We start from the raw sequence: 72089 nt of genomic DNA on the forward strand, positions 1-72089 counted from the left end.
GGGTGACAGGTAAGGCGGAGGTGATATGATCCTAGTCAAATTACATCAGCACTAAACAAACAAAATATCAACTAAATAACATTTTACTCTTTGAAATCCAGCAAAGGAGCATTAACTACAGAACAAAGGCCTGAGATATCATAATAACCACTTTTGTTGGTGAGGGACATGGGAATGAAGCTTTATGATGGTCATACCAGACATATACCATAAATAAAATATCTATAGGCCAACCAAGTACACTGAGTATACCAAACATTAGGAACACCTTCCTAATATTGAATTGCACCCCCCCCCCCTCCCCTTGATACACACGGGAAACTGCTGTGCGTCAAATTCAGCAGCGTTGCAGTTCTTGACACAAACCGGTGCGCCTGGCACCTACTACCATACCCCGTTCAAAAGGCACTTAAGTCTTTTGTCTCACCCATTCACCCTCTGAACGGCACACATACACAATCCATGTCTCAATTTTCTCAAGGCTTAAAAATCCTTCTTTAAATTGTCTCCTCCCCTTCATCTACTCTGATTGACGTGGATTTAACAAGTGGCATCAATAAGGGATCATAGCTTTCACCTGGAATCACCTGGTCAGTGTTCCTAATGTGTTGTACACTCAGTGTATATCTTGTTACCTATAGTACAACACATCCTTGCACCCGGGACCGTATATGCTAGTAAGTGATTGACAGGTGCCACATGCCAGGTACCTTGCTGCTTAGAGTGTTTGCTGATATCACTTTGAGCAACTGATCTGTGAAGGTACACATAAAGGCCCTCCTTCGGCAATGTACACAGAACACTTCTATTGGAGTACATAAAAACGTCTCCCTGCCACATTAAACAGCGTGGAGGGGGAGGAGTGGGGATGCAGGAGTGGGGGACGGGAGACTGGGGGACTCAAACAAATGCTGGAGAGTGGCAAGTTTGCATTGCCCATACCAACAAGCTCCTATCTCATTAACAAACCGCTGAAATAAAAGAGTGCTTTTTTTTGGCTCACAGCTATAAAAAAAAATTATCATAGTGATGATGTTCCTCGGCCGTCAACAGAGCTGCGATAACGTTGTTTGATGATGACTTTCCCATGAATGTTAAGCAGCCGCCACAGCGGAGGAAAGGAGCTTATCAGTGCCTAATGCCCATCTCTAATTCCTGCCCTTCTTGAACCAGCCATTTTCTAACAGCGTTAACTGTCAAATTTACATCCCGTCTTAATGCCACTAAAGAGTACGGGGGATGAAGAGTAAATGACAGCAGTGTAATGAGGAAGGCAAGGCATTCCTCTCCCTCTCTTCCTCTAAAGGCAGAAGATTTTCACAATCTGGGGGGCTTTTTCCCCCTCTGTCTCCCTGTGCTATGATGGAGAGCTTACCTGAGCACTTTGCTACAGGTGAAAAAAATTTGCAGAGGGATCACAAGCAAAATAATCCTTCAATGGATCACAAGCAACAAAAAAACAAAAAAACACCTGAAAGTGTCCCCAACGACAAAACATTTGAAAACTATGATACTACTTCTGAGGTTCTGTTTCCATTCAAAACGACAACAATGGATCTAACAGCTACAATATGAATCCCCAGTAGAGAAATAATTCATTTTTCTGAACAAAGGATGTTGCTATAACAATGTCGGGGATCAATTGTGGATCTGTTGTTGATCACTAAAGACATATAGTACATGTTTAACATTTGTTACACATACGAGTTGTAATGGGGAAATGTAGGATCCCTAAACTCTGACCAAACTGGCCATCTCTGAGTACAGAATGAATGGCTGCCTTTTGTGGATGGACTTCAAAAGAAAAACTTGAGAATAGCAAATGGCAAATAGAAAACTTGAATTTATAAATAGGAAATGCTCAGGGAAAGGCATTTGAGGATGCTGCTATTATACCATACCATAGGGATAATACAGTAACAATTGGTACCCCACTGGGCACAAACTGGTTGAATCCATTTCGAAATCATAAATAATGTCATGACATTGAATTAACGTGGAAACTGATTGGATTTGCAAAAGTCAACATAAAGTAATTTAAACCTAAATCCAATGACGTGGCTCAAATTTCTGTTGATTTCACATTGAATTAATGTTAGTTGACAACTCAATCAAATGTAAATCAAAACTAAACGTATCACTGAAATATTTTCCCAGTGGAACAATACTTTTGAACATCAATACACTTCAGCAGGTTTTGCCATTTTCAAGATGGACACACCTGAGTGACATTCTGGCTCCCAACCCCATAAACTGTTTGTGATTTCCTAGTTTAAAACGAAGAGGACGCCTAGACTCAGAAGCATTGTTGTCACAGCTGCTTCTTCCATCAGTAAGGCATTTGAATGACATGAACATTTCCACTGACCAAAATTAAAAAGAGGATATCAGTCAGCTGAGCATTTTTTATTTCCACTCTCTAAATTGACATTCCCTCCCTCATTTTAGTCAATTAAAATGACTGTAGAGAGTAATTTTCAAACAGAATGTCACCTCAGACATTAAAATGACATGAAAATGGAACAAGTTATTGTACCAATACTTTCATTGGGAAAATAAATTAGGTTTAAAGGAATAGGGTGAAGCCTTCGATGTTATATTTGGTGTAAACTGGGCAGGAGTTATTTCATTATAACACTTATGCTATTTAGTAGAACATTGTAAATGTGTTTACTAATAATTACCTTGTTTCCAGTTATCTATTGCAGGAATACAATTTCAGTGCTGTGTGCTTTACATTGTGATTTGGTGACCGATGTATGATAATCACTATCAAGACTGGTACCAACTTCTACTCTTTTCACACTATGAAGCCTAGCCAAGCTGTAAAATCAGCCCGTTTGGTAAGGTTCAACTTGATTGTGTGAAAAGATTCCAGCCATACTAGACATGTTTTGTTTTGTTAGTATTACGACAAGGCCCAATTGATTCTGGATATATTTCTGAACCACTTTCCAAACAACTACCCAACTCTTTTTACACTCGTATGCCTCTATGAAGTCTTAAAGTGACTTGTTGCACATACTGTAMAATCCACTTTTGAAAGGAGTATTTTCCCCTGTCAGAGGTTATACAGAAAAAAGACATGACAAACCTAACCATTTATGATGATTGGTACGCAATGATGTACTCCATGTGATGTGGACCAGTGACACAGTTCGATGCTAACAGTTTGGTGCTAATGAGTAATAGCTTAATTGTTGGCAGTATATTTAAGTATGACCAAAGGCCTAGACCAAATACCCCAAAAAATTTGTGGATAATATTTTCTGCTCACTAATTGTATGTGGGAAGAAAAAAAATTGGATCATATTTTCTGCTCACTAATTATATGATTTATAATTTATTACAATTATTTCATCAATTAGCCTTCACCGGGAGTGTGCCGGCCTCTCTGAGAAGCAAGGCTCCACTTAGTGCTCCTCTTATGCAAATGAGACAAGWTGAAAGTTTTCCAATGCCTGCATGTAATTTAAGATGGCATTTAAGCTTCTTACCCCAGATGCTATCGCGTAAATGAATTCATCAGGTAATATTTCCCATTATTCAAAGGCATTATTTTATGTCAGGCYAGGCAATGGAATGATAGCAAGGGCATGAACACAAATTAGCTGCAAAACACAACGTTCTCTCTGCTGTAAATGATACATTAAGCAACTGGAAATGAGTGAACAGGACTGTTTTATGCATTAACACATCAGAGAGTATAGGAGTAAACTGACTGAAGACAAGATGCTTTGTTCATATTGTATTTYTCCACCACGTGAGATGAGTTCTCCTCCCTTTCGTTCGCAACACTTCCAGACTCAATCAATGAGGGCCATTATAAATCTTCATTTTCACATAYGGAAATTGAAAGAATGTATACATGTAAGGAAGGTTGTACCTCCTATCTCTGCTGCTATAATCAACCATGTAAGTGAACCTAGGAATATGTTGTCCATTTCATCAGAGGGGACTCACTCCGGTAGGGCAGACAGCTGATGATTGAATCTCAGCCCATCTTATAYGAGCATGTAAAGATTCAAACTGAGCTTCATTTTATGCTGATCTGGCTGCCTCCAGTGAAACGATCCAAAAAGGGCTATAATGACTTGGGGAAAAAATGAGACAACAGATAAATGGTGAAATAAAGTTGAAGGGCCCCCCTTACCGTACCTCAGAGGATAAATATTTCAATTTAAATGTATAATTTTATCAGGGTATGATATACTGCTCCAGCTGTGCAGCTCGGCGATTAAACTAATTAAAGATGAAATGTGTTGAACTTTCAGCAAATCGACAAACATGTGTTTTAATGTACGTGGCTTGCATTTTCAAGCAAATTAGGGGTGGCGGGGGATATATCCTCATCCCCAGGCTATTGCGCACTACGCATATAAACCTGGGATATCAACCACTCAAAGTTGGCCTTAGTGGGAGTGACCACAGAATTGTATGGGAGGAACATACTGAGTAAAGTATTTGTCATAATTCAATTTTAGCGAATCACACTGCTGCGAGGCGTGGCTCTGTGCGTGGCTCTGCTATCATACGAGGGAAGTTTAGGGGGAAGGTGTTGTGGGAGATGATTGGTTGGAAGGTTAAGCCAATTCTATTGGCCCTCTGTATAGGCTAACGATGGCCAAGTTTGACTCGTTGTTCCACTAGACTCTTCGCTCATTTGGGCTGAAGTGTCTGGGAACAGGAATACGGGGATGTAATCCAATGGCGTTTTTGTTTTGCCATGGTTTAACCTTCAAATCAAGTAAAAATCTATGTGTCACATGCGGCGAGTACAACTGGTGTAGACTTTACTGTGAAATGCTTGCTTACGAGCACTTCCCAAAGATGCAGAGTTTAAAAATAATTCTAAAATAGTCACACAAGAGGAATAAAATAAAATACACAAGAATGGAGCTACATACCAGTATACTAACCAGTACCTAACCTTAACCTTGAAACCTAACCCTAACCACTCCCTATCATGCCTAAACTTAACCTTACCCCTAACCAGTTGCTAGCATGCATGTCTAACTTATTGCATTTTCCTGTAATAAGTATAGTAGCTACTGTAGTTGGTAAATAAAGATACTGCATAAACATCACCGTGCCTAGTTTAGTTTGAATTCCAGCCTTTGTTTAATAGACTTAGTATCATGATCTGCTAAAAGATTGCGTTTCAATCCTGTGTAATTTACACTGAATTAATATTTCTGTGACAAAACATTCACAACGTGTTGTTAAATAATGATGCCATGTAACTTTCCTTCAAATGCATGCAATGTCTAAACTAGCTTATATGTTMTTGGTCAGAAAGCTGTCAATTGGAGACCAAATATCCTAGGCCTATCTTTACTTARGATTTCTTAAAAAAMATTTATTTCTTGCTTCCTGCAGAATTGATAGCAGCTTTCCTGTGTGTTGAGGAGAGCCCTGTATCTGCAYTTGGCTGTTGTTGAGATTTGCCTGTGGGCATTATGGATTTGACACTAGAGTGCTGATGAATCTCATCTGTTTAATGTGTTTATGCTGGCTAAGCCCTCAAAGCTTATTGCTGTTCAGTGGAGTGCTGCAAAGTTACCTCATCTCCCCGTAGCCCTCTCTCTCTCCTCTCCCTCTCTTGGCAAGCCAAGTTCCCTGCTTAAACAGACATTCTATGCAACCTGTGGAGAGAAAACACAGATTGATTGGTTAAGTCTCAATGACTTTTGTGCATCACAGAATAAACTTTGACTGACAGACATACTGATGGATGGACAGACAGATGGACACAGACAGATAGCAATATACATTTTTTACACCTTAAATACAGTTAATCAATGTGTCTTTCCCGTCTACATCGTCCCTTTCACTAACTTTTCACAGTACGTTCTTTATTCTTATCTCCATTGCTCCCCTCATCTCCCTCATACGCATACCAATAGCACAGCCAGCAGCTAAGACCCGGTATTAATTAAAATGTCATGCCTCCAAATCAATATTGTAAAACAGTTCAGACACAACTCAACATAGCTGCTGTGATAAGTGCTTTTGGGTGACAGGTGAGTTGAAAGAAGGAAGTATAGGAGAATGGCATGATGGCATTATCCAGAGAACATGTAACAAAAAAATGTGTGACCCCTTATGTGTTACTTCATCTCTCACAGTTGCAAATTATTCACACTGCCATGTACTCTGCTAAACTGACATATCCACAAGTCAGCAGAAACAGGCCACGGAGCTAGGTGCAAGAAACGTCTAGCTTCACTTATTTAACTGCTGTCTGTGTGTAACATTGACTAGACACTCATTTGGAAAGGTGGCTGACGGAGCGGAATAGATCAGAGTCCTTATTAAAATAGGATTTACCCATTTGTGTTTATATATTTATTCATGTTGTCAGTGTGAAGGCCATGCTATTTCTACAGTAGTAAGCAATCTTTATTTTACTAGGCAAGTCAGTTAAGAACAAATTCTTATTTGCAATGACGGCCTACCAGGGAACAGTGGGTTACCTGCTTTGTTCAGGGGCAGAACGACAGATTCTTACCGTGTCAGCTCTGGGATTCGATCCAGCAACCATTCTGTTACTGGCCCAAGTCTCTAACCACTAATCTACCTGCCTAACCACTAGTCTACTCCTGGGTTCATAACATTAGACATATTGAACTCTAAACCAGGGATGGGCAACTTTGATGGAGCTTGGGACCACAAAGAATCTGCAGTGGCTCGCGGGTCTGCGTACCTACATCCATACCCACACATGCAGTCAACTGATTTGTGTAATCAATCAATTTGTGCAGTTGCACTACTTAATTAAATTCCTTATACCAGTAGCCAGGGCCGGCCCTAGCCTTTTGGGGGCCCTAAGCTAGAATTGGTTGGGAGCCCCCCCACCTACACTCTTTTTGACAGCAGAGAGAACATTTTAAGTTTTAAAGTTAATTTCCTGCAATTCTAAACATTTTGGCATGGGGCGTAGAGAAAATGTTGCAGGTTTAAGACATGTTTTGTGCAATTCTAAACATTTTGCCACGGGGCAGAGAAATAATTGTTCAATTTTCTAAAACATTTCATGAAATTCTACTTATTTTACCACGGGGAAAAYGTCACTTTTTTGGTCGTTTAGTGGCTAATTTCCTGCAATTATATAATTTTTTTCTACGCGGTGGAGAGAAATATTTGCAGTTTTAAAGCTAATTTCTTGAAATTCATTTTTTTTTGCTATGACTTCTGCCATCTTAATATGATATCTGAGGGAGACCAACAAAATCAAATGGGGGCCCCCTGGAGGTCAGGGCCCCTGGGCACATGCCATGTGTGCCTGGTCAGTATTCAGCCATGATTACTACTGTCACACCCTGATCCGTTTTACCTGTCTTTGTGCTTGTCTCCAACCCCCTCAAGGTCTCGCCCATCTTCCTCGTTATCCCCCGTGTATTTATATCTGTGTTCTATGGTTGTCTGTTGCCAGTTCGTTTTGTTTCGTCAAGCCTACCAGCATTTTTCCCCATGCTCTTTTCTGTCTCTAGTTCCTGTTTTCTTGCTTTCCCGGATTTTGACCATTCTGCCTGCCCTGACCCTGAGCCTGCTTGTAGTTCTGAACCTTGTCACACCACCCTGGATTACTGACCTCTGCCTGCCCTGACCCTGAGCCTGCCTGCAGTTCTGTACCTTTCGGACTCTGCTCTGGACTACTGACCTCTGCCTGCCCTTGACCTGTCGTTTMCCTGCCCCCCTGTTTTTGTAACAAACTTCACTTCGAAACTGTCTGCATCTGGGTCTTTTCCTGAGCCTTGACAGTACGAACTGGCCATGACGGACCCAGCAGACTCGGACCAGCTCCGCAACACTGTCTCCTCCCGAGGAGTCACCATTGGAAGGCACAAGGAGTTGCTTCGTGGTCTTATGGAAGGGTTCCAGACCTCGACCGAACACCATGACTGCTCGTTGAACACTTTGCTGGAGCAATTCCGCGGGTTGTCTGTCAGGCAGCCTACCACGATGGTAACCTCCCAGCCCCTTAGTAACCCGMCTGTTAGCAGCGCGGCCTCCCCGACCACCCCGGTTTCCTGAGAGCCACGCTTACCTCCCCGTAAAGCTTCGCTGGAGAGTTGGGAAACTGTCGGGCGTTTCTCACACAGTGTCCTCTCATCATCGAGCTGCAGCCCTCCTCCTTCCCCTCGGACCGCTAGAAGTTAGTGTACCTCATCATGCTTATGTCCGCGAGGGCTCTTGCCTGGGCTACAACAGTTGGCCGTATGCTTCAGTCTGGAGGAGTTTGTGCAGAGGTAAAGAAGGTTTTTGATTCTCCATTGTCCGGGAGAGTGGCTGTCCGGAAGTTACTCTAGCTTTGGCAAGACTCTGGCAGTGTGGCAGACTATGCAGTGGATTTCCGCACGTTTGCAGCTGAGAATGCCTGGAACCCGGAATCGCAATCGGAGGTGGTTACGGARGAACTAGCAGCCCGGGAACTACCAACGGATCTCGACTCGCTCATTGCCTTGACCATCCGAATCAATGGGTGGCTACGGGAACGCAGGAAGGAGAGGGGTCCGATTCCACTCACCCGCCCAACGATTCCACCTTGCCTCCGTGGCATCCCGGTAGTCCCCGATGTATCTGTTCCCCCAAGAGTCTCAGAAGTCTGCCGAATCACCTCTTCCTCAGCCGATGCAACTAGGCAGAGCTAGGCTGTCCCCAGCTGAGCGTCTACACCGGCTTCACACAAAGAGTTGCCTGTATTGCGGGACTACTGGTAATTTTGTGTCCTCTTATCAAATCAAATGGTATTGGTCACATACACATGGTTAGCAGATGTTATTGTGAGTGTAGTGAAATGCTTGTGTCCACTAAAATACCAGGCTAACCAGTAGGGGTGAGTACTCTCCATACGGAGAACTTTTCCTCTCCCATTKCTCACACCCCTTTCCATGCCATCCTGCTGTGGGGGAACCAGTCGAAATCTCTCCGGATACTCATCGACTCTGGYGCAGATGAGTTTTATGGATGCTACCCTGGTGTCCGAGCTGGGCATCCCCACTCAGCCCCTCTCCATTCCCATGGACGTTAGAGTGCTGAATGGGCACTCTATAGGCTGGGTTACCCACAATACCACTCCCATCAACCTACAAGTCTCATGGAACCACAGCGAGGCTATCCAATTATTGCTAATTAAGTCTCCTCAGGTTCCAGTGGTATTGGGAATCTCTTGGCTCTCACCTTTCGAGTGTTCACCAGTGTATTTATACCTGTGTTCTGTCTGTTGCCAGTTGTTTTGTTTCGTCAAGCCTACCAGCATTTCCCCCCGTGCTCCTTTCTGTCTCTAGTTCCTGTTTTCTTGCTTTCCCGGTTTTTGACCATTCTGCCTGCCCTGACCCTGAGCCTGCTTGTAGTTCTGTACCTTGTCACACCACCCTGGATTACTGACCTCTGCCTGCCCTGACCCTGAGCCTGCCTGCCGTTCTGTACCTTTTGGACTCTGCTCTGGACTACTGAACTCTGCCTGCTTTTGACGTGTCGTTTGCCTGCCTCCCTGTTTTTGTAATACACTTTTGTTACTTCGAAACTGTCTSCATCTGGGTCTTCTCCTGAGCCTTGACAACTACAAGTTTAGATAGCTGGCTAACTCATTTACCAATCCGGCTGCCTTAATTACCAATAAAAAGTTGTTAGCTGACATGGCTAATTGACTGTCAGTGACTGACATAAGAGAAACACTGCTGATGCACAACCAATTTTTGAAATTGCCCCTTGTGTACTCTACATTTCAACAGTAAGTTGAGAGTTAGTGAATTCAACTGGATTCCATTTTTTCCGATATTTTTTGGGGTCGGGGGCCCCGTTTTTGGAAATTGATACCAGGCAACCAGTTGCCCATCCATGCCCTAAACCCTGAGAATAAAAAAAACACAGCACCAACAGTTCCCATATGCCGAGCTCAACCCTCACCACGTCAATGCTTCTTTCCCCTGTCCTTCCATCTCTGGCTCCAGGAAATGTACCACAATTTTGTATGAAACAGTTTTGTCTAGATGGTATACTGCCAGGGGCGTCATGCACCCGAAAAATCTGAGGGGGCACAAAGTAAGCAAGAATGGCTGGGGGGATGGTCTGTAGGGGGCTATGCCAAAAGTTGGAGAATTTTGACTTTTTCAAACACTTGAAACAGCTTTTTCTTGCAGTCTAGAGACAATCATTATACTTCATTCTATGTAAACAAATATATATATTTTCCTGCATATCTAAGTATACCTCTTAGGACTGGGAATTGCCAGGGACCTCACGATACGATATTATCATTATACTTAGGTGCCAATACGACACAGTATGTATAGCGATTCTCACGATTCTATATGTAATGCGATTCAATACTGTGATTTTATTGCGATTCGATMTTGCAAACATATTGCTCACCATACAGTGAATTGCGAAAGTATTCACCACCCTTGGCATGTTTCCTATTTTGTTGCCTTACAACCTGGAATTAATTGGGGGGGGGGGGGGTTGTATCATTTGATTTACACAACATGCCTAGCACTTTGAAGATGCTAAATATTTTTTGTTGTCAAATAAGACAAAATAAATACTGAAAACTTGAGCATGCATAAATATTTACCCCCCCCCCAAAAAAGTCAATACTTTGTAAAGCCACCTTTTGCAGCAATTACAAATGCAAGTCTCTTTGGGTATGTCTCTATAAGCTTGGCACATCTAGCCACTGGGATTTTTTATCATGACACTAGGCGAGACCCAAATGCAGACACAGGAGGCAGATGTTTGGAGTTTAAAGATGTTTAATAAATCCAAAGGGAATAGGCAAGAGAATTGCCTGTCCACGAACAAAGGTCATCACCAGATCAGAGTCCAGGAGGTACAGAGTGGTAGGCGGGCTCAAGGTCAGGGCAGGCAGAATGSACAGGCAGGTGGGTAATGAGTCCAGAACAGGCAAGAGTCAAAACCGGGAGAAACAGATCCCCCCCTAGGGGTGCCACCTGGTGTCCTACCTGGGTGCATACCTGGTTGACCGGAGTGTCAGCGGTGGAAGTCGGCGATGAGGGCTGGATCCAGGATGTCTCTAGCAGGAACCCAGCACCTCTCCTCTGGGCCATAACCCTCCCAGTCAACCAGGTACTGGAAACCCCTGCCCCGTGGTCGAACACCCAGGAGACATCATCAATGACACGGGGAGTGGGGGTGGGCCTGGGGACAGAAGACAAAGAACTGAGACATGGGTTTAATTCTAGACACATGGAACGTAGGGTGAATACGGAGGGTACGGGGTAACAAGAGACGGACAGCAGTGGAASTCAGGACTCTGGAGATGGCAAAAGGACCAAAAAAACGGGGGAACAGTTTCCGGGACTCTACCTGAAGGGGCAGGTCCCATGTGGACAGCCTCTGCCCAATGCGGTAGCGGGGAGCTGGGGTCCGGCGACGGTCCGCTTGTCAACCATACCTGGAGTTGGTCTTGAGAATAGCRGCCCTGGCTCTTCTCCAGGTACGTCGACAGCGGCGGACAAACATCTGGGCCGAGGGTACGCTGACCTCCTGCTCTTGTTCAGGGAAGGGTGGAGGCTGAGTCCCCTTTCGAGTGCTCCATGGGGTGAGTCACGTGGCAGAACTGGGAAGTGTGTTCCGTGCATACTCCARCCAGACCAGTTGACGGCTCCAGGTAGTGGGGGTTGGTTGAGACCAGGCACCTTAAGGTGGTCTCCAGGTCTTGGCTGGCTTGCTCCGACTGACTGTTAGTTTGGGGATGGAATCCGGATGACAGCTTGGCCGACGACTCAATAAGGGTGCAGAATGCCTTCCAGAACTGAGACGAGAACCCCGATCGGAGACCATGGATCCGGAAGACATGCTGCACCATAAGCTGGTCCGTCTCCTTGGTAGAAGGTWGTTTGGGGAGAAGGATGAAATGGGCGGCCTTGGAGAACCGATCGACTACCATCAGAATGACAGTGTTGCCATCAGACGGAGGGAGCCCAGTGACAAAGTCCAGAGATATGAGACCAGGGACGATGAGGAACCGGTAGTGGCTGCAGGAGGCCAGAASGAGCTTGCCGTGGAGTCTTMTTTTGAGCACACATAGTGTATGCAGTGACGAAGAAAGATGTCAGGAACCAGTGGGCAACCAGAAACGTTGTCGAAGGAAGGCTAGTGTACGACTGGACCCTGGATGACAGGTCAGCCTGGAGGAATTGAGCCTGGAGGAACTGTATAGGTGGGAGAGGGCGTTAGGCTTCACATTTTGACCCTGGGCAGTAGGAGATGGTGAAGTTAAATCTGGTGAATAGGAGGGCCCACCGGGCCTGCCTGGAGTTGAGGCCCTTGGCTGTACGGAGATATTCCAGGTTTGTGTACTCTGCCATAGCTTTGGTCTCTGTACCAGACAGAMAATACAATCGACCCCATGGTGGTGTAGTGCCTGGGAGAAGATCGATGGCACAKTCATAAGGACGGTGCAGGGGAAGGGAAGTAGCACGTGCTTTACTGAACACTTCTAGGAGGTCAAAGTATTCTGTGGGGATAGCATAGACATCCACAGTCTTGCTAACATCCTGAGGAAGATGACTTGATGAAGGCTGTGCTGCTTGAAGGCAGTGGGAATGGCAAAATGGGCTCCAACCCAGGATGGAGCTTGTGTTCCAGTCAATCACAGGATTGTGTTTTTGGAGCCAGGAAAATCCCAAAAATAACCGGAACATGGGGAGATGTAATGAGGAGGAACTGTATTGTCTCACTGTGGTTACCAGAAACCCGTAATTGAACGGGCACAGTACTATGGGTGACTTCCCCTATAGAGCGGCCGTCCAGTGCTCTAGCATACATGGGCACAGAGAGAGGCTGAGTGGTAATACCAAGCTCCGAAGCTATCGTGGCATCCATAAGAGTTTCATCAGCCCCAGAGTCAATGAGCACTCGGAGAGGCTTAGATTGGTCTCCCCACAGCACAAGAGCAAACATTATGGGAATTAGGGAACTCTCAGTCTGACTCACTTTGGTACTGGTACCCACTAAAGACAAGGGTTTCCTAATAGGGCAGGTACCTATAAAATGTCCTGCCCCTCCATAGTACAGACAACAGTTACTGTTCATTCTCCGTGAGCGCTCCCAAACTGATTCTTCCCAACTGCATAGGCTCAGGAGTATCCAACTCACCCCTCATAGATTCACGAGAGAGCTCGGGTGGCTTCGACTCCTCTCGGAAGAGCTGCCTTCGGACTTCCAGATTCCATAGAAGGTGAAGGCGCCATATCGGGTGCACGAGTGAGCCCGAGTCCAGACCTCCTCTCAATCTTGCGTTTCCTTAGGCGTCCATCAATTTTAATGGTTAAGGCGATAAGAGAGTCGAGGTCCACCGGCAGTTCCCGAGCAGCTAGCTCATCCTTAACCTCCTCAGATAATCCGTGCAGAAAAGTATTGAAAAGAGACTCTGGATTCCAGGCACTCTCGGCAGCCAACGTGCGAAAGTCCACCACGTAGTCTGCCACAATACAGGAGTTTTGATGTAAGTCAAGCAGTTTGCTGGCCGCCTTTCTCCTGGATACCGGAGGCTCAAAAACTTCACCTCTGCCATGAATTCCTTCAAATGACCGCAAATGGCAGATTGTTGTTCCCAAACTGCCGTAGCCCAGGAGAGCACCCTTCCCGACATTAGCATAATTATATACGCTATCTTCGATCGGTCTGAAGAAAACGAAGATGGCTGTAGCTCAAAAATAAGCAAGCACTGAGAAAGAAAACCCAGGCAGGTACCAGGATTCCCCGAATATCGCTCTGGAGGAGGAAAGCTCCTCCTCCAGAGGGTTCACGGGGAGTCGGGATAGGCTGCACAATCTCACCACAGGTAGAGAAAAAAAWTACTGGGTGATTGGGGTCTTTCAGAGGTGGCAAACAGTCTGAGCTAACTCCCTGATTTGCTCCATAATAGCCTTTAACCCATGGTCGTTGCATTCCMTCAAGGAACTGAGCCCTTCCAAAAGGCCCTTTAGCAACTCCTGATGTCTCCCAATGGTGGCTCCCTGTAGGGAGACAGGGTGGCGGCGCTGGTCCACGTCTGCTGGGTCTGTCATAGCCAGTTCGTACTATCATGACACTAGGTGAGACCCAAATGCAGACACAGGAGGCAGATGGTTCGAGTTTAAGATGTTTAATAAATCCAAAGGGAATAGGCAAGAGAATGGTCGTGGACAGGCAAAATGTCATAASCAGATCAGAGTCCAGGAGGTACAGAGTGGCAGGCGGGCTTGAGGTCAGGGCAGGCAGACTGGACAGGCAGGTGGGTAATGAGTCCAAAACAGGCAAGGGTCAAAACTGGGAGGACTAGAAAAAGGAGAAAAGGCAAAGCAGGAAAACGGGAAAAACCGCTGGTAGGCTTGGACATACTAGACGAACTGGCACAGAGAGACAGGAATCACAGGGATACAAGCAACACCTGGAAGGGGTGGAGACAATAACGAGGACAGGTGAAACAGATCAGGGTGTGATATTTTTGCCCATTCTACAAGGCAAAACTGCTCCATCTCCTTCAAGTTGGATGGGTTCTGCTGGTGTACAGCAATCTTTAAGTTATACCACAGATTCTCAATAGGATTGACATCTAGAACGAGGCCATTCCAAGACATTTAAATGTTTCCCCTTAAACCACCCGAGTGTTGTTTTAGCAGTATTCTTAGGATCAATTTTAGTCTCATCTGACCAGAGTACCTTCTTCCATATGTTTGGGAGTCTCCCACATGCCTTTTGGCAAACACCAAACGTGTTTGCTTACTCCTTCAGGGTTATCTTTGGTCTCTTTGTTGTCTTTAATGCCCTCCTTGCCTGGTCTGTGAGTTTTGGTGGGCGGCCCTCTCTTGGCAGGTTTGTTGTGGTGCCATATCATTTCCATTTTATAATAACGGGTTTAAATGGTGCTCCATGGGATGTTCAAAGTTTCCGATATTTTTTTATAACCTAACCCTGATCTGTACTTCTCTACAACTTTGTCCCTGGCCTGTTTGGAGAGATCCTTGGTCTTCATGGGCCGCTTGCTTGGTGGTGCCCCTTGCTTAGTGGAAAACCKTGCAGTTTATTAGGCTACAGATGAAATAAGATATGATGAACTTCACAGGGGGGTGAAAGTGCACAGTGATCTTGATTCTCCTTTCAAATAAATAATGAGGGTCTTATTCTGGTGACATGATGATCGATGCTTGACTYCCGTTTGACAAAAATATTCTCGCTCTAATAATCTCATGTAGACTAGCCTAACCACACAGCCTACCTGCAATGTATCTGCAAGCTGTTGGCTAGAGTGCACGTACCAAGACCAGAGTACATTTACTATTTACAGTGCCTTTGGAAAGTATTCAGACCCCTTCCCTTTTTCCATATTTTGTTACGTTACAGCCTCTTTCTAAAATATATATTCATCAATCTACACCCAATACTCCATAATGATGTAACGAAAACAGGTTTAGAAATTTTTATTTATTTATCAAAAATAAAAAACAGAAATACCTTATTTATATAAGTATTCAGACCCTTTGCTTTGAGACTCYAAATTGAGCTCAGGTGCATCCTTTTTCCATTGATCATCCTTGAGATGTTTTGGAAAGGCACACAACTGTCTATAAAAAAGGTCCCACAGTTTACAGTGCATGTCAGAGCAAAAACCAAGCCATGAGGTCAAAGGAATTGTCCGTAGAGCTCCGAGACAGGATTGTGTCGAGGCACAGATATGGGGAAGGGTACCAAAACYTTTCCCGCGGGATTCCCCAAGAAGTTCCCCAAGAACACAGTGGCCTCCATCATTCTTAAATGTAAGAAGTTTAGACTCTTCCTAGAGCTGGCCACCCGGCCAAACTGAGCAAGCAGGGGAGACGGGCCTTGGTCAGGGAGGTGACCACGAGCCCAATGGTCACTCTGACAGAGCTCCAGAGCTCCTCTGTTGAGATGGGAGAACATTCCAGAAGGACAACCATCTCTGCAGCACTCCACCAATCAGGCCTTTATGGTAGAGTGGKCAGATGGAAGCTACTCTTCAGTAAAAAGCACATGACAGCCCGCTTGGAGTTTGCCAAAAAACACATAAAGACTATCAGACCATGACAAACAATATTCTCTGGTCGGATGAAACCAAGATTGAAGTCTTTGGCCTGAATGCCAAGCGTCACATCTGGAGGAAATCTGGCACCATCCCTACGGTGAAGCATGGTGGTGGCAGKATTATGCTGTGGGGATGTTTTTCAGCGGCAGGGACTGGGAGACTAGTCAGGATCGAGGGAAAGATGAACGGAGCAAAGTACAGAGAGATCCTTGATGAAAACTGGCTCCAGAAGGCTCAGGACTTCCGACTGGGGTGAAGGTTCACCTTCCAACAGGACAACAACCCTAAGCACAGAGCCAAGACAATGCAGGAGTGGCTTTGGGACAAGTCTCTGAATGTCCTTGAGTGGCCCAGCCAGAGCCCGGACTTCAACCCGATCAAACATTTCTGGAGAGACCTGAAAATAGCTATGAAGCAATGCTCCCCATCCAACCTGACACAACTCAAGGTTGTAGTCGCTGCCAAAGGTGCTTCAAAAAAGTACTGAGTAAAGGGTCTGAATAATTATGTAAATGTGATATTATTATTATTTATTATTATAAATGAGCAAAATGTTTTATTTTTGCTGTGTCATTATGGGGTATTGTGTGTAAAAAAAAACTATACAAAAAACTATACATTTTAGACTAAGGTTGTATCGTAACAAAATGTGTAAAAAGTCAAGGGGTCTGAATACTTTCCCGAAGGCACTGTATCTACATTTGTTTGACAAAACTATCGAAAATCATTGGAAAGCTCCGAAGACAGAATCAATCATTCTGTTCGTTGACGCCAAATTGTTGTGGAAAAATTCTTACATAGGGACACACAAAGTCAATCTTAAATGAATCACTGTTTATTGTCAGTGCGCTGGAGAGGTTCCAACCACTCAATGCACCATAAAAAAAWGGGGTATTGTCAATCAGGAGCTCTCCCTGGGCAGACCCAGCAGTTATACACAGGCGATACACAGGCAAGTTATATTTGCATGATTTAGCATAATTAATTCATCATTACTGTTTTGTTTGTGACCGACCAATACTGTTACATAACCTGTGACATACCAACACCTCACAAGGCTTCTTTCTCTCTAAGCTGAGACCTTGAAACTGATATATCTTTTGTTTGTTCTCAAAACACGGTCGTTCATTCACAAAACACGGCCTGGGCATACTGACAATTTGCAGCTACTGATGGGTGATTTGTACAGATAGCCACTTGCATGAACACAGAAATTGGTTTATAGAGCAGCACATAAATAGAACACAGACATTGGTTGTAAGAAAAGCACAAKCATTAACATTTCCATTACAGGCCCCTTACACTTCCATGTTGTGATGCATAAATTCTAGCTAAATGTATAGCGCATAGAATTTAAAAAAGGTATTGTCYGATATTATTCATGCTAATCAGACTTTTTACATTGGGGATAATATAGGACAAGTACTGGAAACAATAGAACACTATGAAGAATCTGGGAAACGAGGCCTGCTATTCATAGCTGACTTTGAAAAMACTTTTGATAAAGAATGATTGAAGTTTATATATAAATGCCTGGGACATTTCAATTTAGGAGAATCTCTTATAAAGTGGGTTAACATCATGTATAGTAACCTTGTGTAGAATTGTTAATAATGGCTATTTCTCAGAAAGTTTTAAACTGTCAAGAGGAGTAAAACAAGGTTGTCCACTATCGGCATATCTTTTTATTATTGCCATCGATATGTTAGCTATTAACATCTGATCCAACAATCATATCAAGGGGTTAGAAATCCAGGGTTTAAAAACAAAGGTGTCCTTGTACACTGATGATTTATGTTTTATTTTAAATCAACCATTTGGATCCCTCCAGCTGGGGCTCTCTATTGTAGTTTTTTTTATTAATCTTTTATTTTACTAGGSAAGTCAGTTAAGAACAAATTCTCATTCACAATGACGGCCTACCCCGGCCAAACCCTAACCCTAGTCAAGGATGGCACCAACTCCAGCAGTATCCGGTATGTCCTAAGTCAGGATCCACGAGAGCCGAGGGACAGTCACGTGATCTTCCACCWCTGGGGCAGGTGTGAGCATCCCCTCTTCATCACTGGCTTAGCCAATGCTCTGTCAGTGTCCCAGGCATTCTTCAACGAAGMATATCGACGACATCCTGGTCTACTCGGCTACCTTGGAGGATCACATCACTCACGTCCAAGRAGTCCTGGAATGCCTCCTGACTAACCAACTGTTTGTCAAGGCTGAGAAGTACCAGTTTCATCTGGAAGCTGTCTCCTTCCTACGCTACCAAATCAGCCCACAAGGAGTGAAGATGGACGTCAAGAAGGTAGATGCGMTCAGGTCATGGCTAGTCCCAACCACCATAAAGGGGTTACAATGGTTTTTGAGGTTTACCAACTTCTACCACCGTTTCATCAAGAACTTTAGCTCCATCAATCGTCGTTGCCGGTTTAGTAACCACCGGTCCTGGCAATCATTATTATGCGCACCTGGCAACAATCATTWCGCGCACCTGTGCTTCATCATGAGGCACACCTGGACTCCATTACCTCACTCATTACCTCCCCTTTCTCCAGCGCTCCCTTAGGTTCTTTCCCCAGGCAGTATTGTTCCTGTGTTTCATGTCAAGACGCTACTCCTATGTCCTATGTATCGTTCCATGTTCTTTGTTATATTAAACTTACCACTTGCTTCTCAACTCCCAGCYTCTACGTTACACAAAGTGTGCAAAGCTGTCATCAAGTCAAAGGGTGGCTACTTTGAAGAATCTCAAATKTKAAATATATTTTGATATGTTAAAACTTTTTTGGTTACTACATGATTCGATAAGTGTTATTTCATAGTTTTGATGTCTTCACTATTATTCTACAATGTAGAATAATAGTAAAAATAAAGAAAAACCCTTGAATGAGTAGGTGTTCTAAAACTTTTGACCGGTAGTGTATATATTTGCAAACAAATGTATGGGGGATTGGAAGTGATGCAGACAATTACATTGATGGAAGCTACAATCTATCTGCAAAATTAAAGCTGATCTACCCCCTAAATAAAAAATAAAAAATWGTTTCTGACATTTTCGGACTACTAAACAACTATTGATTTAGAACCATGGAGAGTTACCGCAAGTTGCAAAACTGTGAGGTACGTTTCAAGCAAGCCTTTCCATTGCTCCCAGGGAATGACAGGATRGCCTGGGTGAAGCAGAAACGAGTCTGGAGGAGGCAGAGAGATGTTGGGAATGACAGGTGGATGAAGAATGAGACTTAGTTCTCTAGAAACGGCTCGGATTTATTAGCCACAACTCTAAGATTCTCACATTCGTGAACTAGCATAACAACAGCTGTTTAGCCAAGGTACAGTGGCTCCCGTAGAACATCTARGGTGAGTCAAAAGGAACACAACAATAACTCCCAGGGGCTACATATCGAACATAACAATGTTATATTCAATGGTGGCCTCAAGTTTGCATGTGGTGGCCTTATCGGTATGTGCTTTTATCCAACTTGTTCAACTATATCATTGTCGATGATAGTCAGAGGAGTTTGCTACAGCACATACAGATCTGAGACCAGACTACAGTAACAGAGAARTAACACAATTATATTTTCTGAGGATGACGTTAGATTGCACTCACTTTTCATCAACAGACTCTCGAAAACCATGATCCATTTACATGTTTATATATTTTAACAATGCCATGTGTGAAACCCATTAAGGTGAATTAAAACTTTGTGAAATTTGACTTTACTCATAAAAACACCATTGTTCAAAAGCTATGCGTGGTATATGGATAAAATGTGACAAATTCCGTCCGAGTAAATATGGTTTAATAAATGAATTAGCTTCATAAATAATGTCTGTAATGACATTTTAGGGGACAATAAGCCTGAGCGTTGTCAGGAAATAGTTGATGTATGAGTTTCATGCCTCAGTGGTTCCTCAAAATGAATAGGCTTGGGAAGATAGCTGGGGCCAGCAACCAGCCTATTTCCTAGAATTATCTACTTGTTGTCAATTTGCACAGTGGAATTACACATGCAAATTGAACTGCCTGCACAAACACCACTTGGAGATGATAAAAACAAATTAACAAAGGCTATAGAAGGAAGATTTATTTCACTGGCTAACCCAGGTCAAGCAATACATGTATTTGATGATTGTGTGTACCCAATTTTGGTGTAATTATATCAGCAAATTATTCTTTGTAATCTTATAATTTTCCCACAACCTTCTCCTTACACACAAAATTAGCTTCCTCCGTATCCTTGCAGAAAACAATTCTTCTTAATTCCCTGTCGGATAACACTGCATAATCTGATTTGCGCCTCGTATTTTTCCGTTTTAGATACAACGTTCAAAGTGGCTGACTGCCATGTGTGGAAGGTCAAAGGTTAGGTGATAAAGTATAACTGACTGGCTAACGGCACACACGGATCCATATAGGGTAAGTCAGAATATTAAAATATATATAATCGCCTCTTAACATCATCCCTCATCTTTGTCAGGAAATGATGAATCCCTGGACCTCCACGTTTGCTATTAGATATCTCATTTACTTTGTACACACAGTGCTAATCTGCACTAATGAATTCTGCCACCCCAAGCCAGATCGAGATTACTTAAAATTATTACCACTTCCACAGATATGCCTTTCCTCATTTGAGGCTCAATTTGGTGAGCTCGCAAAAACAGTCTGTCACACTAAGATACTAATAATTAAGGGTTTAAGATGATTAGTTTATCTCTCTGCACTTACAGTACTGCTGCCTCTTATCCACCATGGCCAAAACTTAATAAGAGACTCCAAGTTTAAAACAGCCAACTCCAAATTACCAAGAAATTATGGAAATAATGAGCTGGAGTACATGCCAAGGAGAGAGAGAGACAGCTCAGAGAGACAATAATTCAACTGTGAAATAGAACACAAAGTCTGGTAATCAATACAAAATAATTCAAGCTTCTACTGCCACCATGTTATTAAATAATATTTACCCGGACTTTGTGGTTCCTCGTTTACCTTCAGAGTTCACCCTGCTTTTTTCCATCACATTGTCACATAAGTAATTTAATGGGTAATAATTCTGAGTGAGTGATAGCAGCTAATGGTAGCATATTTAAGGGGATAACATAGAGATTTCACATTTTCAGAATGACATTTTAATATACTAGGATAGCATAAGCCCTATCACCCTGGTTTATTTAGCATATTACATTTCTATTTAAAGTAGAGTAGAGAATATTTCCCACAAAGGGCGCAGGGAGGTCAAGGAGATGACTTGGTCATTCACCTTTGTTTTGATTGAGGGTCACCTTTAAGGAAGATCTGGGTCATTAGTTGTGACTTTCACCCTGTTATGCATATTTTGACATCTGTAAACAATAATGTTCGCTGTCTACCAATCAATATAGTCCAGAGAGAATATGCACACATTTATTGTTGTCAGCCACATCCTTCCATACAATTGAAACAAACAGGCATATACACTCCATCGTAGGCAACATTTTTCATATAGACATAATTCATGTAGATTATTGGTTTGGCAATCACTTGCAACTAAAAACAACTGATGTGATTTACTGAATTAGCAATTTAAGGGTAGATGTTCCTTTGCCAATGCCAAGGGCTATACAAGATTTGCATGCTAATCATTCTAATGATAATGCAATGCCTTCAGCTGTTTGAATAAATTGTGAACCATTGGTCACAAAATAGAATACTTATCTTCCTGAGAACATGGCATAAATAACAGATTTACTTGCCAGTTATAACAAACCACTTATCTACAATTACTAACACTGTATAACTTCCTTGGCGATACTGTTGGCTGAATCTAAATTATTTTTACCTGAATTCTTAGATCGAGAAAGCCAAATAGTTATTACCCTTATTGGCAAACCAGTGAGTATAGCCTATGCTTTTCTTAAACAGTCAAAAATCTGAATAGAATTAACCTAGTCTATTAAACATAGTGTAGGCTCCTGCAACTTGCTGTTGGCTGGGCACATCGCTTGTGCCATCAAACCCCTACAACTTATCCAGAACGCTGCAGCCCACCTGTGTTCAACCTTCCCAAGTTCTCCCATGTCACCCTGCTCTTCAGCACACTCCACTGGCTTCCAGTCGAAGCTCGCATCCACTACAAGACCATGGTACTTGTCTACAGAGCATCAAGAGGAACTGTCCCTTCCTCCTTTCAGGCTATGGTCAAACCCTACGCTCCAACCCGAGCACTCCTTTCTGCCACCTCTGGTCTCTCAGCCCAGTCGAAGCTCTTCTCTGTCCTGGCACCCCAATGGTGGAACCAGCTTACCCTAAATCTAGGACAGCAGAGTCCCTACCCATCTTCAGAAAACATATGAAACCCTACCTCTTCACCCTATCATCTGAACCCCCCCCCCATAAATAAATAAGGCCTTTTGTGAACTAACACTTGCACTTTCCTTTTCTCCACCTTACTAGCTCTGACTTTGCTGACAGATACTTTATCGAGGAAAAAATGTACTTACTATGACTGTGATATGTGATTGTCCCACCTTGCTATCTTAATTTGAATTCACTAACTGTAAATCACTTTGGATATGAGCGTCTGCTAAACTACTTTAAAAAAAATTGCTGACCTTTTGAAAAATACAATAGCAGCAATAGGATATGTATTTTAAACTAACCATGGAATACCAACACATTTATGGTGGTTATCTCTCTATAATTAGGTTAATTCTGAGAGGGACAATCGTTCAACATCTCAGCAATAATCTGAGATGCGCAGCGCGACTGTAATAAAGACGACCTGAAACGCAACCATCGGCTTTAGTGCAGCGATAGAACAGTTTTCATTGGTAGAGACTATATTGTTTTTCCCAATCGGCGCAGTTGTTTTGCAAGAGTCACAATGTCCACCAGGAAGTGAAAATGTTTACAACGCTTCAAGTAGTTTTCGATGCATTTTTWAAATGTCAGTTTGTTTTGGATTATGACTAACATGTTATAAACAGAGTTGCTGTTGATTTGCCATTCTCKAGATGTATAGCGGACTTTTACCGAAAGGTCTGAGCGATGCTGAAATTAGTTCAGATGATGAGGACAACCAAGGACAAAGTGTAGTTGCAGATCAAGACAAAACGTTAGCCTCAAACAAATGTCGTGCAGTTGGACTTCCGCGTGGTCTTAAGGAAAACTGTGGGACACTTGTAGACACAAGTTCTTCTCATACACAGCCCGTCATAGAACATGACAAGTCGTTGGACTGCTTACCCGGGATTTCCGAGGAGAAGTGGCAAGTATGTCACACATGTTATGCTTGCTAGTCAGGTGTTGCATATCAAGCTAACGTTAGCTAGCTAGCTAGTTAGCGATGTTGCCTATATACTCTATAGCACCCCCCTACTACTTTTGGATAGGCAGTCCATGAATGATGAAACCTGCATGGAAAACAATAACGTGTTATAACAAAATGGCTGCATTGCTTGGCTATACCACTTATTCCCGTTTCCCAGGATCAGCGCCACTTTCAAAAGCAAGTCAAATGTGGATAAGCTTACTCATCTTTGTAAAGCTACATTTTTATGTTTTTCTACCATATACACATTACACACAATTCATCAACTGTTGAAAGGGAGATTTTCATGATTCGGGTAAATGCTTTTGTTGCGTACATTGTTGTTGCTAAAATGAATGGTTACACTTCATGTTCTTTAGAGATTTAAAGAGCTACAGAAGAAAAAAGACGAGATCAAGACAATGAAGCTCCCCAAAAAAAGACAGCGGGGAAGACGACGACATAAGAAAGGTCAATTGCACTTCTTTTTAACCACACAGCCACTGAAAAGATAACGATCCAGGACGTCTTTGCCCTGGTCAGATGTAACCTACTTGACTTATCCCAGAAATAATGGAAATGTGGAAAGAAGAGGGTTCACATTGTGTCCAAATTCMAAGTGTCTCATGACCCTAACGTTAGTGTTTTTGTTAAAGTGCTGTGTTCCTTTGTTAAATTCAAAATGGTATTATAATTGAGTTAGTCTTTTGCCTATAAAAGCTGAACTGGAATGGATCTGAGTGGAACATAATTAAATAATATACTATTCCATTGAAAGTCACTGAAAGAAATAGTCAGCCGGTCTACCTCTTTTCACTGTTTTGGATATGATCACAGTGTACGTTAATATTTCTGAGGCCATGAGTTATGACACAATACGACGGACTGTAAAATTGGGTGATTTTGGAGTTGACAAGATTCATTTCTTTGTGTTTCATGTCACTAAACAGATGATGAATCAGGGACTAAGAACATGGAATCAAACAATGAAGGGTAACGTAGGCCTAAATGTATCACAAAATCTGTTCAAACATAGTTCTATACAGTATTCCACTAACTACTAAAGAGTCTTCAAAGGCTTTGTCCCAATTTTCCACCATTCTCCCAAAGTGCGCATTAGAGCTTGCACACTTCCATGCATGGAAACTCCCTCCAGCCAATGCTTAGGCTACACCAATCCTATGCTTTAAATCCATGACAAGGAGTGTCCACGTGCACACTTATGGAAAAGGGTGGAGAATCGGGACATAGCCTTGTTGTTGGTGTAGGCCTAACTGAAAGCCTATTCTACCCGGGCATTCCAAAAATTTGATTGGTACTTAGCACCCATTTATAGCCTTAACATATGCTGTAGTCTTGTCCTGAACCGATAATAAACATGAACACTAATTTTTCTTCTTCACCAGAGKGCCTCGAGCAGAGCATGACAAGCATTGGGATGGGCTGACGCAGTACTTTGGCATCAATGATAGATTTCAACCCCCTGCCTGTTACAAGCCTGCTCCCAAGGTAAAAAAAAAAAAAAAGTCTGCCTGTGTCTAATGCCATCAAGTTATGGCAAAAGCATTGAACATGTTCTGTCTTTCTGTATCCATACCTGTGTAACTTCTCATTGTTTTATTAAATATGACAGGCGGCTTAAGAGGTTTCTAGACTCAAACCTGACATTGTGTAAAATATAAACGATTGTGTTACATTCTAATGATGAGATTACCTTAATCTTGACATTGGGATGATTCTCCATTCCACTTTTTTGGGGTTGAGATTAAAGTAAAATGTAGATTTGCTCTAGAGAGAAGTGTCTGTACTGAATGTCTATACAGAAACCRGACAGCTCCTGCTCACCGTGTTACTGTATGTGGAAAGCTCAGAGTGCACTCAGTACATGCACAATAACATAGCCTCTCACACTTTGAATAGCCTAATTGTCAGGCCCATGGATCTAGCCTACATGGATATGACTCTAGCCTACATAGCACTAGCCTACATTTTGATGAAAAGGTGTATAGAAAATGGCATCACATACACTCGCCTGCTTTTGTTTTAGTGTCTCTCAGCCTTGCGTCTTTGTGAAGGAAATTGTATGTGAATAGCTGTTGTGTGTGTGTGTGTGTGTCCTAATAATAACCCTAATAAGAAACTCTTGGACAAATGAGTTAATTTCTTACTTGAATCCATTTAGAAATACATCTGTGTACTTGATAAATCTGGTGTAATAGAACAAGAAAGAGACATAKATATTTTGATATGTAAATTGTCGTGCAAGCAAAATACTATCTAAGTGTGTGTATAATTTGCCCTAATTCAATTGGAAGTTCTCGTAATGCTTATTTGGAGTGTTATTTCAATTCCGTTTATCTGAAAGTACCATCAATTTTAGTTTTTGCTCTGTTTTTGCAGCAAAAACGGCCTACTTTGAAATGGATAAGATATATTTAACAAGAAGCTAAATTAAACAGAACTTGTGAAGTCAACATAACGAGAAGGCCTTGCTCCTCCATTTTTCAAACATTCTCATTAGTGATCAATGTCATTTACATATTGACATGACAAACAATGTTAGGCCTAAGTCAATTACACGCTAGACATTTAGAATCTATTTGGGTCTTTCTATAAACTTACGGTACCAGTGAGAYTTTCCTGCGGTGGACAACTTGTTACAGCTGTTAATAAGTCATTGATAATAATCTGCAAAACAATTTCATGTGATTACATTAAGATATAGGGGGGAACATAGCTATGTTCAATCAAATTCATGCTGGTCTGACCAATCGGAATCTATGCTTCAYGACTGTTTTGATCACGTGGACTGGGAAATGTTCCGGGTTGCCTCTGTGAATAGTGTCGACACACTGACTCTGACTTGGTTCATCAGAAAGTCCATAGAGGATGTTGTTCCTACTGTGATGATTAAAACTAATCCAACCAACGTAAGGCAATCAAAGAGGCAAAACGACAGTACAGGGACAAAGTGGAGTCGCAATTCAARGGCTCAGACACAAGACGCATGTGGCAGAGACTCCAGACAATCATGGATTAAAAGGGAAAGCGAGGCCTCCCGAGTGGCGCAGTGGTCTAAGGCACTGCATCGCAGTGCTAGCTGTCCCACTAGAAGTCCAGGCTCTGTCGCAGCCTGATGCGACCGGGAGACCCATGGGGCGGTGCACAATTGGCCCAGCGTCGTCCGGGTTAGGGGAGGGTTTGGCCGGCAGGGATTTACTTGTCCCATCGCGCACTAGCGACTCCTGTGGCGGGCCCGGGCTCAGTGCACTCTGACATGGTCGCCAGGTGTATGGTGTTTCCTCCAGCATTGTGTCAAGAAGCAGTGCGGCTTGGCTCGGTTGTGTTTTGGAGGGCGTACGGCTCTCAACCTTCGCCTCTCCCGAGTCCGTACGGGAGTTGCAGCGATGGGACAAGACTGTAACTACCAAATSGATACCACGAAAAAGGGGTAAATAAATAAAGGGAAAGCCAGCCATGTCGCGGACACCAATGCCTCACTACTGAACAAGCTAAGCATCTTCTTCGCCCGCTTAGAGGAAAACAACACTTTAGCCGCTGACGTGGGCCCACGCCGCTCACGAGGACTGTGTGCTCCCGATCTCCGTGACCGACGTAAGACTTTCAAGCGTCTTAACCTTCACAAGGCTGCCGACCCAGACCGCATCCCAAGCCGCGTCCTCTGACGTGTGCAGACTAGCTGGCTGTAGTGTTTTCGGACATATTCAATCTCTCTTTATGCCAGTCTGTTGTCCCCACTTGCTTATATGCCCACCATTGTTCCTGTACCCAAGAAAGCGAAGGTAACTGAACTTAATGAGCAGTGCCGCGTAGCACTCACTTCTGTCGTCATGAAGTACTTTGAGAGGATAGTTAAGGACCATATCACCTTACCCTAGACTCACTACAATTTGCATACTGCCCCAACAGATCCACGGATGACGCAATCACCATTACACTGCACACTTCCCTATCCAGTCAACATTACACTGCACACTTCCCTATCCCACCTGGACAAGAGGAATACCTCAGCGTTCAACACCATAGTGCCCTCCAAGCTCATCACTAAGCTCAGGGCCCTGGGTCTGAGCCCCTCCCTGTGCAACTGGGTCCTTGACTTCCGGATGGGCTGACCCCAGGTGGGAAGGGTAGGCAATAACACCTCTGCCACGCTTATCCTCAACACGGGGGACCCACAGTGGTGCGTGCTCAGCTCACTCCTGTACTCCCTGTTCACCCATGACTGCGTGGCTACGCACGTCTCCAACTCAATCATCAAGTTTTCTGATGATACAACAGTGGTAGGCCTGATTACCAACGACGGTGAGACAGCCTACAGGGAGGAGGTGAGAGCCCTGGTGGAGTGGTGCCAGAATAACAACCTATCCCTCAACATTATCAAGACAAAGGAAATGATTGTGGAGTACGCCCCTATTCTCATCGATGGGGCTGTAGTGGAGCAGGTTGAGAGCTTCAAGTTCCTTGGTATCCACATCACCAACAAACTAGAATGGTCCAAACACACCAAGACAGTCGTGAAGAGGGCACGACAAAGCCTATTCCCCCTCAGGAAACTAAAAAGATTTGGCATGGGTCCTCAGATCCTCAAAAGGTTCTACAGCTGCAACATCGAGAGCAACCTGACTGGTTGCATCACTGCCTGGTACGGAAACGTCTCGGCCTCCGACTGCAAGGCACTACAGAGGGTAGTACGTACGGCCCAGTACATCARTGGGGCTAAGCTGCCTGCCATCAAGGACCTCTACACCAGGTGGTGTCAGAGGAAGGTCCTAAAAATTGTCAAAGACCCCAGCCACCCCAATCATAGACTGTTCTCTCTACTACCGCATGGCAAGCGATACCGGAATGCCAAATCTAGGACCAAAAGGCTTCTCAACAGGTTTTACCCCCAAGCCATAAGACTCCTGAACAGGTAATCAAATGGCTACCCGGACTATTTGCATTGTCCCACCCCCCACAACCCGTTTTACGCTGCTGCTACTCTCTGTTTATCATATATGCATAGTCACTTTAATTATACATTCATGCACATACTACCTCAATTAGCCCGACTAACCGGTGCCCCCGCACATTGCCTACCCGGACTATCTGCATTGTGTCCCACCACACGCCAACCCCTCTTTTACGCTACTGTTACTTTCTGTTTATCATATATGCATAGTCACTTTAACCTTATCTACATGTACATATTACCTCAATTAGCCCAACTAACCTAGCCTGTATATAGCCTCGCTACTGTATATAGCCTTACTACTGTTATTTCTCACTGTCTTTTTACTGTTTTTAATTTATTTACTTATCTATTGTTCACCTAATACCWATTTTTTTACTTAAATTCCACTGTTGGTTAGGGCTCGTAAGTAAACATTTCACTGTAAGGTCTACACCTGTTGTATTCGGCACATGCGGCAAATAAACTTTGATTTGATTGTGTGTGTGTATGTGTCAATGTAGTGTGAGTGTGTATATGGTTGGTTTATATAGTCTAGTGTTATTTTATTGGGATCCCCATTAGTTGTTGCAAAAGCAGCAGCTACTCTTCCTGGGGTCCACACAGAACATGAAACATTACATAATACAGAACATTAATAGACAAGAACATAACTACGTCATATTTAAAAAAGGCACATGTAGCCTACACATCAATACATACACACAAACTGTCTAGGTCAAATAGTGAGTGTTTGTAGGGTCAGTGCAGATAGTTTAGGTACCATTAATTGACTATTTATCAGTCTGGCTTTTTAGCAGTCTTATGGCTTGTGGGTAGAAGCTGTCCCTGGACCTGTTGGGTCGAGAGCCGATGCTCCGGTACCGTTTACTGGACGGTAAAAGAGTGAACAGTCTATGGCTTGGGTGGCTGGAGTGTCTGACACCGCCTGATATAGAGGTCCGGGATGGCTGGGAGCTCGGCCCCAGTGATGTACTGMGCTGTCTGCACCACCCTCCGTAGCACTTTGTGGTCAAGGGCGATATATTTSCCATACCAAGTGGTGATGTAGCCAGTCAAGATGCTCTCAATGGTGCAGCTGTATAACTTTTTGAGGATACGAGAGCCCATGCCAAATCTTTTCAGCCTCCTTAGGGGGAAGAGACGTACCCTCTTTACAACCCTCTGTGTGGGTGTGTGTGGACTATGTTAGGTATTTAGTCATGTGGACGCCAAGGAATTGAAGCTCTCGACCCGCTTCACAACAGCCCCGTCGATCTGGATGGGGTCGTGCTCTCCCCTCTTTTCTCCTATAGTCCACAATCAGCTCCTTGGTCTTACTGACGTTGATGCAGAGGTTGTTGTCCTGTCACCACACTGCTAAGACCAACTCCCTCAGGCCTACCGCCGTCGTGTCATCAGCAGACTTGATGGTGGTGTTGGAGTCGTGGGTGAACAGGTTGTACAGGAGGGGACTAAGCACACACCCCAGAGGGGCCCCCATCTTGAGGGTCAGCTTGGCGGAGGTGTTGTTGCCTACCCTCACCACCTGGGGCCGTCCCGTCAGYAAGTCCAGGATCCAGTTGCAGATGGAGGGGTTCAGTCCCAGGGTCTCGAGCAGGTTACCTTGGAGCTCTTGGGAAGAGGGACAATCGTGGTCAGCTTGAAACGTGTTGGGATTACAGAGTGGGTCAAGGATAGATTGAAAATGTCTMTGAAGACACTTGCCAGCTGGTCTGCGCATGCTTTGAGAACGTGCCCTGTTGTTCCATCTWGCCCGGCAGCCTTGTGATTTGTTAACCTGTTTAAATGTTTTGCTCACATCGGCCACGGAGAGCTAYATCACACAGTCATCCTTAACAACAGGGGCTTTCACTCAAGTCACAGGGTTAAATTCTTCMAATCGAGTATAAGGCATTTCGCTCGTTTGGTAGTTCTGCATCGCAGGGCAACTCATGGCTGGGTTTCCCTTTGTAATACGTTATCTGCAGGCCCTGCCACATACGACGAGCGTCGGAACTGGTGTAATAGGATCCCTCCGTCTTCCTATATTGTCCTTTCGCATGTTTAATGTCTCGTCGGAGGTTGTATTGGGCTTTCTTGTATGTGTCCYTGTCCCGTTCCTTGTAAGCCGTTTGTTCTTTAGTCCAGATCGGATATTGCCTTTAATCCATGGTTTTTGGTTTAGATACGTTCTTGTAGTCACTGTGGGGACGACATCGTCTATGCACTTATTGATGAAGCCCGTGACTGTTGTGGTAAACTCCTCAATGCTATTGGGGCTCCCGAGTGGCGCAGTGGTCTAAGGCACTACATCTCGGCGCAAGAGGGGTCACTGCAGTCCCTGGTTCGAATCCAGGCTGCATCACATCCGGCCGTGATTGGGAGTCCCAGGGGCGGCGCACAATTGCACATACTTGACTTTTTGTTATTTTTATTCGCAAATGTAACGCTTGCACTGTAGAGCACTGCAAATTGACCACCCGCCAACGTGGCTGATAAAATAGACATTCTTACCCGCCAATACCTAAATCTACCTGCATGTGGCGGGTGTTAGTTTTATTCCCTGCCTAGAACACATCCCAGTATGTACTAGCAAAACCATCTTGTAGCCTCGTGTCTGCTTCATCTGACCACTTCCGTATTGAGCACYTCACTAGTACTTTCTGTTTGAGCTTTTGTTTGTAAACAGTAAGCAGGAGAATGGAGTCATGGGTAAGATTTGCTTGGAGGGCCTTTTWWTRRWKCCKKKYYAAWMSKWWKKAYMMGMRRWAGAGTTTCAGCGCCCCTAGTGGCTCATGAGACATGTTGGTAGAAGTGAGGTAGGACGGTTTAAAGTCTTCCCATGTTCAATTRTCCGCCTACCAAAAACACTGCCTCTGGGTGAGCAATTTCTTGTTTGTTTATGGCCCCATACAGTTCGTTGAGTGCCAGAGTGGTGTTGGCTTGGGGCGGGATGTAGACAGCTGTGATAATTACGGATGAGAACTCTCTTGGTAGATAGAAGGGTCTGCAGCTTACCATGAGGGATTCTATATCAGGTGAATGAAAGCTTGAGATTTCCCTCACACTTAAAGCAGCAGGAGACTCTGAAAAGAAGCTCATCCATCTTATTCTCGAGTAACTGGACATTTGCCAATGGAACAGACAGGAGCGCTGTTCGCTTTACTCTTTGCCTCAATTTCACCAGGACTCCTCCTCGTCTCCCGCGTCTATGCCTACGTCGTTTTGGTAGCCCATGGAACAAAGGAATAGGGTCCGGTATGAACAGCTGATTCGAGTTGAAGTCGAAATCGACGTTAGTATTTGTCGATCTTATGTCCAGAAGTGCTTAGTGGTCATACACTATATATTCAAAAGTATGAGGACACCCCTTCAAATTAGTGTATTCGGGTATTTCAACCACACCCGTTGCTGACAGTATAAAATCGAGCACACAGCCATGCAATCTCCATAGACAAACATTGTCAGTAGAAAGGCCTTACTGAAGAGCTCAGTGACTTTCAACGTGGCACCGTCATAGGATGACACCTTTCCAACAAGTCAGTTGATAACATTTCTGCCCTGCTAGAGCTGCCCCGGTCAACTGTAAGTGCTGTTATTGTGAAGTGGAAACATCTAGGAGCAACAATGTCTCATCTGCAAAGTGGTAGGCCACACAAGCTCACAGAACGGGACGGCCGAGTGCTGCAGTGTGTAGTGCGTACAAATTGTCTGTCCTCGGTTGCAACACTCACTACCGAGTTCCAAACTGCCTCTGGACGCAACGTCAGCACAATAACTGTTCGTCGGGAGCTTCATGAAATGGGTTTCCATGGCCGAGCAGCCGCGCTCAAGCCTAAGATTACCATGTGCAATGCCAAGCGTTGGCTGGAGTGATGTAAAGCTCGTCGCAGTAGTCAGTAGTGGACTCTGGAGCAGTGGAAATGCGTTCTCTGGAGTGATGAATCACGCTTCACCATCTGGCTGTCCGGCAGACTAATCTAGGTTTGACGGATGCCAGGAGAACGCTACCTGCCCCAATGCATAGTGCCAACTGTAAAGTTTGGTGGTGGAGGAGGAATAATGGTCTAGGTCTGTTTTTCATAGTTCCAGTGAAGGAAAATCTTAACACTGCAACATGCAATGACATTCTAGACGATTCTGTGCTTCCAACTTTGTGGCAACAGTTTGGAGAAGGCCCTTTCCTGTTTCAGGATGGCAATGTCCCCTTGCACAACTAGAGGTCCACACAGAAATGTCAGTGATGTGTACGCCGAGAAACTTGAAGCTTTCCACCTTGTCCTCTGCGGGCCCATCGATGTGGATAGGGGGGTGCTCCCTCTGCTGTTTCCCGAAGTCTACGATCAACTCCTTTGTTTTGTTGACGTTCAGGGAGAGGTTATTTTCCTGGCACCACTCCTCCAGGGCTCTCACCTCCTCCCTGTAGGCTGTCTCGTCATTGTTGGTAATCAGGTCTACTACTGTTTTCGTCTGCAAACTTGATGATTGAGTTGGAGGCGTGTGTGGCCACGCAGTCATGGGTGAACAGGGGAGTACAGGAGGGGGCTGAGCACGCACCCTTGTGGGGCCCCTGTATTGAGGATCAGCAAAGTGCCGGTGTTGTTTACTATTTTCACCATCTGGGGGTGGCCCGTCAGGAAGTCCCGGACCTAGTTGCACAGGGCGGGTTTCAACCCAGGGCCCCGAGCTTAATGATGAGCTTGGAGCGTACTATGGTGTTGAATGCTGATATAGTCGATGAACAGCATTCTTACATAGGTATTCCTCTTGTCCAGATGGGATAGGGCATTGCGATGACAATCTTCCCCCTCCGGAGACTGAAAAGATTTGGCATGGGTCCCCAGATCCTCAAAAGGTTCTACAGCTGCACTATCGAGAGCATTCTGACCGGTTGCATCACCGCCTGATATGGCGCTAAAGAGGGTACTGTGAACGGCCCAGTACATCACTGGGGCATAGCTTCCTGCCATCCAGGACCTATATAATAGGCGGTGTCAGAGGAAATCCCATAAAATTGTCAGAGACTCCAGTCACCCAAGTCATAGACTGTTTTCTCTGATAGCGCACGGCAAGCGGTACCAGAGCGCCAAGTCTAGGACCAACAGGCTCCTCAACAGCTTTTACCCCTTAGCCATAAGACTGCTGAACAATTAATTAAATTGCCACCAGACAATTTACATTGACCCCCCCTTCCTTTTGTACACTGCTGCTACTTGCTGTTTATTATCTATGCATAGTCACTTCACCCCCACCTACATGTACAAATTACCTCAACTAACCTGTACCCCCGCACACTGGCTCGGTACAGGTGCCCCCTGTATATAACCTCATTATTGTTGTTGTTATTGTGTTACTTTTTTATTATTACTTTTTATTTGAGTCTACTTGGTAAATACTTTCTTAACCAACAATGCAGTTCAAGAAGAGTTAAGGGCTTGTAAGTAAGCATTTCACGGTAAAGTCTACACTTGTTGTATTCGCCGCACGTGACAAATAAAGTTTGATTTATTGGGCTAGTTGCATGTCTGACATCAACGTGTGCGCAATTACAATGATCATTTAATATGGTACATTTCAGACAGTTTCATATAACATGGACTACTTGTCAACAGTGTGTTTATGGTGTAATGGAATGTTTTGCCTTGTGTAGTAGGTTTTGTGGGTTTTGACACTGTCATAACCAGCCATATTTTTCACAACAGGTCTAAATATGTGTCCTGACAGTGTTATGACCATGTTATGTCAGGTGTTATGACGCATTATGACATGGTTTTGACCGTGTCGTAACGTGTCATGGCGCTGGGTGTCAAGTGAAGTGTTACCTAGAATGACAAGATAGTAGCCTAGAGGCCATTTTTCACAACATGAACTGGTTATGAAATTACATGACAAATACATTTTTGGTGTCCATATTACTCTACTTCTGCAATTTTAAAGGATATAACTGCTAGTCCTAGGTCTATGCTGTTGTTAGGCAAAGTGATTTGCCAATTTGGCAGATTCACTTATATTCCTGTATGGACACATGTGGAACTGCATTTAAAAACATTTTTTTAACCATTTTGAAATGTTGATCCCAATGTGACACATTGAAATCCCATTTACAAACTATTTTATTTGGAACGTGACATTGCCACTTTGCCAGCAAATAGACCACTGTAAAGTTATGGTAGTAATAGAGGTAGATTTCTTATTTGTTTTTCTGTAATTATTACTATATTGCCATACCATTATTAGGCTCAGCTTGCCGTCTTTGTCCAAATTAATTTGAGGGATGAGTGTGCGTCTATAAACAACCTGAGTCCTTGACTCATTCGTTTGAAGATGCTTCCGAGAGGGTTCCCCTAATTTAAAATGACAACATCTCGCTTTCATGCGTTCTGTGAAATTATTGAAGAAATGATCTTAACTCTACTTCTTCAGATAGTCTCCTTTTTTTGGAGAACCACCCCTGCCATCAGTAACCAGGGGCATCTTTGCTCCCTCCTCTGCTCCAGCCTGTAATGGAAATGTGTAATTAAAGAGTCACATAATGTTTGGTAATCTCCAGTAGCATTTTTGAAGATTTCCCCACTAATATCCAATCAAAAAGGTTTTCATTTGTGAAGGAAAATCTACATATTTGTAGTAATAGCAATCATATTAAAAATAAGGCCCAGGGGACTTTTGAAGTTACTCTTTGATTCCCCCCCCCCCCCCCCCCCCTTTTCTATTTCTAAAATCACTACATTTTCCCCTTCTCTCCAGTCCAGCTTAGAAAAGAGCATAGAGAGCGCCATCGCTGAAGGGGACTTTGGGAAGGCGGAGGAGATGAGCGACAGACTCGCCACTCGAGAGGTACGTTGCACTGATAAGAGATCTTTGGGGCGCTCCCGCTGTGACAAATCAAACTAATGGATCCGCGGCCATTTCTTCCTGCAAAGACATAGGGGAACAAAAACACACACAGGCACCCGCAATTGAGAAGTCCTGCAGCCCTTTCCCATTGAGTTAATGGAAAGCCCTCCCCCTTAGTTTTGGAGTTCGGCAGTGTCAAAAGCACTTTTGGCTCAGCTTTTTAATGAAGGTCTACATTGCTTTCAAGCCAACTGTTAAAACATTCTCAAGGTGCGAGTTTCATACCTTTGAAGTGCACACGTCCCTAAATGCACTGCCTGCAGTTTCGAAACCACTCGTCTCGGCAGGCATCGGGGATCAAGCGGTTTGAAGCTAATTTAGCAGAAAAAGTTGCCCACACACCCATAATTGCGCTTAAGAAGACACCGCTACTACTTTTCATAGTTGGCGATTACAGTATGTTCAATTGTCACAACTTGAATTGTATTAAGTGAGAGATGTGATGCTCTTATAGAAGCACTGATGTTAATGATACTTTTGAAAAACTAGATGATTACTTTAGAATTCGGAAAGGATGTTTGGGGATTTCTTTGTTGTTGTTGACACTTCTCTGTTTTCTCAATGACATTTAAATTGGCGTTGAAAAAAGGCGCAAGTTTAAGTTTGTTCCGGCTGAGCGAATCTGACCACAAGTCAGAGACCACTATGATGACACACCAAATGTGTTTGATGGATTGCAGGGAAAGAGCAGGAATAGGCTTTTGTAGGCTACAGTCCAAGCCAATAGTGTGACTGTTGTCGGCATCCAAAGATTATCCAGTTTTAATAAACGCTTGGAGGTAAGGATGACCGCAGTGGTGTAGTCTACGGATATCACTTATTATTGGTATCTACATAGCACATTGATGTGAATCACACTGCTGCTCTCTCATTTAGCTATTTGCGCCTTACAGATTGTGGTTGTTGTGGATGGCTGTTCACAAATCTAAATGTGTATTTGAACACAATAATGGTTGAATTCAAGAAGTTTAAGCTGCCTATCAATCATTGTTTTTGTAACCAATGGACAGCCAGTGAAAAATGCGCTCTTGCAACAGCTATATAGTGTGGATCCCAGCCAATGGAATAAAAGTGGGGCTTTTATTGCTCAATCTAATTTGATACTGATAAAAAAAAATCCATAGGCCTAATGGAAACATGCTCAAACTTGCACAAGTTTGATAGATTTAAAGGGACAATCTGTAGTTGCTACATCTATTTTTGGATTTATAAATTTATATATAATAATATATACTACTGTTCAAAAGTTTGGGATCACTTAAAAATGTCCTTGTTTTTGAAAGAAAAGCTAAAAAATGTGTCCATTAAAAGAACATCACATTGATCAGAAATACAGTGTAGACATTGTTAATGTTGTAAATGACTATGGTAGCTTAAAACGGCTGATTTTTTTTAAAATGGAATATCTACATAGGCGTACAGAGGCCCATTATCAGCAACAATCACTCCTGTGTTCCAATGGCACGTTGTGTTAGCTAATCCAAATGTATCATTTTAAAAGGCGAACTGATCATTAGAAACCCCTTTTGCAATTGTGTTAGCACAGCTGAAACTGTTGTACTGATTAAAGAAGCCATAAAACTGTCCTTCTTTAGACTAGTTGAGTATCTGGAGCATCAGCATTTGTGGGTTCGATTACAGGCTCAAAATAGCCAGAAATAAAGATCTTTCTTCTGAAACTCGTCAGTCTATTCTTGTTCTGAGAAATGAAGGCTATTCCATGCGAGAAATTTCCAAGAAACTGAAGATCTCGTACAACGCTGTGTACTACTCCCTTCATCATGGTTACTACATGATTCTATATGTGTTATGTCATAGTTTTGATGTCTTCACTATTATTCTACAATGCAGAAAATAGTAAAAAATTAAGAAAAACCCTTGAATGAGTAGGTGTCCAAACTTTTGACTGGTAGTGTATATATCCATTGATTCTTGACGAATATAACTTATACATTCCTCATGTGCTTAGTTCAACTGTCACACTCCATGAGAACCCAAAATATAAGCTTGTTTTACTCCAATGTTTTAAATATTGTAAATGTAAACAAACACTGTATAGCCTCATAACATGGTTAAAACAAAAATATATATATAATGGGTGGTCAGTCCTTGCGTCCATAGCTCTGTCTATTATTCTGAGAGTAGTTACATTTCTCCAGGCCCATCCCTCAGCTTTTTACCAAAACAGAGGCGGGGCGACCGTTTTGTTAATGTTTCATTTGTGGATTTGCCCAAAGTGTCACCAACAAAGAGGTAAACAATAGGCCTATAGCAAATGCAGCATATGGCATACATTTTTCACATGCAAATAGCACTTTTCAGTAGTGCTCAAAGCATGCCATTCCATGAGCGCAGCATTTATTTTTCAAATCGAATCAATGAGCAGTCAGTCCTCCATGACAACAAAATCATAAACAACAGAGTAGGGCTGGCTAACACCTTGCCCAAACCGGCTGCGAGCGTGRGCCATCGTGCGCTATCGTGCATACATTTATTTTTTCCCCCCCACACCAAACGCGATCACGACACGCAGGTTAAAATATCAAAACAAACTCTGAACCAATGGCATTAATTTGGGGACAGGTCGAAAAGCATTAAACATGTATGGTCATTTAGCTAGTTAGCTTGCTCTTGCTAGCTAATGTTAATTTGTCCTATTTAGCTAGCTTGCTGTTGCTAGCTAATTTGTCCTTGGATATAAACATTGAGTTGTTATTTTACCTGAAATGCACAAGGATCTCTACTCCGACAATTAATCCACACATAACATGGCCAACCGAATCGTTTCTAGTCATCTCTCCTCCTTCCAGGCTTTTTCATCGTTTAAATTATATGGTGATCGCATCTAAACTTTCATTGTATTACCACGACTACCGGCAAAACAGTTCGTCTTTCTATCACCCACGTGGGTATAACCAATGAGGAGATGGCACGTGGGTACCTGCTTCTATAAACCAATGAGGAGATGGGAGAGGCAGGACTTGCTGCGCGATCTGCGTCAGAAATAGGAACGACATCTATTTTAGCCCTTGGCGTCGCAGACGCTCGTTGGCGCACGCAAGCAGTGTGGGTGCAATAATTGAATAACATGGATTTCTAAATTTATTTTGCGACGCTCGCGCACGCGACGTGTCCGGTCTGGTCAGCATGTAATAAGTCCTTAGATTTAGGGCCATGCTCAGGTAAAACAATTTGACTAATCTATACTTCCATATTTCCAAGTCCTGTTCTTGAAGATCATGGGGTATAACATTGATTGGAATGACTAGAATTCTGTTAACTTTGGTTTATAATGTAAAGATATAATGGAATCTTATTATTATATGTAGTAGAGAGAGATGGGTTAGAAGAAGCCTACATAACCAACCCATAAAGTAAAATTTAACATCAAATGGCCAGCTATGTAAACTTTAACATTGATTTATCCTGCAATAGATGTTGTTCAATTGGTAACATTTCTGTCTTCTAATGCCTCTTAAGTGGAAAGTAATCTAAAAGTAACGGAATGTAATCAGATTACGTTACTGAGTTTGGGTAATCCAAAAGTTACGTTACTGATTACAATTTTTGACAGGTAACTATTAACTGTAACGGATTACATTTAGAAAGTAACCTACCCAACGCTGATCATTACAGCATACACTTTTCAGTCTGTCAGCCATGTTTTTTAWWTWTTTTTATTTCACCTTTATTTAACCAGGTAGGCTAGTTGAGAACAAGTTCTCATTTGCAACTGCGACCTGGCCAAGATAAAGCATAGCAGTGTGAACAGACAACACAGAGTTACACATGGAGTAAACAATAAACAAGTCAATAACATGGTAGAAAAAAAAGAGAATCTATATACAATGTGTGCAAAAGGCATGAGGTAGGCAATAAATCYAATAATTACAATTTAGCAGATTAACACTGGAGTGATAAATCATCAGATGATCATGTGCAAGAAGAGATACTGGTGTGCAAAAGAGCAGAAAAGTAAATAAATAAAAGCAGTATGGGGGGTGAGGTAGGTAAATTGGGTGGGTAGTTTACAGATGGACTATGTACAGCTGCAGCGATCGGTTAGCTGCTCGGATAGCAGATTTTTAAAGTTGTTGAGGGAGATAAAAGTCTCCAACTTCAGAGACAGTGTGTACAGTGTCTTCAGAAAGTATTCATATCCCTTGACTAACACGGAACCCAAACCGGCTGCGCGCGTGCGCTATCGTGCATAAATTCATTTTGTCCCCCTACACCAAACGCGATCACGACACGCAGGTTAAAATAGCAAAACAAACTCTGAACCAATGACATTAATTTGGGGGACAGGTCGAAAAGCATTAAACATGTATGGCAATTTAGCTAGTTAGCTTGCACTTGCTAGCTAATTTGTCCTGGGATATAAASATTGAGTTGTTATTTTACCTGAAATGCACAAGCTCCTCTATTCCGCCAATAAATCCACACATAAAACGGCCAACCGAATAATTTCTAGTCATCTCTCCTCCTTCCAGGCTTTTTCATCTTTGAACTTATATGGTGATTGGCATCTAAACCTTCATAGTATTACCATGACTACCGGCAAAACAGTTTGTCTTTCAATCACCCACATYGGTATAACCAATGAGGAGATGGCACGTGGGTACCTGCTTCTATAAACCAATGAGGAGATGGGAGAGGCAGGACTTTCAGCGTGATCTGCGTCAGAAATAGAAAGGAGTTCTATTTTAGCCCTTGGCAACGCAGACGCAATAATTGAATAACATGGATTTCTAAATGTATTTTGCGACGCTCACGCACGCGACGTGTCCGGTCTGGTCAGCATGTTACTCCACATTTTGTTGTCTTACAGCCGGAATTCAAAATGGATGATTTAAATATTTAAAACATATGTTTTCACTTTGTCATTATGGGGTATTGTGTGTAAATGGGTAAATTTAAAAAATGAAATGCAAAAATATGTAATTTACATAAGCATTCACACTGAGCAATTTCAGCTGTGAGTCTTTCTGGGTAAGTCTCTAAGAGCTTTCCACACTTGGATTGTGCAACATTCATTTATTATTTTCAAAATTCTTCAAGCTCTGTCAAATTGGTTGTTGAGCATTCCTAGACAACCATGTTCAGGTCTTGCCATAGATTTTCAAGTAGGTTTAAGTCAAAACTAACTCGGCTGCTCAGGAACATTCACTGTGTTCTTGGTAAGCAACTCCAGTGTAGATTTGGCCTTGTGTTTTAGGTTACTGTCTTGCTGAAAGGTGAATTAATCTCCCAGTGTCTGGTGGAAAGCAGACTGATCCAGGATTTTGCCTGTGCTTAGCTCGTTTCCATTTCTTTTTTTATCCTGAAAAACTCCCCAGTCCTTAACGATTACAAGTAGTGATGCACCGATATTACATTTTTGGCCGATATTTGATATTTTCCTTGCCCCCCAAAAAACGAAAGTAATAACCGACATTACATTTTTTTTTTTGTCCTTTTAAGCATTCTAGTACAGTTAAATAGTTAACCCACACATGGACGTAGCGGTCTAAGGCACTGCATCTCCGTGCAAGAGGCGTKACTACAGTCCCTGGTTCGAATCCAGGCTGTATCACATCCGGCTGTGATTGGGATCCCATAGGGCGGCGCACAATTGGCCCAGCGTCGTCCGGGTTTGGCCGGGGTAGGCCGTCATTGTAAATAAGAATTTGTTCATAACTGCCTTGCCTAGTTAAATAAAGGTTACACACACACCACACTGACCAAAAAGTTATTTTGTTGGCATTTACATAAAACTTCACTGCTTGACATGTATGATGAAATCCTGGTTGAGAATGAAACGACTGAACAACGAAACAGCACAGCAAGTAAGTGAAAGAAATACGTTTTGATTGTTTTACTGGTAAATGGGGACCATTCGTTTCATTCTCAACCAGGATTTCATCATACATGTCAAGCAGTGAAGTTTCAGCTCTGTCTGTCCGTGGCCTCTCTTCCTCGGTGCACACTGTCACTGTGTCCGTTTCCATCTTGTCCAGCTGTGTATGTAACATTTCACGTAAACCCTGTTTCTAGTCTGCATCGAAGTAACGGTCCTTGTACATAGCATCGAACATGGTAGCAGTAAAGCAGTACACTGTAAAGAGAGAATGCCACCGAATCGCTTGTTCACAGCCTGTCGGCAGTTTTGTTGAGCAGGCGTTTCAATGCCATGACAGAGGGTATCATGTCTGCTACATGCGCAGTTGACYAGCTTATTTGTCTTGCCAGTTGTTCGAATGGAGCTTGCTAGTGTGTTCATGTTTCCAAGCTTCAAACATGTTCTCAAATGCCATTGAAATGGTAGCAGCGGTATGACAACCAGCACATTCATGAGCATGAAATACGACTTTCCTCCATACAAAATCCTCGACAACCCACTGTGCTGTCAGACTCAGCATGCTCATGGGGCTTATATCGCTGGTCCAAATGTCAGTCGTGAAGGTTAATAGCAGTGATGCTATTACTGTGTAACTCCGGTAGGGCAACAGCTGAAAAATAGCGCACTTGGTAGTGTGTATCGGTGCTTGACCAGTCGGCGAAAGCCAACATCACCCACGACAGAGAACGGTTGATTGTCAAGGGCAATGAATTCCATTATCTTGGAGTTAATGGATTTCACCTTTCAGTTTTCTCGCTGAAATGTTCTTACTCTTTCAAATGACTGCTCAGCTTGTTGAATGCTCGAACCACACAGCAGATATTGTGGGCTAGGTTAGGAATGCTGTGTTGCACGTGTAGCGCAAAATTTTACGRGTTGTCATTACGTCATGTACCTACGTTATATAGGTATGCACGGTAGTCAATGTTGGCATTTTTAGCTAATATCGTCCGATTCCGATATCTTCACCGATATATCGTGCATCCCTAATTACAAGCATAACTATAACATGATGCAACCACCACTATGCTTCAGTAATGTGTTGTATTGGWTTTGCCCCATACATAACACWGTATTCAGGACAAAAAGTGAATTGCTTTGCTACATTTWTTTCAGTATTACTTTAGTGCCTTGTCACAAACAGGATGTTTTGGAAGATTTTTATTATGTACAGGCTTCCTCCTTTTCACTCTGTCAWTTAGGTTAGTATTATGGAGTATCTACAATGTTGTTGATCCATCCTCAGTTTTCTCCCATCTCCCATTATTTCATAAAGGTGAAAATAGCCATTGAACTCTGTTTTAAAGTCACCATTGGCCTCAGGGTGAAATCCCTGAGCAGTTTCCTTCCTCCCCAGCAGCTGAGTTAGGAAGGAAGCCTGTATCTTTTGTAGTGACTGGGTGTATTGGTACGCCATCCAACATGTAATAACTTCACCATGCTAAAAGGGATATTCAATGTCTGTTTATTGTTATTTTTACCCATCTACCAATAGGTACCCTTCTTGGTGAGGCATTGAAAAACCTACCTGGTCTTTTGGTTGAATCTATGTTTGAAATTCACTGCTCGAATTTGGGACCTTACAATTATCTGTATGTGTTGGGTACATAGATGAGGTAGTCATTCAAAAATCTTGTTAAACACTATTATTGCACACCGAGTGAGTTCATGCAACTTATCATTATTACTCCTGAAGTTATTTAGGCTTGCCATAACAAAGGGGTTGAATACTTTCAATTTTTATTCATTTGTAAACATTTTGAAAWACATAATTCCACGTTGACATTATGGGGTATCGTGTGTAGGCCAGTGACAAAGGAAAAATCTAAATTGAATCCGTTTTCAATTCAGTCTGTAACACAACAACATGTGGGAAAAGTAAAGGGGTGTGAATACTTGCTGAAGGCACTGTACCTAAACCTTCGTTCAGATGAACATTTGAACTTCAACTAAAGTTAGGCCATGCACGCAAATCGTGATGCTTTTCGTACTCTGTCAAACATCAACCTGGTTGTCCTATTAAAAGTGTTGAAGAGGGACACGCGCAGTAAGGGATTTGATTTTACATGCAAGCAGACTGTTTGTTGAAGGCTGATTCTTGTACCCAGCATAATGTAAAACGGACCATAAAATACGATAATGCAAGTGGCTAAAGGAAAGATTAGAAAAATTGAATGACTTGCTTTGTTGATGACAAAGTGGCACCTGTAGTTCCAGAAAGCCTCTTAGAGCACTAGTGGATTTGTGCAGACTTAGCGGAGGTTCTTCGACCTATCTGTCACCTCCCTTGTGGCTTGCCAGGAACATGAAGGATGGGCTTGACAGCAGTCTGGCAGCCATAGCTCACTCTGTAGCTGTGTTTACTTCATGATGAGAACAGTGAATTGACTGACGTTTTGGGGGGGCAAAGTATCAGAAGGAACTATCACGTACAACAGAATTGGTGAGACAAGAGACTGCGTTCATTGTTCTGTGTCACTTGCTTTTTTTTAGGCCATTTATTAGCCTGACGGAAATGTTTTCTACATGATAATGAGAGCTGATGACGACGGACCTACAAATTCCACCGTACTTCTTGTGAAAATAAAGCAGCATACAGTGCCGTGAATGAGTAGGACATTGATAGAGGTTTCACCATTACTTCTACTGTAGTATGTTAACTATGTTGTACAGAAGTGGATACGGATATGTAGGCTTGGGCGGTATCCAGATTATCATACCTTCATACCGACCTTGTGCCATACCGGGTTATTCGGTAATACCGGCACAGGTACATGTAAAATCCCATATTGAATGCTAACAATCGCATTATGAACATTTTATGCAGTCTCTGACCTAAACTATTTTCAGGACAGACAACCCAGCTCATAAAGTTATACKCGTAACTCAAACATGCRACGCACAGTTTGCCGCACGTACAAAGCTAATATTACACAGCAAGACTCTTGATCCGGGAGGGGATTCTCAGCGTTAGRGGCAAGCAAAACTCGATTTTTGAAAAAGCTAACCGTAGCTATCTAGCGAACTAGCTACTAAATTAGCGAACCAAATGCACAATTGCAGAGCATTTAGCACATTTTAGACAGTTCACTTAATAGTTATAAGATATCTAGCTGGCAAACATTTTAGTTGTGAATTCCATACTCGAACTTGATCAACTGGGCGTGCTGCACAGCAGTGAGTGACTCACAAGGCTCCATCCAGTCTATCGTCGTCGTGTACTGGGTACTACTGGTAAGCTTCATAATAAATAATTATGTGACAGGTGAAATGGAGAACGCGATCTTTGTCCCCTAACATATTGCACAAGTTCACTGCAGGTATTTACTTAAAAAGTAGCTAAAAAAATTGAAATGTATTAGACGGTATTGAAAAATGTGGCTATTTACAAATACCCCCATATACGGTATACCACCCAAGCCTACTGATGTTTTTCATGGTGGCAAAGGGAGGGTATATTACTGGTAACTTTTACCAGTAAACTACCAGAATTATCCTAAATGTAAACCATCAACTTAATGAATACCACTGGTGTTTAATATGACTTTCAGCATAAAATATATTTTTGTTGTTTTGGTGCCAAGCTGGTGGCAGTTGTGAAAAAAGTCAATAGTTGGAAGAGTTGCAGAGTTAATTAAAAWTAATGTCAGTGTTGTCTAGATGTTTTTAATTCATTAGGATATTTTCTCTTGAACCATATGGTCTATCCACTAGAAACTCATGGACAATATGGACACAGATATATATATTTTTTTACTATTTATGAACATATATTTTTTAAAGTTATTCAAGTATAAATGACCAAAGTTGCCATAGATTACCTGTTAATTACCGGTAGTTTCCCAACCCTACTTATGTGTTACTGCTGCAATGTCCCTTTTCAAAGATGTTTTGCTCAGTCTCAGTAGTGGATGTTGGACCAAATATACTGTATCTAAAGAGTGGATAAACTTGAGAGTAGTGTAGTTTGCTCCAAATGGCTCAAGTGGCTGCTGGAAGCACCTAGGTTGCAGCTTAAATTCCTGCATTCGAATCGAAAGTCTAAATGTAAATCACTTTGGCTAAAAGTGGTGGCTACGTGGCCTTATTATTGATAAGTAATGGCATGTGGTGTATGAAACATGCTCTGGAGAAAAGTGCATCTAAGTGGAGAATTCTACACCCACATGTCTAATCTGTCTTGAGTTCAACATCATTGCAATGACGTTTGAGTCACAAGCGTTGATTCAGGACAGTCCTAGGGTGAAAAACATTTAGAGCGTCAATATTCTCAACTGGGGCCAGAATCAATTTCAAGGTTATTATTGAAGAGTCTCATTTGATACTGTATGTAATGGCTTATATGTTTAATTTGTTTACGGTCATAACACTTGAGAGACATTATGGCAGGCTTTTTAGTGCAGGAATAGGTCTTTAACACGGAAAGAACGGAAAAGGAATAGACAGCTGTGAAGTACTCAAGAGGGTGTGTCTGTCCCCCAAGGCATTATTTGTAAAGAAAACCTAGTACACTGTGAACAACTATGTATCACAGCATTTTCATACTCAATCTACCAGCATTGCACGTATCTCTTTGAACCACAGTGAAATGGCTGAAGATTGAAAGAAAGCCTGTCATAAGGTTCCTCCCAATAAAGGAAATGTTTGTTTCTGCCGTGTTTTGAGCTTGCGCAATCAATTAATGTTTTTTTTTGTTGCCTTTGCTTTCTTCTTTTTAATCTGAATATGAAAACAATTTGGTAAAACCTTTTTTTTTTCTTTTTTTTTGAAGGCTCCTTACAAATTCTCTGATACATGCGCTTTCATCTGTCCGGTTGCTTTGAGATTGTGTTCTCATTAAAGTATATATTTAAATATATTCTCCAGAGGCTGCAATTCTTTGTTTTTTGCACCTTTTTTTTTTTTAAAGCTATGTTCTTCTTTAAAGTTGGAAGTTAAGTATTAAGTCCAAAAAAAAAGGTGATACAAAGCAATCACTTTCCTTCAGAGGTATCTGTTCATACTATTAACTGGTACCTTACTGAGACTGTTTTGAAGGAAACATTCAGTTTTCATCCCTAATACCTTTTACATTTTAGAAAACCATTGTTTGCAGATAGGATTGGCAGTGTTTCTTCTTTTCTCACGTGCAGTTTGTTTGTTGATCTTTTGCCGAGCCGTTCTTTTCTTGTTTCTCAAAGGCCGCCATAGAAGTCACAAAATACTAGGAATAGCTTCTGGTCCCTAAAGTACTTCTTAATATTAATATAGTATATTAAGTGGTGCATGTCTTCCAATAAGGGCACTTGCGACTCCATCCTTTGATTATTGAACATTATTTTACCCAGCTGTAGGTTACATATAGTGTAATTAATTTCCGCAATTAGCATAATATTAAGTGCTATATATAACTCGCACACCCTTTTGTCAAGAGAGTTAATAGGATCCAGCAGCTCTATTTGAAAGATGAATTCCAGAAAGCATTCCTGAAAATGAAACGAAGGCTGTATTCGGGTTAAGACTGTAATTCAGTAGTACAGCAACTGCTCATAACAGCTCGTGGCTCCTTATAACGGCCTGCACAAGTTCATAAATGCCTATGATTCATTCACAATGCGTTACACACGTGGTGTAAAGAGTTTAACAGATTACCCCCAACCATAGATGTAGGTAGGTTAAATAGCTACGCGCTACTTAATCCAATGCCTATTGTAAATCACTGCCTCTTCAGCGAACATCCATCCTGCAACACTTGCTCATTTCCCTCTCCTGTACAAACCAAGCAATAAGCTCCCCTTTGAAATACTCCGCGGCAGTACTTTATAGAGTACGAGAGAATAATACAAGACAAAAAAATGTCACACCATGTTAGTGCTTCCAGTTTCCCCCTAGCACTGATCACAGCTATTAGCGTAGCATTACCACTTCGAAACAGAAACTCTCTAGTCTGACACAATGGGGGGAGGCGCATGTCCTTTTCATGAATTCCAGAAGCGGAAGAATATGACAATTCTGGAAAGAAAACACCTGCATGGTTCATCATAACCCCTTGGCTAACCGCTGGTAGACTAATGTACAGATCCCAGAGAAATGACACTCTGAAACATATACCATAGATAGTTGAACACAGGAATCCAAGCCAAATTATCTACAGGTGCGGCTCGTGGCAATCCAGATTCTTACAGTAACTCTGGATATCTAAATATGGTGTAAAGGACCAACTTAATTAACTTGACATTAGATCATTGTTGGTCTGAGATATAGATCTAGAGCCATGTAAATGGTGGTTGCTAACTTGCATAGGGTTATCACTACTTCTTATACCACTCAAAATGGTTTGAGATTATTATAACCCTCATTACTTCTACCATTTCAATGGAACTAGAGCTAAACGAAAGAATGCCAAACCACCCTTGACATGCATCCCTTTAGAAAGCACTGCTTTAAGTATTGTGAAACAAAAGTGGCACAAACGGGCTTTGTTAGGCGAGACAAAGAGCTGAACACAGTGTTTTCATGTTATTTATGTTATTTGTGTGTTCTCCCTTTTCAGTGCCTTCGCCTAAGATGCCACGTGTTTGTAATAAAAAATGTAATGAGCATGGCTTTTGTGGAAAACACTCGTTATCAGATTTCCGCTGTCCCCGCCCCACATCAGAACACAAGGCTCTCTTCCTCTACCCATGCTAGGTCCCCGGGCGACTGAGAAACAGTTAAGGAAAGTATTTTCTTTGTTCGTTTTCCCTGCACCATAAGCAATTTATCACAGAATGAACTTTTATTGTATCTCTGTATGACTCACATTAAATTCTCACCCATTAATTTTGAAATGGGTACTAAGCTTTTATCAAATGCTTGGGAATCTCATTTGGATTATTGTATTTCATTAATTACTTGATAGACAAAGCATACTTTTCAATGTAGATTTTTTGTGCTGTTTAATTAATTAGCATGTTTTCTCTTTTAATTAAAGCCATTTTTTAAATTAAAGCCCACAGCAAAACACATATATAATTTGTTTGTAATTAGGCCTTAATTGGTGGTAGTGGAAGCTTAGCACCCTCAGTTTCTTTTTTCATGATTGCCATTTTATTGCCAGTCAGTCATTAATTAAACTGTTTTTCTAATTAGCTTATAAAACTGTTGATGGTACATTATTGTAAGTGTGAGTTCAAAGCTTGCTAATAAGCCTTCCCTACTCAGAAGAGGCAAGATAATGGAATATGTACAAAGCGGGCAAACTTTCAGACTCTTTTTCAGTCCCTAAAGATGACAGTATCTAGCATCAGATTATTAGGGCACAGAAAAATCGAGACATGCGTTATACCACTGGCTGTTCGGCAGCATCTTCCCAGGAGTGGCTCTCGTTTTGCATGTCATGTAATGCTGTTTGTCAAATTGGCAGCAAGATTACKTAAACCTCTTACACGACTGCCCTTCTTTATTGAGAGAATATGACAATGCATCTCGAATAGAAAATAATATGGGGAGGATATACAGCTCATGGCTTTGATTAGATAAGCAGTCAAATGGTCTCGCCAGACAACCAATGCCAGTAATGCTTTCATGTACTTGGACTTATTGTTTTTACACCTACAGAATAAAGACTATTCGTCATCACAAAACATTTGACTGAAATTGTATATTGACCAATAGAGATGTGCATCTTTTCCTATCGAGACGATTTGATACATATCTAGATGCATGGGCTCCGATACGATGCAGGAACGATACGTTTTAGTTTGAAACGATTCGGTGTGAAATCAAGCTCAGGTGCATCCTGTTTCCATTGATCATCCTTGAGATGTTTCTACAACTTCATTGGAGTCCACTTGTGGTAAATTCAATTGATTGGACATGATTTGGAAAGGCACACACCTGTTTTATATAAGGTCAGAGCAAAAACCAAYCCATGAGGTCGAAGAAWTTGTCCGTAGTGCTCCGAGACAGGATTGTGTCGAGGCACAGATCTGGGGAAGGGTACCAAAACATTTATGCAGCATTGAAAGTCCCCAAGAACACAGTGGCCTCCATCATTCTTAAATGGAAGAAGTTTGGATCCACCAGAACTCTTCTTAGAGCTGGTCGCCGGGCCAAACTGAACAATCGGGGGAGAAGGGCCTTGGTCAGGAAGGTGACCAAGGACCCGATGGTCACTCTGACAGAGCGCCAGAGTTCCTCTGTGGAGATGGGAGAACCTTCCAGAAGAACAACCATCTCTGCAGCACTTCACCAATCAGACCTTTATGGTAGAGTGGCCAGACAGAAGCCACTCCTCAGTAAAAGGATTTCCTGAGTCATATTCTCTCAATAAAGATGATCATTATTGTCGTTCAGGGGGCAGTCGTGTAAGAGGTTTATGTAATCTTGCTGCCAATTTGACAAACAGCATTACATGACATGCAAAACGAGAGCCACTCCTGGGAAGATGCTGCCGAACAGCCAGTGGTATAACGCATGTCTCGATTTTTCTGTGCCCTAATAATCTGATGCTAGATACTGTCATCTTTAGGGACTGAAAAAGAGTCTGAAAGTTTGCCCGCTTTGTACATATTCCATTATCTTGCCTCTTCTGAGTAGGGAAGGCTTATTAGCAAGCTTTGAACTTACACTTACAATAATGTACGATCAACAGTTTTATAAGCTAATTAGAAGAACAGTTTAATTAATTAATGATAGACTGGCAATWAAATGGCAATCATGAAAAAATAATTGCCTAGTAAAATAAAATAAATTGATACCCGGCTTGGAGTATGCCAAAAGGCACCTAAAGACCTAAAAAWAAAAAAAAGATRGAACTCTTTGGCCTGAATGCCAAGCGTCACGTCTGGAGGAAACCTGGCACCATCCCTACGGTGACGCGTGGTGGTGGCAGCATCATGCTGTGGGGATGTTTTTCAGCGGCAGGGACTGGGAGACAAGTCAGTATCGAGGGAAAGATGAACGGAGTAAAGTGCTGAGATCCTTGATGAAAACCTGCTCCAGAGCGCTCAGGACCTCAGACTGGGGTGAAGGTTCACTTTCCAACAGGAGAAAAACCCTAAGCACACAGCCAAGACAACGCATGAGTGGCTTCGGGATAAGTCTCAATGTCCTTGAGTGGCCAAGCCAGAGCCCAGACTTGAACCCGATCGAACATCTCTGGACAGACCTGAAAATAGCTGTGCAGCGACACTCCCCATCCAACCTGACAGAGCTTGAGATGATCTGCAGAGAATAATGGGAGAAACTCCCCAAATACAGGTGTGCCAAGCTTGTAGCGTCATACCCAAGAATACTTGAGGCTGTAATCGCTGCCAAATGTGCTTCAACAAAGTACTGAGTTAAGGGTCTGAATTCTTATGTAAATGTGATATTTCAGTTTTATTTATTTTTATAAATGTGGGAATTTCTACAAACCTGTTTTTGCTTTGTCATTATGGGGTATTGTGTGCAGATTGATGAGGGAAAAAACTATTTAATACATTTTTGAATAAGGCTGTAACTTAACAAAATGTGGAAAAAGTTGAGTGGTCTGAATACTTTCAAATGCACAATAAGTCATCTTTGTCAAAGTATGATATATTTCGGCTTGAAGTCTTACTTGTKTTTTCCTATGAGATGACGTGCAAATWWTTTTTTGCCTACATTTCTTTTCAGGCCTGTGTTTTATTTAAACGTTGACCACCATGCAACATGGAAATGTTTATTAGTCAGAAACACCTGCTGATAAGTTCTTCCTGTTTGCGAGTTGTCTGAGAGCCAAACAGCTTTGCTCCATAGCCTACACTTGGGTTTCCACTAGATAAAACAGCCACAAAGTCAAAATTGGCTATATTGMACAAATTCATGAAAACAAAAATGAGCTTTTTGGTCTAAATTTAGGGTTAGGCAAAGGTTAGCAGTGCAGTTAGGGTTATAGTGAGAGTTAGGTTTCAAATCTGATTTTAGGTAGAGAAAATGTAGTTAACTCGATGTGTTAACTAGTGACGACACTGCACTTGGCCGCCTTGCCATGAAGCAAATAAAAATATGTTGTCCAAACTAATGTTTTCGCACCTCCCCTTTTTTACCAGCAAATTATCGTAATCCATTGGGTCATTTGTTGAATTTAAATATTTTTTTTGCCAGTCTGCATAAAAAAAAATGACAATTTTATAAAAGTCATTGTGTCATATGATTGCATTTTAGAACCCCGCTCCCCCCGTCGCCACAAGATGAATGGTTTTGAGCAATAATGTTTTAGGCCAATTCATTTTGCATGGCCAGGTGTGCAGTGTTTGCCTATTTTCTACCATTTCATTGATSCTAAAGAGTGATCTCAACCCACCCGGAGCACCTGGCCATACAAAACAAACTCGCCCATGGCTTCAATGCACCCTCCAAAACGTTCAATAGTTAGGCTATCCATATTACCGSCGCTTATATTCTTTCTATTGCGGATTTGCAGTCGCAATTTAGATAATGCATTGATATAGCTAGCTAGCTTGCTGACATGATAACAGAGAGAACAAWGAATGTAGCTATTTGATTATGTCTGTGTGCGTTTCCAAATAGGAATGACGTCTGGAATCCGACACCGTTTCACTGGAGTTATCAAATGGCAAGAGTCAGACAAACATCAACCCGAAAACATGTCAATAGCTCGTTTAGGCACGGTTTAGCTGAGACTCATCTCTTGACGTGTATTTATTTTCCTGAAATAATTATTTTCTTAACTGAAATGCCTTCARATAAACTTTCATTAGCTAGCTAAGGTTAGCATGCTAGCTAGTTACACTCGGAGCGGTCAGTCAGTGCCCTATTTGTTATTTCGCTGCTACATGTGGAAATCACTCAAATGTTCCCACCCCCAAGTCCTGAATATGTATTAGCAGACTGCGTRAGTCTTCGAGCTGGAACCGTAACGAGAATTTCCACTCTAGGTCAAGGATTACTTGAAAACAGTGGTGTGCAGAACGGCATCTCGGGAACCAACAACTTGTCGGTTCTTGTCACGGATGGGCTATTGTAGCAGACGACCACCTCGGGGTCCATTTCTATTAGCTAAAAACAAGAAGAAGTGGCTTCAGTGGGCACCGAGATCACCAAGACTGGACAATTGAGGAGTGGAAGAACATTGCCTGGTCCCGACATTGCGTCATGCAGAGTCAGGATTTGGCGTATGCAGCATGAGTCCATGGCCCCATCCTTCCTGGTGTCAATGGTACAGGCTGGTGGTGTGTTGGTGTGGGGATTGTTTTCCTGGAACACCTTAGGTCCATTGATACCAATTGAGGAATGTTTCCATGCCCCTAGGAATTCAAGCTGTTTTGGAGGCAAAGGGGGGATCCGAACCGGTACTAGATGGGTGTACCTAATAAAATGACCTGAGTGTATAGCACAACTTTGAATTTCGCCCCATTTCATAATCAAGTGGTTTAGACAGTTTGTAAGTTTTGATGGACTCTTCTTCTCCCGCTTTTCGACCATGCAGTGCGGGTAGCAAAAGTGTTTGTTGTCCTTATTATGAAATGATTACCCTTTATATCAAAAATATTACCATATATACTGATTATTTCAAGCAAAACTATTACTGATGGTGAACCTGAACAATCAAAATAAAACGGATATAGGCTAGACCCCGATCAGCATGTATCCTACCTATAGCCAGATGAGAGTTGTGTCTCCAGCGGTAGCTTAGGCCATTTCTTTCTGGTAAAACATATTTTTCAACAGCGCATTTGATTAAAAAAATTACCTAGCAAATTACATTGGCTGTGACTCCACTAATAAAGCCTAATATTGTGCAAGCCATTTCACAAACATGGCTGCTTTGCTTGATGTATTGTTGTCTCTACCTTCTTGCCCTGTTGTCTGTGCCCAATGATGTCTGTACCCTGTTTTGTGCTACTACCATGTTGTCATGTTGTGTTGCTGCCATGCTATGTTGTTGTCTTAGGTCTCTCTGTTGTGTTGTCGTGATGTGTGTTTTGTCCTATATTTTTATTTAATTTATTCATATTTTTAATCCCAGCCCCCGTCCCCGCAGGAGGTCTTTTGCCTTTTGGTAGGCCGTCATTGTAAATAAGAATTTGTTCTTAACTGACTTGCCTAGTTAAATAAAGGTTAAATAACTAAATAAATGATGCACTCATATCGTAAACATTTGAACCGGGGACCGATGCGTATCGGTGAATCGTTACATTCCTATTGACCAAGTTTCACCCCCGTCCAGGACTCAACCGGTTCCAGCGGCCAACACCGTAGCTTACCAAGGGATCCAAACCTCTTGACGAAGTTAATAGGTGTTGGGGTTAAAGTTGCTACACTTACCCTTCTTTTACCCTCTCCTTCTCCATCTCAAGTTCCTAATGCCTGGGCACACTTTCGATGGTCTCACGGTAGCGCCGTCACACTTCTGACACCAATTCACAAATTCATGTGTTGCCTTGACCTGGTCTCAGACTTGGGTCATGGGATTGTCATCCCAACCCTTTGTAGCTGTTATGCAGAGAGAGGAAAAACTCTGAGCCTCTTGATGGTGTARCGTAGCTAGGTGTTGGGTTAAGGTAGCTTCTAGCTACATTCTATTGCGTGGCCCTACACACCATTGGGCTCACAGTGAAATAAGAGCACGTCAGCATAATATAACACTCGCAGAGGCGAAGCTTTAGGCCTAGGCATTCCATTTGAGCAAGACGTCACTCAAATCATTGTCAAGACTTTCGGTTATCCATTATCTCTTTGATCACAAATGTTATATTTTCCACAGATACACAGAATATTAACTTTCATGTTTCCTCCCTGGCTTTTTCGGGGGGTTGAACTAGACCTAATTCTTCTTATCAGCATAGGCATTTCTTTGTTTAACCTGCACAGATAGGACAACCAATAATTGGAAATAGATTGAATGACATCAAAGCAATTTAGTGGACAAACTGCTTTGTGCTTCATTGTCGCAGTAATGCTTTTACGTGGCATAAACAAGATCAATTTGAGGTAAAACAATCTGACTTTTCAGACTAGAAATCCATTTTTCCTTTTTTCCTCCCTACCTCGATTCTTCGAAATTAGATTGAAATGACATATGAGCTGCTAATCTGATATTCATTCCATTCTTCTATAGCCCTGCTTCCCAAAGTTGACTAAGGCCACATTATTTAGGCATTAAGGTAGTGTGATAAGGGAATTAGGCTGGTCATTAATCGTTTACACGTCAAATGCAGCGGAGCAGCTCGGGGTGGTGATTTAGCGAGGCAAAGCCACCTAGCCCCTGTTAATCCACCTCTCACACGTTTTAATTGGAAGAGGCTTCCCTGGATAGGACATTTATGAATGGGTTTAAGGCCATTTCTCCCTTAAAGCCATCATTTATTTCATATTCTTAATACCAGCTTGAACATTTTATCCATATAGAAAAGCGTTCACGTTTTCAAGTTGAATCGTCTCTCCCCTACCCATTGTCTTTTGAAGCTGCTGTTGTTTGTAATGTGTACCTTGGGATATCCAGGGATCCAGAAGTTACTGACAACGACGCATTCTGAAGACTTTATGCAGTCGTGTTGGTAAACTGGTAGCACTACCGGCATGATCCCCAATGTCTTGATTCTTTTGGAAGGGATGTCACTGATAGAAGACACATCCATGCTGTCCATGAAGTAGGCTATGCTGTAGCATACACGTCAGCTCAAGGGGGGGGGGGACTATGACAATAGCTCGTGTTACTCAGTACTATTTTGTGTCCATACAATGGACATGTCTTATCYCAGCCTTATCTTTAACATGGTCTGTGCTGAAGTGACATGTAATATAACAAGGCACCATATTTGGAGGTCCACTTGAATGTCTACGATGAGCCAAACATGAGTGACAACAGAAAGCGGTACTATTGTCTTAACCCTCCTAGTGGTCCTAAGGTGCTGCTGCTGCTGCAGCGGTATAATGCACCATGAATATTCTGCCTGCAAACCTTCAAAAGGTCACAGTATTNTCATTAATCGTTTACACGTCAAATGCAGCGGAGCAGCTCGGGGTGGTGATTTAGCGAGGCAAAGCCACCTAGCCCCTGTTAATCCACCTCTCACATGTTTTAATTGGAAGAGGCTTCCCTGGATACCACATTTTATGAATGGGTTTAAGGCCATTTCTTCCTTAAAGCCATCATTTATTTCATATTGTTAATACCAGCCTGAACACTTTATTAATATAGAGAAGCATTTGCGTTAAGTTGAATCTTCTCTCCCCACCATTGTCTTTTGAAGCTGCTGTTGTTTGTAATGTGTATCTTGGAATATCCAAGGATTCTGAGAATTGCACAGTTGTCAGTAAATCATTGTGAGGACGAAACTCATGTTGGTAAACTGGTTGAAATACCTGCGTGATCCCCAATGTCTTGCATACTTTGGAAGGGGTTCCATTTGTGTCACTGACAGAAGCCACATCCATGCTGTCTATGCAGTAGGCTGTGCAGCAGCATAGAAGTCAGCTCAAAGTGGACTATGATCGATAACTTGCATTATCTCAATACTATATTGTGTCAATACAATGGACATGCCTTATCACGGCCTTATCTTTAACATGGCCTGTGCTGAAGTGATATATAGTATAGCGAGGCCACATATTTGGGAGTTCACTTGAATCTCTATGACAACCCAAACATGAGTGACAACAGAAAGTGGTACTATTGATTTAACTTTCCTAGTGGTTCTAAGCTACTGCAGCAGTGGCAGTATAATGCAGCAAAAATTCGCAAAACCTTCCAAAGGTCACAGTATTAATCCTTTGAATAAACCTTGTGTTAAACAGAGGCTGTGCTCAGGACGGAATTGAAAGAAAAGAAAATGGTTTTGGGAGAAAAAAATTGAAGGTATCGGACACTAAATCTTCATTTTAACATTGGTCTTACGGAAACATGGAATAGGCTTGTATGACTGCCTTAAACAAAGAACACATGAGGTTTTTGTGTCGAATAGGCCCATTTCTTTTCTAGCTTTGTGTTTTTATTCTGGCAGCAAATGTTTTCATTTCTGCTGGCTTGTGGTTTGAAAGGATTTGGCACTAAGACACACACAAGGGGAGGGGGAGAAAAAATCCTGAAAAGTGGATCAAAAAAGTAAATGAAAAATAATGTCATATTACAGAAAATATGAGAGGCTAATTTGTGCCGACTTTTTGCTAATTTTGTTCTCGCCACAGAAAGAGGAGCCGTCACCTGCTCGGCGCCACAGCGCTGACAGTGCCAGTGATCCATGAAATAAGCTGCCGCTGGCTTTGTTCAGATAAGAATGAACAAATCTGCACAATGTACTGCTCTCGGAATCTCATTTTCATACTTGCATGCAGGCTAAAAMAAATAAGCTGTTTGCAGGCTTGATTAATCAGACATTTGAGGGCTTTTTTTGTCTCTTTGATCTGTTCTGTCGCCTAGGTAACTTGGTTGACATTAATGTTGAGCCCCAGTAAAGACAATCAGGGATTGTAGACTGAACTGATAAAAAAAAATTAAAGACCTTTAACGCTTTAAATATAGTAACCGCTCCGTGGCTTCATTTGAAAGAGAATAGGGGGGAATGTGAGGGGTTTTAATTTTGGTTTTGGAAGAATGTTTAGGAAGGCGTGGTTTCTAGACCTTTGCATTTCAAATGATCCACACAGGAGAGCAGGTTAATGTGGGTAATCCTTGTGTTGTAAAGAATATACATCTCTGGGTGTAAAATTCAAAAGGAGACATTTAGGATCCTCCCTATTTCAATTTATTTTCTCTCAAAACTATGCCTTTTACCCAATTTACTTTATTTTTGGAAAATGTGTGAACACAGGAGCCTTTCTGAGATTTGTCAATAATTTAATAAACCTTCAGATGTACAATCCCAGCGTGTGCCACAGCCACGCAAATGCATTTAGTACTTACACCACTTAAACATGGTGCTCAAAACGCCCTGATGAGAATTATCTGCTGGCAAATCTACTCCCGACATGAGAATGAACACCCATTGTAACTTTCCCTTTCTCCTGCATTCTGACTAGAAAACATAATTTATTGGCTATAAAACCTATAAAAAATGGCAAGGAATTAGAAAACTGTCATAGTATGTTAGCTTCAGGTTATGCAGACGCTTTTACAAATCTTCCAAGTGACTGTATAGATTAATGCCTCGAGGGCCCAGCCAGAGCCCAGTACTTGCAGCCAGCTGAAGCCCTTATCTTAAATCCAAGCAAAGTACCATTAATCTTTTTGAAAGACCTTTATGGCTTTTAATGTATCCCAAATTAGAACATTTTACACCCTTGGTTCCTGAAATATGGTGATAAAAAGCCTTTAGAGTTACATTTGTCCTGGCTGCTCGCTCTGACCTGCTTAATCCCAGCATGCATTAGGAGATATTTTAGTTTTAGTCTTTCTAATAAAGTTTATCCCACTTAATTATAATTGAAAGGAAAAAAATCACCAGCAGGTTTTTTTTCTTCCAGTTAAGAAATGGCGGCACATTTCTTCATTACCTTAAGACTTTTTTTCTCTTTCCCCTGATTGTACTCTGCATTTTTAGAAAGGGTAATTTGTTCCAAGTGTTTATCAAACTTTTCATTCGGTCGAATAATAAACCTATCTCGGGAGTGACAGGATTTTTCCTTTTGTTTCTCGTGCTGGGGTTATTGGGATTATTCTGCTCTACAATACATGCACTTCCTCCCTGGGATTTGAACAAAATGTGTTTGCCACTTGCAGTCACAGTCATTCCTTTTAACTTTTCGGTCTCCTTTAGTGTACATTCAAACCATTTAGGAAAGGTCATGACATTTATTTTTGCACGTTCGTGGTAAAGGGTTGACTGTCTTATTACTGTTAAGCAGTTGTCTGTGTGTATGTACCATGTTTGATTTTCTTCTTCACCAACCCAGGGATCTTTATGCCATCATGACTGTCATTGCATCATGGTCGGGGTGAGACAAAACGGGGACCGGAGGCACTCATGGGAAGCCACCCTGACACATCAGTTGGAAGAGCTCTGCTTGCCAGAGAGACTGATTTACATCCTCTAATGGGCCTTGTCTTTGTCTCCCTCTCAATAGCTGGCCGTGAAAATCGCTCAAGCCGCCGATTGCCGTGACTTTGTGCAAAGCAAACAGGAAGCGGAGGCTTCTCGGGCAGCCCAGAAAAGGAAGACGCAAATCGCTTGGGGGTGTGTTGTCTTTTTGCTCTCCTCCCCACAATTATCGCCTTAATTTACATTACATCACAGTTTGTTAGTGACATACATTTTATTATGCATATTTGCCTAGCTTGCCAGCTTATTTCCCACTTATTTCATGCACAGGTATGCGTACATGCTAAGTTTCGCCTATACAGAGAAAGCGTGTTCTGTAGCCGTCTCGTAAAATTAGATAGACACCATTTTGAACTGTCACAGTGGATGTCATGGTTAGAATATGTGTAAAATGTGTTATGCCAATGTTTAAGAACTACACTCAACTTACTGTCATTTCAAGCTCTCAAGAACTTGGAAATATGTATATTTCATACAGAAATTAATTGTTTTCTTTTCTGTAAAAGAGAATACATTTAGCAGGATTTTTATTCCAAGTACTCAAAATAGGTTTTTGCTAAATCAGTATTTCATTATTGTTTCAGGTTTGAAGCCAAGCAAAGATGGGAAACCAAAAGCAACATGGGATATATGTGACATAAACCCAGAAGAGAAATAAAAGTAAAAAATGTTTGTAAAGATTTGTGTAATTTCTCCGTTAATTTAATAAAGTTTGTTCGAAAAGATGTTTGTACCAGTACAATTTTGAGAGGAAATGTCAGGATACTGTACAAAACAATAACAATAAAAAAACAAAGCCCGTATAAGATGAGAATTATGGAATGTTCAAATGAATTCTCTGAGCACTCCATGGTGGCTGCTGTGTGTGCTATTTTCCATTCCTGTGATTTGAGCATTTCTGGGCCTTTTTCCTTCCAATTAAATCTGGTGTACATTACTGGATGATGCGTTTATTTATTGCTGTAAAGTGGGTTAATCATGAAGGCGCTCTTTTCTTCTGAGGAGGTAGAGAAAGAAGAGATTAGGGTCCTAATGCAATGTACAGGATAATGTGCGATAGGATTTGCCAGTGCAAAATGAAATTTGGCTGCTGTAAACTGTTCTGAGCAGTCATAAACTGTAAATTGTGTCAACAGAGAGGGTATGAGACATGAAACGGAGGCTTTGGTGTTGGCCTTCACCCATGCTGAGAAAGATGCCATTGTTCCTCGGCTTAAACAAGAAGCACAGGGTATTTCTGAGAAGCCTACTCTATGGCTGTGAAGAGTCTGAGCGATGATTAACAATGTTGTTGTACCCAGTAGATTTGATGCCAGTCTTTTATAGTTTCTTTGCACCTTGATCATATTTTGATCTGCAATGACCTCTCCCAACTGGTCCAACCCAAATGCCCCCCCCCCCCCCCCCCKTGCCGATTGCGATAATTGTTATTGTCATTTCAGATTTCATGCGGGAAAAATAGCAAGTCTGTTAATTGCCGTTATTCATAACCTTACATTATTTTGTTAACAATGCAAAATGATTGCTTTGCTCCAAGGCAATCTGGATTTATCCACCTCAGTTGTTTGCTCTTCACCCATTTGTGCACCCACTCCCAAATGCTGTATCCTATTCTCGTAGTCTTGCTGAATCAGTCACTCACTGCAAGACTACATGGGCAGAACATCAGCATAAAAAGTTTACTTGACCGAAGCAGCTTAAAAAGTTTCAACATCTGAAAAAGCTGAGAACTACAATGAATTCCACAGACAAGAGAACCAGCTGTTTTTCATTTCTGAGTAACAATTAAGTACCTTACTGTGATTATTTTTCATCAAAAATTGTCTAAAAGAAACACAAATAGCTTCATAGCAAAGAGAAATGTCTCAAGCAACAATTTAGCTTGGARTGTCTGGGAGTGGTCTGAAAACAAACTGTTAGTGGCAGAGAGGTTTGGAAGTCTCTTATGATATATTAACTAATTCACCGCCTGGTGATGTCAGGCCAAAACTCCGTCCCACAAAACAAGCAGACATTTCAGGTGATCTTTTCAATCAGCTCTTACACTAAAAGGGCATCATCTTTTCACAATTTCACAGTATTATTCCAACCTCCATAGTGTGGAAATATATATAAAACACAGGAAATGCATGTTTTTGACTGCACTGGGCCTTTTAGTGTTAAGTGTATAAGTGTCATTATCATTGGCAATAGTTTTCGGGAATCACTTTTACATGATACTATTGTTTATTTGTGGGTGGACATTTTGCTGTGGAAAAAAGACATTTGCTCTACAGTATATGTTTTCATTGAGTTTCTGAGACCATCAGATGACGATTGTCTGAACGAGCGAAGACTTACTAATAATTTCCACGCTGGAGCCTACAGTATAGGACTCTGTGTGTGTGAAAGGCTGTCAGATATGAAGATGATCTCATTTATTTAACAGTCCTTTAGTGAGACAGAGTTTAACAATGTTAATCACGTCAAAGTGCTCTATATGGGTTTTTGTCCTCACTTTGATTGCGATTATTTCAAAAATGCATATTGATTGAGAACAGAGCAAAAGATTGGAATGGTTTTCATACACAAAACATTAGACCGTTCATTTCTGGTGCCTAAAACTAAGATCAAATTGGACAAATCCTTCTAAAAACATTGCTTTAACATGTCACATTTGTAATTTATCAAGCAGTATTTACTATGGTTCATTATGTTGATTTCCAATAATACTGAAGCCTAGCTGTTTCAAAAGTCTGGATGCAAACTAAGCAAAATCTCCTTAGCATTTTAACACCCACTTTAACAAAAAATGATTTTATGTTGACCATTAAATTGACCCCTTTTTTTTACAGTGTTAGGCTTCCAACACTGTGTTTTTTGGAAACTGGTATTTTAAAACTAACAGTCATTCAATCAAGAACACTTGGCAGTGTTGAGCTCACAACACTGTGGGTGTTGGAAATACATTTTTAAAAGCAAGTCATTCAATCAAGATAAGTGTTTTTCGCCTGACACTGGGCGTTGGTGACATGACAACCTAGTGCTTCCACAGGAGTAGCATCGAAACACTCTGGATGATCATAATTTAAACTACTTCCTGTCATTTTAAATGGTTTCACAATGAACTTGCACTGCTAGCAATGTGGTAATTGTGGATCATTCATTTCTGAAACGTTGCACCCCCCCCCCCCCAACGCTCAGAGAAAATGACTGCTTTTTATGAGGGTGATATTCCATTTGGCCTGTTCTCAGATTATGTTTAACTTCTCTTGGAAAGACCCTTTTATATGTACATCATCTCATCCTGTGTCCTTGGCATAATGCTGTTGAACCAGTGGACTCAAAACAATGGCTAGAAGCAATTCGCATCTGTGAAAATGCTTTTGCTATATGTAAAAAAATATATATATATATATTTAGCCTGCATATAGCCATTTAAATGTTAGCAAGACGAGTGTTTTCATTGAACATGACCAGCGTACAGCCTAGAGCGGCGCAGCCTCGTATCAATAGCATCTCCGTTTATTAATCTCTTTGAACATAATGCCTTGAGCGGAGAAGATACTGTTTTTTAAGCAGGAAAATCCTGTTTCCTTCTCTCCATGTTAAGGAGTCATTTTCAATGGGTTTTTACTGCAGGCCAAGCTTGGCCTCTGACCTATGTTGATTTGTTGTGAAATGCATCGACAAATTCCTCGGGCACATGTTGAAACACTTACGGGGGAAAGCAGTTGTTGTCAGGAGTGGAATAACAACAACAACAATCCTATTAAATGGTTGAAAAGTAGTCGTCGTGCATTGTTGTGAAGGTTCTGCCGTGAACAGGGACACGTGTACCTTGTAATAGCATATCAATGGGATCACTAGCTGGTGTATCACTAGATTAAAAACAAACAAATATCAAAAACAGACGTAACTCCAGAAGCTCCGGGATATAACCCCAGGAAAATATCTCTGTGTCTCAACTGAGATGCTACAGATAAGGGGAAATATTCAAAGTATCTTGACCATAGACTGGTCTCTAAGAACAGAAGAATCTCTCGTAGGCTCACGCACATCCATAGATAGATGGATGTACAGAACATTGGCTTTGAATTGGACTACAATCTCAAATTGTAGTCAAATAAAAACATTTGGTTGCGTTTTGTGTCAATGCTGCCCCTTCCTTATTGAAGGAGTTTGGTTGTGTTTTATATTCAGTACGTTCATTCATGATGAATGTAAACTAGTCTCGGAGCGACAGGCGGTGTGGATGTTGACATTTCCCCCGGCTGATTTAATGACCTGTTTAATTCTGGCACGTCCACGGCACCTCACAGATGTTTTGCAGTTTTAATTAGCGTAATCATCACTCTTGAAAAAGGCCATAGGGCTGTTTAATGGGTCTTGTTTGTCAAGATGCGCAGAATTATAACACAAAAGACATGCCGTTTATTCTAATGCAACAATCATTAAATGATTATGGATCTGTCACAATTAATAATCACACCAAAATAGATTTGTCTTCGAGCCAAATTAGCCCCTTTTCCTTTGAAAAGATTTGATTGTCTGTGTTTGACTGTTCATACTTTTTCAGTCCAATGGAGTGGTCTTATTTAAAGACTAGGTATAATGCTTTTTAACGTGTTATTAGTCTGTATGAGCTTTTAACCCATGTTACAATAAGGTTATTATGTCTCGTTCGCTGCATGGGAATAGTCATCTCAAAACTGCTATAAAGAACTGCATTGAACAGCAATCAATGGCTTACTTTCGAAGAATCAAGATCATTCTCGAAGAATTTAACACCATTGCAGGCTGTATCAGAGAGACAATGGAATTAGTAAGTGTTAATATGGTCTATACAGTGTCTATATAGACCATATTAGCACTTACTGTGTCTACTGTTTTTATAATAAGGAGGTGGACGTAACATGGAGAAAACCAGTACATACCTTGCAACAACATTGCAAATATACAAACTGTTATCTCTTTAATGCTATCTGTCTCACTCAGAGTAATTATTGAGGACCTCAGATTCATATGACTGTTTTCAAATCAAATCCAGAGCAAGAAAAGAGGGATCTCTTGGGTGACCACAAAGCTTCACATCAAATTATGAAGGCATGTTATTTCTTTCACTAATTGAAGTTTGGAACTCAGGATAAATTCCAATACCCAAGCTGCCAAGTACCAAGCAAGAAATATGCCCACTGTATCATACTTCGATTAGCTGTATTTAACACTTTCCTAAGTTTTTTTTTTCAAACTGCAACTTTTTCAAGCTATGGGAATGAGGTCAAGTCGACATAACGTTTTATAATCTGATTTWAAAAAAGGAATGCTTACAAATACAATTTCACAATAATTAAAAATAAGACTGTGGGTTAGTTATTGTGTGGGTTAGTTAGTACATTACATGAGCTGCAAATTGCAAAAGCATTTGAGATCATGTATTATCATTTTACATAACTTGAAGAACACAAAATGAAAAATGAACTTTCAATTAATTTCTTCTGCTATCTGGAAGTGGAATAAAATACTCTCAAGAACAAATATGCTGAGCACGCAGTCATTATGCATTCGTCTTCACTAAGCAAACGGCATATTGCGTTTTATCTGTATGGATATTGTATTTTTCTTTAAATAACTATTTAACAATGCACACAAAGGTAATGACGTCATAAGCAACACCAGAGCAATACCTGCTTAAAAAAAAACATGCCCACTTTGTTTTACAGTCAGTAGTATGCGACATAATGCAATGTGTATGTTTTACCCATTGGTTCTGTTTAGTACCTCTACTGAAACCATGTACTTTAATATGCCACTTTTAGAAAAACTGTTCTCCAAAAACATGTAACATGACTTTTACTGTGAAATGCTGTGACTAGAAACGGGAGAGTAAAGTGACCACGCATACAGGAAATTGGGCCAGAGTTGCTGAGTAGAACAAATTGCTTTAGAAAGAGCCATTTACAGTAAAAACACACCTGCGTCACCCTAACCTTGAGGTCAATGCAGCAACTGACAGAGCAAAAAGTATTCTTTTGTCTTACAAATGAACAAAAAGGGATCCGAAATCGCTCCAGGGGGATTTGCTCAAATTAACGTAAGTGACGCAATTAACGTTACCTTGATTTGTCTCGTGAATGAGCACAGTGAGTCTGGCGTTTGTGGCCATTCATTGTCTACTTCCTAAAGAAAGAATCACCACCTACATCACAAATATGTTCCCGCTTGAAATTTGGGTAACACTTTATTTTAAGGTACACATGTTGGCCACTAATTTGTAGTTTGTAAGTATATAATAAGGCTTTTATGATGTCTTATTAACCATATATTAGGTCTTAATTAAGTGATTTGTTAGTCAAACATTAGAAGTCATGTAGTGCTGGACAATCCTTAACAAACTCATTATTAGCTACAATAAAGGTATATTTACACTGAGTGTACAAAACATTAGGAACACCTTCCTAATATTCAGTTGCAACCCCCTGGTGCACCTAGTCAGTCTAGGTCATGAAAAGAGCAGGTGTTCTTAATGTTTTGTACACTTTGTGTATAGTTAATAAAGAGCAAGTTACACAAGAAACAGACTCTTCGTAAGCTGTCTCAATGTGGAACTAATAAGGGCGTATTACCTCTATGTGTTTGCATCAATTGTTTACATCAGATTTGAGTGCTGGCTATATGACGTATATACTGTATGAATCCATTTATCATTTTATCAAACTACACACATCCTCAGTTTCAGCCAATAATTTGCTGTTGCTCAAGGGGTGGGCAGGTGTTTCTCTTTGCTATTCATAATATAATCTTACACAGCCGACATTCCTATGGAAGTACAGTATATATGGAACTTTTGTTGTTCACATCAAATGTTGTAATGAAATGTTGTTATTAAATGTTGTCTGYAAGGCATATATGAGGGGAGGTGTGCCCCTTTCTGTCCAATGAGGTCATTTCTGGACAATTTTTCTGCAAGCAAAAAATATGATCACACTTCAGAATAGGGAACACATATTGAGGTCCTACGCCCGTATTAGTCCCACATTGAGAAAAGCTTACTAAGAGTCTGTTTCTTGTTTAAGTAGCTCTTTATTAACTATAAATATACCTTTTATTATAGCTAATGATGAGGTTATTAAGGATTGGCCAGTACTACATGACTACTAATGTTTGACGAACAAATTACTTCGTTAAGGCCTAATATATGGTTAATAAGACATCATAAAGGCCTTATAAGCTGCTCATATACATACGTATAACCTACAAATTAGAGGCTAACATGTGTACCTTAAAACGTTAGCTTAGCATTGATGTAATGTGCACACAAGTAAATGTTTATTATGGTAGTCTTGAACTGCTTGGAGAAAATACATGTGTGCAAAATGTAGTGTTTCATTGAACCATTCGTCACTCTCGTCTGCAGCTTTGTGACACTCCTGTCCTTGCTGTTGTAGTCAAGGCATAAGGTTGTGGTGTTTGAGGCTCATCTGACTGTTAGCGAAGGCCTAATGAGCACGGAACCAATTTGTCTTCAAACCCCAAGGAACTTCGTGAAACTCTCCAAAGTAATTCCCCCAATTCTGACTTCCTAAAACCTTGTCTCGACACAAACAATAGCCATGCTTTGTAAAAGCCATTCTAAAACCGCTGCCAAGCATATTTATCATTTGAATGACAATAGGCCACTTAACACTGCTTAAATAATTTCGGTGCACTATCAGCTACTCGACTGGCTTTGTGTTGTAACAACGGACTATCATTAACTGCATGGGTTATGTGGCAGTCCCTTATCAGGGGCTGTGAGTTTGATTTGGAACCAACTGCTGTACCATGTCATAAACAACTTTTTCAAACGAACACAAAGTAGTGCAAGTAATATAAGTATATCTTTCACTTGATCCTTTTTTGTTAGATTTTCTTGGATGTTTTTATTCAAAATATAAAATGGTTTGAACTCTCCATCATAAGGCCTACATTACTGTCATATAAGACCACGTGGGGTAGGACATAACATGTCATTTAAACGTATTTCTGTTTATGGCAAGTGCCCATGGCATAGTAGACCTGGTAGGGTTAATGTACGCTACCAACACACTTTGTAAATGAAGACAAGAACCCAAATTAGATTGTAAAATATTTCAATGTATGGAGGCAAGATAGATTTATGGCATTATGTCCTGTCTGAACAAGATTGATCTGAAAGTCATTCATTTAGAAGAAGTTGTCACATTTATAGAAACTGTTTATTTGTCATCCTTAAACGGTGTAGAGACCTGCATCCCATCTCTTGCTTTTGTGACATTTCAAGGTTTGCTGCTTGAAAATGCAGCGCAGAGACAAAGAGACGGAGAGAGCGAGCGTGCGCGAGAGAAGATGGATCATCTTCAAAAGGACGAGATAATGCTGTCCTGGGTGGTCTTAGACTTTCTGAACATGTTTGATGCCCACATCACACTCATCTATGATGATGAGTGCAGATACCAAAGTACACATTGGCAWTTTTTTTTACAACAAGAAAATAACAGTCCTAATATGTTCTATCAAGTGTAATGCAATGCTCACGGCAGCGTAAGACTTTGTGGCAGATCATTGAAGTAATGCTTTCCACAATGTTCAGCTGACAAAAGTATTTGAATGAGATTTGCCATCCAGACTGAGTGAAAAAGACTGACCATATCTGGAGTTTGGATTGGGAGAGAACTGAACTGAATACTAAGAAGCTAAAACTTCCTTTATAGGACCAGTGACCAGAGGTGCCTTCACCCTATACSTATTTCAAAAGGCTGCAATTAAATTCGTTTGGAAGTGACTTAWGCAGTGGTGRGAGGCTTTCAGGCAGTTTTGGCAAAATAGACCCCAGGCAAAAAGAAACAACTCTTTTGGTAAATAGAGACTGTTTGTTTACTCAGTGGAAGAAAGAGAGGGCCCCGAACAGAGCGCTAAGCTTAGCCAGGCCCCGCCAAACGGGACCTCTCACCATCAACTTCAGACTTATTAAATTGATTACCAACTCCAGCTAATTAATCAGAGACAGTGCCCTTTCTTGTCATGCAGGGAGGGAGCTGTGTGTGTCTCGCAGAGTTTCCCTCTCTCAGTAACACCCCTCTCCCATCTGCTTCTGTTCCCCTTTCTCCCTTTTCTTTTCTCGGCATTGATTGAAGTAGAGGAACAGTCATTTTCTTGCATCATCTGGGCTGGAAAGATGGGAAGACAAGTAGTAATTACCTTAAACAAACAAGGCCACGATTGCTTGTAAAGCTACCTCTTTATTGAAGCTGGTGAAATAAGGATTTCAAAACACACTTAAGAGCCTTGTTTTTTTCGCTCTGTCCCTTACAATTTGTCCTTTTGTAAAGGAACAAACTAAAAGATTCTAATGACAAGTCGACAGACATCACTAAGCCATCTATCGTTTGAAGCTTGGCCAGGTGTTGGGGGAAAGCGTTCCACTGTTCTCCCCTGTCTAGATTGGGTATTCATCTCTACAACGCTATATTCAGGGATGTGGTGGTAAAAAAAAGATGGGTAAATGCTGAATAGAAGGGTGGCCACCATTATAAACTCTATCAACACTAGTTTAGTGCAATATGTGCTTAAATGCGATATACTGAAGCAATAAGGCACAAGAAGGTGTGGTATATMGSCKATATACCACAAACCCCCGAGGTGCCTTATTGCTATTATTAAAAAAAAACGTTAAAAAACTTCATACCCGTGATATACGGTCTGATATACCACGGCTGTCAGCCAGCCAGCATTCAGGGCTCGAACCACCCAGTTGATAAATTAATATATCACGATATACTAWACGATAGTCATATATATCGTATACAATATATGGTATTCAAGCGTGATATACAATGAAGATACTAGTAACGCTCTTGTGAATTTCAGAGGTGTAGATGATAACTCTCACATGGTTTTTCAGTACAAGTTGCTAATAGGAGCACATTTACAATGATTGAAGTAAATGTTGCTGATTGAGGCACAAGGTGAAGTCAGTGAAGGGAACAAGAAAACATAACGTACCTTCCTGCACCAGAAATTACGTTTTGAGTAGACATTTCACTAATCCGTGACTTGGTAATCAATTAATTGATTAAGTCAGTAATTCATACATTTAATTTAATGGCCATAATATACACAATCAAATAGATATTTTCAACGCAACCTTCAAGGCATATGGAGACATTTGACATAACTGCAGGCAAAAGAGATTACGACGTGTGTTGCCCCTTTAACTACGGAGTGTTTCGCTATCTGTTAGCTGTCAGTCAAACTGAAACCGAAACGTAAGTTTAGGAGTGGTTAGGGTTGAGGTTTGGGATAGGGTTAAAACCATTATTTAGTTTTTTTACAAAACAATGCCTAGCACTGGGATTGAACCTGCAATGCCCAGAGCCGTAGTTCATGTTTTAAGCTCATCCTCAAACCCATCCCCAACACCCTGGATGGTACCAGGCACTCACTTTGACCCTAGTGGACGGTTGAAAATTGCCATGGAAATGAAATTCCAAGCCATGCCGTAACTTCACCATTCTAATAATGGGTGGACAGCGCAGAATCCGCTGGAGTTTGGGCTCGTCATTTTTAATAGAACAGTGTTCTAGACCGTGTCATTGATGGTTTCTACTGTGTCTCTGCATTGAGGAAATATCAGCATTGTGTGGGACTTTCATGAGCCCAGATCCTCTTTCCCCCAAGCCTCACTTCCTGCTGTTCTGTATGATTGTGGAGCCTTTGTCTTAGCCTGATGTGTTTGCCTCTTCCTCTGGAGAGGCTAATAGAGGCTTTTTTTCTCCCCCAATCTTCCAAAATGCCAAGTGTAACTGGTGCCCCTATTGCTCCTAATTAATGCGTGATTAAAGAGTGAAATAAGGGATTCTACCCGTGATTTGTTTTTTCAAGGAGTGAGAAATTAATCCCCTTTGGATCTTGCGGAATCATTTAAGGATTTTTCTTGTTCTGTTTATCAAATAAACCAAGTAATTAGAGACTTTAGATAAGTAGGCTAAATTGATGCCCGCCCTATGTCTTCCTAGGCTGTTCCGTGATAGAGACTGCCGTTTTGCTCTGGTAATGTCTGGCATTATACTTGTCCAATAACAATGCCTTTGTGTTTGCCATATTAGTAATTATGCTTGGGAGCTTCCTTGACCTTGGTAAGCATTGTCTATCTTATTCCTGGATCAGTGTACTGTATTATATTGTTAATGCAAGGAGTTATCACCAGGGAGTTTACTGGATCTAACCAGTGAAGAGGTCCCATGTAATAATTTGTGTAAATTTGTATAACTAACAATACACATAGTATTACCATATKATTTGACACCATTTATTATGATATTTGACTGCAAAAGCTTAATACCATAAGTGTGAGTGATTTATTGCTGTGTCCTTGTTGTGGTTCTCCAGCAATCTAAAAGGAAGAATGCAAGCTGTCACTTTCAAAAGAGTAAACTTCCTCCGAGATCAAATGTTCCACAGGGATTGACTCTTGGACCTCTAATAATTCTAGTTTATATAAAAGGGATGGTGTGACATTTTGTCAATAACTTCATTGATACCCTCCTTTTGTCTCTGTATGCACTTTGAAAGAAGTTGAAGGTCGTTTCTGGAGCCATTGCTAACTAGCTTTAGCGCAATGACTGGAAGTTTAAAGGATCAGCTAGCATGCACAAATGATCCTGTTGTAAATGATAAGCTGTCCAATATATCAAAATGCTCTATGCAACAATTCCACTAGCAAATAGSCCTTWATTTTTATGATATATACGTAATAGTATTGTAATAAACTTCCTTTGAAAGAAAAAARATTWTGTATGAATTGTAACTCAGTAAACAAACAAAAAAACTGATTAGATGAATTGATGAATTTTGCTCAAGGTTGGCCAACCTAAACTCAGTAAAAAAAGAAACGMCCCTTTTTCAGGACCCTGTCTTTCCYAGATAATTRGTAAAAATCCAAATAACTTCACAGATCTTCATTGTAAAGAGTTTAAACACTGTTTCCTATGCTTGTTCAATGAACCATAAACAATTAATGAACATGCACCTGTGGAACGGTCGATAAGACACTYARAGCTTACAGATGGTAGGCAATTAAGYTCACAGTTATGAAAACTTAGGACACTAAAGAGGCCTTTCTACTGACTCTGAAAAACACCAAAAGAAAGATGCCCAGGGTCRCTGCTCATCTCCATGAACGTGCCTTAGGCATGCTGCAAGGAGGCATGAGGACTGCAGATGTGGCCAGGGCAATAAATTGCAAMGTCCGTACTATGAGACGCCTAAGACAGCGCTACAGGGAGACAGGYCGGACAGCTGATRGTCCTCGCAGTGGCAGACCACGTYTYAKAACACCTGCACAGGATCYGTACATCCGAACATCAKACCTGCGGGACAGGTACAGGATGGCAACAACAACTGCCCAAGTTACACCAGGAACGCACAATCCCTCTGTCAGTGCTCAGACTGTCCGCAATAGGCTGAGAGAGGCTGAACTGAGGGCTTGTAGGCCTGTTGTAAGGCAGGTCCTCACCAGACATCACTGGCAACAACGTTGCCTATGGGCACAAACKCACCGTCYCTGGACCAGACAGGACTGGCAAAAAGTGCTCTTCACTGACGAGTCAAGGTTTTGTCTCACCAGGGGTGATGGTCGGATTCGRGTTTTTCGCCGAAGGAATGAGCGTTACACCGAGGCGTGTACTSTGGAGCMGGATCGATCCACCTCTATCGGTTTTAGAGGTGGAGGGTCRGTCATGGTCTGGGGCGGTGTGTCACAGCATRATCGGACTGAGCTTGTTGTCATTGCAGGCAATCTCAATGCTGTGCGTTACAGGGAAGACATCCTTCTCCCTCATGTGGTACCCTTCCTGCAGGCTCATCCTGACACGACCCTCCAGCATGACAATGCCACCAGCCATACTGCTCGTTCTGTGAGTGATTTCCTGCAAGACAGGAATGTCAGTGTTCTGCCATGGCCAGCGAAGAGCCCGGATCTCAATCCCATTGAGCACGTCTTGGACCTGTTGGATCGGAGGGTGAGGGCTAGGGCCATTCCCCCCAGAAATGTCCGGGAACTTGCAGGTGCCTTGGTGAAAGAGTGGGGTAACATCTCCCAGCAAGAACTGGCAAATCTGGTGCAGTCCATGAGGAGGAGATGCACTGCAGTACTTAATGCAGCTGGTGGCCACACCATATACTGACTGTTGCTTTTGATTTTGACCCCCCTTTTGTTCAGGGACACATTATTCCATTTCTGTTAGTCACATGTCAGTGGAACCTTTTCAATTTATGTCTCAGTTGTTTGAATCTTGTTATGTTCATACAAATATTTACACATGTTCAGTTTGCTGAAAAGAAACGCAGTTGACAGTGAGAGGGCGTTTTTAATGAATGAGTGTACTGTTAACCTTATAATCTGAGTGCCTATGACTATTTCTTCCTTAGACTACACCTGTCTCTTATACACATCTAGATGTGTATAAGAGACAGGGCAAATCTGGTGCAGTCCATGAGGAGGAGATGCACTGCAGTACTTAATGCAGCTGGTGGCCACACCATATACTGACTGTTGCTTTTGATTTTGACCCCCCTTTTGTTCAGGGACACATTATTCCATTTCTGTTAATCACATGTCTGTGGAACTTTTTCAGTTTATGTCTCAGTTGTTGAATCTTGTTATGTTCATACAAGTATTTATACATGTTCAGTTTGCTGAAAAGAAACGCAGTTGACAGTGAGAGGGCGTTTCTTTTTTTGCTGAGTTTTTAATGAATGAGTGTACTGTTAACCTTATAATCTAAGTTCCTATGACTCTTTCTTCCTTAGACTACACGTTATGGCTATAAAATACCTCTATATAGATATGTACCAAGCCTCGTCCTTTGTTGCATCCACATTCTAACAAAGCACCTGCAGCAAGTGGGCCCTGTCTGATCTTTGTTAGTAGACAGACACTTTGAAGCCAAGAAATGCTAGTCTTTGTGATAGTATTTGTTTTACATAGGTCTGAAAGGATGAACGTGGTAAACTGCCATCTCTTAGT

General features: G+C 41.7%; 2 protein-coding genes across 2 annotated transcripts; both read left to right on the forward strand.

Annotated features, from left to right (window-relative positions):
* The first annotated feature begins 22890 nt into the window (after window positions 1–22890).
* fam204a (family with sequence similarity 204 member A) lies at window positions 22891–59000 on the forward strand. Its single transcript, XM_023970252.2, has 7 exons — window positions 22891–23308; window positions 23727–23817; window positions 24297–24339; window positions 24753–24855; window positions 35048–35137; window positions 58089–58198; window positions 58648–59000. The coding sequence occupies exons 1-7, from the start codon at window positions 23051–23053 to the stop codon at window positions 58697–58699; spliced, it is 747 nt and encodes a 248-aa protein (XP_023826020.1). The 5' UTR covers window positions 22891–23050; the 3' UTR covers window positions 58700–59000.
* An 11212-nt stretch (window positions 59001–70212) lies between these two features.
* On the forward strand, window positions 70213–71126 carry LOC111952082 (uncharacterized). The gene is made up of 2 exons (XM_023970565.2): window positions 70213–70667; window positions 70741–71126. The coding sequence occupies exons 1-2, from the start codon at window positions 70213–70215 to the stop codon at window positions 70979–70981; spliced, it is 696 nt and encodes a 231-aa protein (XP_023826333.2). The 3' UTR covers window positions 70982–71126.
* The last annotated feature ends 963 nt before the right edge of the window (window positions 71127–72089 follow it).

This window comes from Salvelinus sp. IW2-2015, linkage group LG25 (genome assembly GCF_002910315.2).
Source record: "Salvelinus sp. IW2-2015 linkage group LG25, ASM291031v2, whole genome shotgun sequence".
In the NCBI taxonomy this organism is placed as follows: domain Eukaryota; kingdom Metazoa; phylum Chordata; class Actinopteri; order Salmoniformes; family Salmonidae; genus Salvelinus; species Salvelinus sp. IW2-2015.